Below are 72,089 nucleotides of genomic sequence, written 5' to 3' on the forward strand. Positions count from 1 at the left end.
GAATAATCCTCTTCATGTAGGAGAAGACAAATACCACCATACTCTGCTACTATGAATTTCCTTACTTTGTAAATTTTATTTTTTTATTTTCTTATTTTTTTTAAAGATTTATTTATTTATTTATTTATTTGACAGAGACAGCCAGCGAGAGAGGGAACACAGCAGAGGGAGTGGGAGAGGAAGAAGCAGGCTGCCAGCGGAGAAACCTGACGTGGGGCTCGATCCCAGAACGCCGGGATCACACCCTGAGCCAAAGGCAGATGCCCAATGACTGCGCCACCCAGGCGTAAATTTTAAATCATCTTTTTATGTAGGTTGAAGGTAAGTTATGGGTTGTGGTTGCAAGATGCAGGACTGTTTTAGTCATTTTTTAAAAATCCTGGTGGATTTGTCATTCTCTTTAGAATATGCAGATAGCTTGTACTTTCTTCCCTTAGTTTTTGTTCTTTACAGAAATACTGTGATGGCATAAAATGTTCCACTCAAATTTTATTACTTAGTTTATAGGGTAAAGTCTTCTAACAAGAGACTGAAAATGATTTCCCTACACCTTTCATTTACTTTTTTTATTCATGGAAATTTGTATTTCCTTCTATATTTAACATGTTTTTCTATGTTAAGTAATGGTTTATTATTCTTACTTATATTACCCTGTGTCAGTATATTTCTTCAATACTAGTAAAATTACATTCTTAATGTTGATGAAAGTTTAACACCATACCTCTAAAATTTTCATGAGTGAACCTCAACACAGTGGTTGGAAACAACTGAGCATGTTGTACTGACTGGGCCATAGGAACCAACAGAAAGAATAGTTGAAAAGACATAACCATAGACCTAGCTTGGTTACATTCTCATTTCGTGACCTCTAGGTCATTAAATAAGCATTCAGTTTCTTCCTCTATAAAGTGACCCTGATGTCACTACCAGTTTTTAATACCATGATTTGAAGTTTTTCAAGAATTACTCTACTTTAGTAAGAAAATAAATTTTCCCACTGTTTAAAAAAAAAAAGAAACTTTGTTCTCAGTAGTGTAAGCTCCACTGAGACTGCCTGGGCTATGAGGTTTTTTTTTAAAAACTCTGTCAAAAAAATCCCAAACTGTTTCATATGCATCTTTTATTCATAGGACCAGCTCAGTGCCTGAAAATATAGTGGGCACACAATACATGCTTATTAAATGAAAGAGTGAATAAATAAATATATTTCATTTGCAGTGAAATTCTGGGATCTTCCCAGTTTTCTATTATGTGCTATTAGTAATTTCCTCTAAATAAGTGAAGAAATTTATGAATGAATCATTGATACATTTTGGCTGTGATTCATTATTAGGTAAACAGTACCAAGTTCACTCCCCACCGAATATACGTATACATGATACTTAGAACAATGTGTTTAGTTTTTACATTAATATACACCAACTGAAAAGTGTGTGTGGGTTGTATATATGTGCATTAGTGATCATATATATGAAGCAATGTTCATTTTAATTCGGTCCCCCTAAAAGTATTTTTTAAGTATGCTTTTTTTTTTTTTAACATAAGTTAACTTTAGGAATCTTTTATCAAGTGAAAATGAATTGTGGCATTTGTGTTTTGTTCTCCTTTGGGTGCTTCTCAACCACTTCCATTTACCATCACTTTACTAGATTGTGTAGCTTCTGTCATTGCTTCCTGACACCTAACGGATTATTTCTAGAAATTAGGCTCCAGTAGAGAAATAAATATATTTCAAAAAAGAAGTCCTTTGTGACCTATGTGAGTCAGTACTATCTTAGGATTTATAACAACTTTGTGGTAAGAATTAATAACTTTAACTTGATTCAAATAATAAACACTTTGTTTTGATGAAGAAAATTCTACCTATTTTGTGTTCCAAAAGGCTAACATTAGACAAGCTATTTACTCTAAGGTATATAAAGGAGTCATTCTAAGCATTAAAGTCAGAAACAAATTCATTGATCCTGAAAGTGGGCCTAAGGCATCTCCTAAAAACTATCATAAATCCATTTGTGTTTATTTTTATAGTTCATCTCAGCAGAAATTTTCTAAAAAAAAACAAAATAAAATGTGATTGACGTTCAATCCAGTTGTCAACTCCTGAGCTTCAGGCTAGAATGCCTTTAACCTTGGGAGGTGAACTATCATCATACTTTTGTGAGTCTACAGAATTTATAACTCTTTCCTCTCCTTTCTTCAAGAAGGTTTGTCTCATCTCAGGAAGTAGAACCTTGCTTAGTGAATGACTTAAGGTTAGTTTAAGCCCTTGGTGTGTCTCAATTTTGAGGATTCCAGTCTTTCCATCCTCTAGTAAAGTCAGCTCTTCAAGAATTCCACTGAAGGCTACTGAACCTTGTTATTTACAACTCTTATTGTATCTACTGTTTCTTTATTGGTCCTTAGGATTTTGCTGTCTTAGGAACTTTATCTTTCATCTCTTATTTTATTATTATAGGAGGCACTTCAGTAGACATTAACTCCATACCTGATAAAAAAAATTTTAAATCATTCCATCTCCCTCCCTACAGCCTCAGACATTATTCATTACAGTATCTTTAAACAGCCATCCCATACCAGACACAGATGGCTTTTTGATTTAAAGACTGATCCTGGGGGAAGAATTATGTTTTCATAGCTAAAAACATAGCACCTGGGAATTTCATGGTGTTTAAGTTAATATTTCTTCCCAAGAGATAAGATGGACTTTCACCAAAATGATTATTTAAAAATAAAAGAGACATGAATACTGTGCCTATTTGAAAAGGAGGTGTAATAAAGGAATATTTATTCTCCTAGATGCATAAAAATATTAAAAAGAAAAAAATAATGAAATATTTTATTGAACTTGTATAAGGACAGATCGGCAGTAGAATGGAAGAGTCCTGAGATGGACCCTGGTGTGTATAGAAAATTAATTTGTGATAAAGCTAGGTATAGGAAACTAATATAAAATAAAGGAAGAGTTGTACATTAGTTAGAAATGGAACTGGAATCATACCTCTCTCATGCAAATGGTATCTTTCAAGTAAATTACAAATAAATAAAAACATAAATGTAAAGCAACAAACAGTAATATAGATGAATACTTATTTAATCTGTGGATAATAAGTGTCTTTAAAATATGTAATCATTTGTTTCTGTCTCAAGGGGGAAAAGATATGTAGTTGCAATTACATAAAGTTATGAAGCAGTATGCCACAAAAGTTGACTTTTTTAATTTATAAAGTTCATACAAATCAATGAGACAAAAACACTTAGGGACCAATACAGAGGCTGTAAAGACAGTGAATAAAAAAACTACAAAAATGGAAATACATACTACCAATAAATATATGAAAATTTGCCACAAATGTAGTAAAAGATTAAAATGAACAACAGAAAATAAAAGCAAGATTTTAAAATTCTATTGGTTAAAAAGTATGTTTAGAAATGTAATAACGCTAATGATGTCATGGTGAGATAGTTTTTTATATACTACTAATGGAAGTTTAAATTAGAACACTCAAAATTAATTTGAAAGAAATTTGGAAATATACATCAATGTTTTAAGTGCACCCACTCTTTTATCTACTGATTCTTTTCTAAGGCTTGAGCCTAAAGAAATATGCAGAGGAAGATATCCATTATAACATTATTTATACTGATAATATTGCAGAAATAATTTGGATATTCAATACTTGAGTAATGGCTAAAGTATAGTATTGCAATATGAAATAATATATAGCTTTTAATAAAACATATTTGTGAAGAATATCTTACTGATATGGAAAATGTTCATGCTATAATGTTATATGAGAAGAGAAGGATATAGCATGCTGTGTTGAATATCCATAAAGATATTTTTGCACACATTTCAATTAGGTAAACCCACAGAAGTATAATTATTGTGTATACATATTTTAATACTTTTCATACATATTGCCCAATCTCTGTCCAGAAAGATTGTGGTAAACTGCACTCTTATCAAACAGTATGAATAAGTATCTTTTCATAATACTCATATACATGTCTGTTTTCCCCAATCAAGGTATTGAGTCTTTTCATGTTTGCCAATGCTTTGGTGAAAAACAGTGCCTTATTATTTTTGATTAAATTTAAATCGAGGTTTAAGTATTTCATAAATCTTTCTGTGCATATATGGGTTGCGTCTTTGAGAATTACACATTTTGCATGTGTTTTATTTTTTCCTGATTGTTAAGAATAATACATGCTGTTGAGAATATGCCTGATCTCAAGTTACTCTATAATTTCATGTGAGTCAAAGTTTAATAATGGAGCTTGAATTATTTCTAATTGATCCAGCATGTTTTTGAAATTACTTCTATTTGCAAGGTGCTCTTCAGGAGGCTCTTTGGATCATGCATCTGAATATGGTATAATTCTTCACCAAAACTGGCTGTAATATAAACAGAGAAATAGATGTAAACATAAAGTACTAAGCCTATACAGAGTCACGCTATTAATACTGAGTTTGAATATGAAGTATGGTTAGTCAATTTATTTTTAAGCTGAGCCTTAAAGACGGCAGAATGAAGGTTGTTTCAGACTGAAGAGAACATGCAGTGAGAGGAAGAACATCTGTGATGAGGCCGAGGGATGTGTCTCCTGGAGAGACCTGGCTTTTCATAACTTCAGTCCATAAGGTTGTGTTCACCTTGCAGAGTCTTCACTATATTGGTTATGGGCTCTTGGGTGTCAAGATTCAGATACTCCATAACATCAGTGTGCTTAGAAGTAATTGTATTCAAGGAAGCTAACTTATTACCAAAGCTCAGAAAAACCTAATTAGAAAAACAAAATCAGGATTTCAATTTATTCATTCATAATATGAAATGTAAAAGCGAATTAGATATCAGTGTTGCTCAAATGAGTGCATTCACTGGTAGTAAGCATGCTACATCAAATGGCTTGAATACTCTTAGAATGAATTGAATCAGAGCAAGAGCGTTAGTCTTGAGATTCAGTGTTTAATAGCACTGTACTACAATAGGTATGTTCCTACAAGCTATGACCAATATTTACTTCTGCGCAAAGCTTTTGGGCAGTAGTTCATATCTGGGCCTTTATATAGAACACAGTGAAACCTGAACATTGACTAGCCCATAAGTGAACTGGATATTAGTTAATATAACAAACCACAAGTTTCAGCAAGTGAAGAGGTATTTTATCACTAAATTGGGATATATAATATTTAGGCAAATTCTGAAGGCTCAGGTGAGATTCAAAAGCTGGTAGCTGATATGCCCTATGAATCTCTTCATCTTCTCTTGCCATATTTCCCTTAATCCTTTCCTTCCTAATTAGGAAACTATATTTTCAAAGTCTAATTGACAGTATTGGAAACCAGACATGGCAGATAAGTAGTGTTGGGAAATAATTCTTCCTGACATTTCTGCATGTCTTTGATCAGCTTTTGTTCTGGACTTTCTTTACAATGATGTTTGTAGAGCAAGCAACCTTAGAAAATAGAGATACTCTCTCCCTCCAGGACAGAGGAAAGATTTGATTCCTGACTGTGATAATGAAGATAATGTCTTCCTCAAATGCAACGATGAAGGAGGTTTTCTAGCAGTTCCTTAAAACACTAGGATTTCCTAAGTTTGGAGTTCCTTAGCCATGACACAGATTTACTGTGTGTGCAGCTTTCAGTGGGGTCACTCATGTCACCCTTGTTGTATTTTGAGGGCAGAGGCAACCAATGTGACAAAAAGCTCATGCTGCTTGTTGTGATGTGAGTAATGAAGTTCTTACCTCAAACTAAGAAGTGTTGTCTTCTTTTGTCATGAAAGTTAATGTGAAATATGTCTTCTTTTAGGTTAAAAGTAGGGTAAAATCTCAGTTCCTTAAAAGTTCTCGTAAAGGTGAAGGGCCAAGTCTAAGAGAGTACTGTAGTTTTCATCACCGATGGCTGGAAGTTTTGTTACTTGGTTTTGTTCATGTCTGGGAAGCACATTTACAGTGAAATCATTAATGGGGCTAGAGAACATAGACATCAGAGCAGATTGTAGAGGGATGAAATGCTAAATTTTGGGTTTCTTGAGTTTGAAACATCAACAAAGTGTCCAGCTTTAAATGTTTGGAAAACTGTTGGCAAACTCTAGATAGAAGTGTGGAATACCTGAGTGAATTTAAGAATCATCTGTATAAAATGTAGATAAAGCCTAAAAGAGTAGATGCATTCCTAAAATTATTTTATAATCTTCTTCCTCCAGAATACACTTGGCTATAACATATATCTTCAACCAAGGTAGGCATTTTAATATATAGCTTTGCTTTTTAATATTTCCACAATTATATTTTTCTTGTAGAATTAGTATTTGCCTGATAGCCGGTGGGTAATTAGTTGCCAAAACCTCTCAATTCTATCTTCATATGCTCTCTCAAATCTATCTTTTTGCTTGATTTGTATTTCTCTACTATATAAATAATCCTTTACTGCTTCTCATTTAGTTAATTAAAAGAACCTCTAATGACTTCCTTGTTTTTGATCTCAACTCTTCTCTCCTCTATGAACTCAAGATACTCCATTCTTATGCAAGATTAATACTGTTAAATACAGCTCTGGCCATGTCATTTTTGTTTTTATAAATCTTTGAAATTTTTTCACTGCCTAATTCATAGGCCCTAGCTTAACTGGATAATCAGGGTTGCCAAAAAATGTGGTCCTCTTCTTTGATTTCCTTCAAGATTTCTTACCTCATTTTATCGCACATTGTTAGTCTTTGAGACACTTAGACTATGTGACAATTTTTCTTACGCATTCTGATTTATGATGCTAATTTTTATTTTTTGATTGTTATTGACTCTCTGCTATTTATTAAGATTTCTCTTTATTTCCTCACATTATGGACTTCTAGAAATTAAATAACTTTATTAAACTTTACATATATCAGGGGCCTATTATGGTGTCCTGTACATAGTAAAATTTACATAATGGGTGAACAAATTTGATTATACAGTAGTTGTTACGTATAAACATGAAGAGTTACCAATTGGTCTTATTCATTAATTAATTGAATATGCCAGTCTTGATGTTGACAACTTATGTCTTAATATATATGTAGCTGCATACATATAAATATTTGTTTATATACTTTTATTATAAATCTCTAGATTTACAATATACTTTAACCCTAAGAGGTCAACATAATTAGTTATCTAGGAGTCAATATTTTATTGCCTAAACTAACATATGAAAGTAATGGAGAATTGGTTTAAGCTTTATTCTGAAGTAAATTAAGGAGAAAAGATAGATGAAAATATAGCACCAACTTATGTTTTAGTTAAACAGAAATGAGACATGATTAGAAAATGCAGGAAATCATGCATTATTTAGATATGTGAAAATCTAGACAAACCTTAAAGATTTTCAGAATATTTCTACATACGGTTTCTGAGGGGATGCCACACAATTAATTTACAGAGCTAAATGGATGAGACTGTCTAGAGTGTATACAATATGTGCTGTTATTTCACCACACTTTTAACAATAAAGCAGTTCACATAGGTGGTCTCTACTTATGCTTAACTTATGCTTAAAAGTATCAAATTAATCTCATAAATATAGGAGGAAGCCTGATTACACACTGAGCACAATGGATAAATAATGAAGATGCTTCTGATGTAAAAAGTGAACATTTAGCAGTTTTGGAAAACATTAGAGATTCTCAATTATACTGTAGAAGAAGAGGTTAATTATATATAACAACTGCAGTATGTTCTATGAAGTATTATCTCATATTTAAATGGAACTACTTGATTGTTGTTCTTTCCTTTAGGTGAACAGATTCATTATTAGGAAAAGTAAATTCTGTCAAGTTATTTACAATAACAAATTATAAACGTTCTATTTTACTTGAGATGCATATGATTTGGTAAATACAAATATCTGATACAGTCTTCAATCAGTGTCAATAATTCTTTATTAAAAAATTCCTTAGCACATAAATTCTGGATATGTTATATAAAAATCTGATAACATAAAAAATTGTAAAAATTTAAAAAATCTGATGATAAATATTTCTCTCTGTGTATAAAAAAAAAACACCACCATCCTTCTGAATTAGGACTTTGTGTTTTTGGCAATGTAATGATTCTATCATTAGACTAATGAATAAAAAATATTATTTATTGGACCACTATTGGATTTCAGGTTCCTTAAATAAATAATATATAATCTTCAATAAAGCCATGCAAAGCAATGGTTAATGTCTTCTTTTCATAGATATCGAAACTGTCTCAAAGGTGATATAACTCACTTAAGATCACATAATTAAGTGTTCAAATCAGGCTTTGAACTGATATATATCAGGCTGTTTTATTTGCTTTTAAGCTTGAATACAGATAGTGTATAGTGATCAATGCTGTTTCTGAAAAGAGAGGCTCTCTTAGCAATAAGTGAATTTGAAGGCTTTAAAATTTTATGTAGGTATGGGTTTGTATACATTTCAAACCAGGTGTATTAGTCAGGGTATCCAGAGAAATAGAATCAGTAGAATATACCTGTGGCCATTCAAGTCACATAAAATTAACCATAATACCAGGACAAATACAAATTCCTTTTTTTTTTTTTTGATAAAGATTTTATTTATTTATTTGACAGAGAGAGAGAGAGACCACAAGCAGGGGGAGTAGCAGGAAGAGGGAGAGGAAGGAGTAGGTTCCCGCTTAGCAGAGAGCCTGATGTGGGGCTTGATTCCAGAAACCCTGGGATCATGACTTAAGCTGAAGGCACTTAACCAATTGAACCACCCATGCGCCCCAACAAATACAAATTCTTTAAAATTACCTGAAGTCATTGCCTTGAAAGAGTATAAATTTTGATAGAATAAATAAGAGGGAAAAAAATAAATAGAAAAATATAGAGATAATAAACAGGTAATAAAAATAGGCACCAAGTAAAGGGTAAGATTATTTGTGTTCGAACTAATTTTCCATAAGGTGTAAATGACTGTTATATTAAATTAAGATTGATTAAAATATTGCTGCAACATGGACGTCATTGGAGGAGATAATGCTAAGTGAAATAAGTCAAGCAGAGAAAGACAATTATCATATGGTTTCTCTCATCTGTGGAACATAAGAGCTAGGAAGATCGGTAGGAGAAGAAAGGGATAAAGAAAGGGGGGGTAATCAGAAGGGGGAATGAAGCATGAGAGACTATGGACTCTGAGAAACAAACTGAGGACTTCAGAGGGGAGGGGAGTGGGGAATGGAATAGGCTGGTGATGGGTAGTAAGGAGGGCACATATTGCATGGTGCACTGGGTGTTATACGCAACTAATGAATCATTGAACATTACATCAAAAAAAATTAAAAATTAAAAAAATTTAAAAAAATATTCCAAAATAAATTTGCCTTTTAAAATTATTCACTTTGCTAATCTAAATCAGTGCTCTGAAAATGTTGGGTTTATAGAAATCTTTCTTTCTCATCTCTTTCATAGGAATAATGTTCTCTAACATCATCTTTGTCTTTTTTGATAATACATATTTAATTAATATTAATTCCATTATCTGGAATATATATTTAATTATCAAAATTTAATTAACCATTTGGCTTCTGAATTTAAATACTTGTTGATGCAAACCTTCAGTCACTTTAAAAAAATTACATGGCAAACTTATTAGAAATGTTTTTGTATACTTGAAAATAGTTGTATTTCTGATATTCTACTTAAAGTTTTTAAACAAAGATGTTAAAATCCCCCTTGTATTATAAAAAATGAATTTCAGTAATATTCAGCAGATTTTTAATCATTCCATTAAAATATTTAAACAGAGAGCCTTTTGAAATAGTAGAAATGAATCCATTTTAGAAATTAGTTATTATTAAAATAATTATAAACATGTTTTGTTCCTACAGTATAACAGTTCAAAGCATAGTATCTTATGGTGGTATCTTTGCCCTCAAAAGACCTTTTAAAACCTTCTTGTAGACTGAAAATTGCTTATTGTTGATCATGACGAATACATTTTCCAAAGGGGGTTGAGAATTCCTATTCATAATATCTGGTGAGGAAAGATATACTATACTAAGTATATTGGATATGTCATTTGGCTTGTGTAATGCAAGGATTATATCTGTAAATATTGCTGAGATACATATCTGGCTTTTTCATGTCCAAGAGTACTTGTAATTAGTACATCAACTTTTTTGAAGGTGTTTTATAATCACGAAAACATATTTAAACTTATTTTTGGTGGATGTGTTCTTGTCTTTCAGACTCTCTTATTGATCAGCATGTAGTCTTGACCTTCAAAGCAGGTAGTAAGGACAACCAATATTGAAGTTTCAGTGATGATTTAGATCAGGTAAGAACTTTCCTTTTAGTGTCATTTCTGTCTCACAGTAAATTGTTATGTACCAGTTGTTTCAAAACTGGCATTTAAAATATTTTTCCAACTATTAAGTTTATTTATCTTAGTACTCTATTGGTCTGGTGACATGTTATGATCTCATTTCTCTTCACTGGAAAAACAACTTCTACTTTTTAGCATTCACATGTCCTTTAAATGCAAAACTGAATTTTCCTTTATTTTATTTTATTTTTTTCATAATAATATTTTTATTATATTATGTTATTCACCATACAGTACATCCCTCGTTTTTGACGTAAAGTTCGATGATTCATTAGTTGCGTATAACACCCAGTGCACCATGCAATACGTGCCCTCCTTACTACCCATCACCAGCCTATCCCATTCCCCCACCTCCCTCCCCTCTGAAGCCCTCAGTTTGTTTCTCAGAGTCCATAGTCTCACAGAAAGTATTAAAAATAGCAGGAAGTAGAGTGGTAAGAATCTCATGTCACTAAGATGGGAGAGAGGCCACACTGAGATATAAAAAATACTTCTGTATTAAAATTTAAATTATGTGTTTGTGAAACACATGTTTATTAAACATACATGATGGACATGAAATTGATGTAAAATAGAAAAAATAAGAAAAGGTCCGTGTTTTCATATGGTTTTTAGTAGAGTTTTGTAGAATAAAGAAAGCACGTGCAGACATAAGTAATACACAAGAAGGAATTTGAGTATTTCCAAAAATTAAATACACATAACACGTCGTAAGAGTTCAGTGGGAAAAGAAAGGTCTTTTTGCTGATTTATCTAAGTAAGAATGCAGTTTCATTAAACATGTTCCCACCTTATGATCCATCTATTCCACCACTAGATATTTATCTAAGAGAAAATAAAAACTTATGTCCCCATAGAACCATATAGACTTCTATTTACAATAGGTGTAATTATATCACCCAAAACTAAAATCAGTGCAAATTTCCACTAACAGTGAATGAGAGTGCTGAATCCTAATCACATTTCAGTTATATAAGATGAGTAAGTTCTAGAGATCTGATGTACAGCATCATGCCCATACCTAATAGTTTTCTATTGTCCACTTAAAACTTTGTTAATAGGGCAGATCTTAAGTGAAGTGTCTTTAGCACAATAAAAAGTGAAATGAAGTGAAATTTACCCCTTACAGGAAAAAGGCACTGAATAGCTTAATAAAAGAAATAAGCATAATAAATGAAACAAACTGCTGGTAAACATGAATACATAGAGGAATGTCAAATCATTATGTTGAGTGAATGGACCTGAAAACAAAGGAGATTATATTGCTTGATTACATTTGTACAAAGAAACAAAGTCATTTATGTGATAGAAAAGTCAGTGGATATTTCCTAGGGCAGACAGTAGAGGGAAGGATGGAATATACTGGGGCTGATAGAATTGTTCTCTACCTTGATTTTGCTTGGAGGTCCTCTAGTGTACACAGCTGTCAAAACTCATTGAATTGTCTACTTTAAATAGATGCGGTACATAATATATAAGTTATTCCACAAGAAACTTGACAAAGGTTTAAAAAATATTTAAAATTAAAAAGCCCTCTTTTAATACCATTTATTTTTTAATTGAAAAACTGAAAATTTTATTACTATATTACACATAATAGTAACAAACCAAAGTAATCAAACATAATTTTTTATATTAATGACATGTTTCTGTGAAAACTGTATTTTTCCTTTTAAAAAATTTTTTATTTAAATTCAGTTTAGTTAACATTATAGTGTCTTATTAGTTTCAAGGGTAGAATTTAGTGATTCATATAACACTCAGTGCTCATTACATCAAATGCCTGCCTTAATGCCCGTCATCCAAATACCCCACCCCCCACTTACCTCCCCCCCAGCAACCCTCAGTTTGTTTCCTGTAGTTAAGAGTCTCTTTTATGGTTTGCCTCCCTCTCTGTTTTTATCTCATTTTATTTTTCTTTTTCTTCCCCTATGTTCATGTGTTTTGTTTCTTAAATTCCACATATGAGTGAAATAATATGGTATTTGTCTTTTTCTGACTGACTTATTTTGCTTAGCATAATACCCTCTAGCTCCATCCCTGTGGTTGCAAATGGCAAGATTCCATTCTTTTTGATGGCTGAATAATATTCCATTGTATATATAGACTGCATCTTCTTTATCCATTCATCTTTCAGTGGACGTCTGGGCTTTTTCCATAGTTTGCCACTTGTTGACATTGCTGCTATAAAAATTGGGGTGTATGTGCCCCTTTGAATACTGTGTTTGTATCCTTTGGATAAATACCTAGTAGTGTAATTGCTGGCTTCTGGAGTAGTTCTCTTTTTAACATTTCGAGTAACCTTCATACTGTTTTCCAGAGTGGCTGCACCAGTTTGCATTCCCACCAACAGTGTAAGAGGGTTCCCCTTTCTCCACATCCTCACCAACGTTTGTTGTTTCCTGAGTTGTTAATTTTAACCATTCTGACTGATGTGAGGTGGTATCTCATTGTGGTTTTGATTTGTATTTCCCTGATGTGGAGTATAAATTCCATTTATTCTTATTCAGCCATTATTGCCATAGCTTTTCAATACAGAAACAAATAAATATCAAGTAATTAATGATAATAGTGTACTTTTAATATTTTATGGTTGTTTGGTAGATAATTATATTAAAAACAGGGATTATTTACATATCGTTTATTCTACTTTATTATAATTCTATTGGGTATTGCATATTTGTAGTTTTCCTTGGTGTCAACTATGAAATCTTAATAAGGGGTTAATAAGTTATTATTAACATGGTTTTCTTCATAAGTTTTATACACTCTTTTGTAGCATTCCTTATATAATATCAAACAACAGTGTCATAAGAGTAATATGAATAGTACACCTACCATCAAAAAAACTGACAGTGAAACCTAAATAGTAATTTGTGAAAGAAAATTTTGTTGTGTATGTAGTTTGATATATTTTTCAATCAAAAAGTTCAACATAGAATAGCAAAAATTACAGAAGACATTAAAGATAAATAAAAAATAAAATGCATTTCTGAATAATGACTCCATTGATAAAAAATAAGAAGAACTGGGTTAAACACTGAGCGTTCAGGGCTCAAGACTGATAAATGACTTTTCTGATAGGATACAAAAATGTTTCCAAACTACCTATTAAAGGCTTTTTATTTATAAAAATTTTTTTAACAAGAGAAAGCTCAGGTTTGGGAATGATCTGGAGATACAGAGAAGTATTCTCAGTAAACCCACAGACTCTCAGTACAAGACTAATTACTTTGATGGCCAATCTTATTATGGAATATTTGTTAATTGCTATAGGATTAAAAAAGGGGGGATAGGATTCTACAAAGTGAGAGTCCTAACTGACTTTAGACAGGAAGAGAATCTCATAACCTGAGATGATTAACCTTATATGCTTGTAAGCTCAGCACATGTTCTTAATATAACATTAAAGGAATTAATGATATATGTTGATGTAAATTTCTAAAGGACAAAGACATAATGTTGTAAGGGTGAAATATTTAATCTCATATTTACTTACCTTAAAATAATTATTAGAAGAGAAATATGTAGGCTTATCCCTTCTCTTCCTTATTGTTTTGATTAATATGAAATACTTATCAAATAAAGAACTCATATTAAATTATACCTCCTGTTCCGGACCTTCCAGGAGATGGCACTACTGCACTTTGTTTTATAGTCCATATAACAAATCTATAAGCCAAAGGTTATTTTAGCAGTACATTATTTAATACTGAGTGAATTAAACATTCTGTTTGGTCCACTATATTATCTTCAATTATTGGTATTGCACATTGAGTTTATTAGTTATTTCTCTAGGTCTGTATTAAAAGGATGAATTGTTCCTCCTCAAGGTTGTAATACATAATTTTAATGAATGATGTGTTTCATTTTGCAATTAAATTAAAGAAATAACCTAACTTTATAAAGAAGAACATAAAAGTATTTATTAATCAAAATGTTATAGGTTACATGTTTAATAAATAATAATAAGCTACCACAGTGCTAGTGAAGATCAAATTCAGCATGATTTAGATTTATGATAATGTTAAAGGTACCTGGAACTTCATCCACTATTATGTAATTCTTGTAGTCTTAGTAGACATATATTTCCATATAAAGAATATGGCTCACATTAATAATGTATAAAGTGAACCCTTTTCATGATTTAGTACTTAAAACCTCTTTTGATAACTTAGCCTTTGTTTTCTTTTTTTTATTGCGTTCTACTGTATTCTGATATGACCATGTATAGGGTATTTGGCTATTAAACATCATGAAAGAAATTGGGTACTTATTTAATAGTATAGTGCAGAGAAATACTCATTTAGCATGAAGTCTAGGTGGTAGTCATATGATTATAAAATAAAATTTTTGAACTTGAGGAGCTCAAATTCTTATATGAGGCATTGTATAAACATATTAATTTGCTAATTTTTTTGTGATGCTGATGCTTGCTCAGATAAAGAACTTGTTGCCTTTTTTTTTTTAAAGATTTTATTTATTTATTTGACAGAGATAGAGACAGCCAGCGAGAGAGGGAACACAAGCAGGGGGAGTAGGAGAGGAAGAAGCAGGCTCATAGCGGAGGAGCCTGATGTGGGGCTCGATCCCATAACACCGGGATCACGCCCTGAGCCGAAGGCAGACGCTTAACCGCTGTGCCACCCAGGTGCCCCAGAACTTGTTGCTTAAAAGAATTTGAAAGAAATCTTTAGGGGTTTCCAAAATAGTAGTTATGGTAGTCAGGAAGATTAACCGTTAAAACACATCAAGAACCTTCTCCATTAAAAAAAAAAAAAAAAAAAAAAAAAGAAAGAAAGAAAAGAAAAAAGAAAAAAGAAAAAAAAGGGAAGAAAGTCCCTACTCTCCCGAAAATAAGACTCTGCCAGACCTCAATTCTGACCATTAATCACAAGGAAATTCCTTCCCAATTCAGCTCCCTCCAGTCTTCTTGTCTCATCTAAGGGAGATAAAAAGAAAAATATAGTTACTAAGAGGGGTCAGGTTTTCAAGAATATAAATCAGGAATGCAGGGGCTGTAGAAAGGAACAGAAGGCTGGGAAAAAATAAAAGCAGTACGTTTGGACACTTGTGAATGTCAGATCTGAAGATGAGGCCCAATGAAAGACTGTGATTTAATTAGGTGAGCATTGAATGCTTTTCTTCCCCCACAACTTACTACCACACCAACAGGCTTCTAACATCATAATGGGAGATTGTAGGTGGAAGAGCTGCAAGATGCATACTCTCTCTGAGGAGAGCACAAACAGAAGCCAGATGTCAACAGTGGAGACCAGAACGAGGACACAACAGGAATTCAAAGCCTCTGGAACATAATGCTAAAGTAAACATTAAACATAGACCATCTTCTATCTGAATTAATGTAAATTCTCACATTAAAAGAATTATAACTATGTGAAATGATAAATGTGTTATTAACTTGATTGTGATGATCATTTCAGTGTATGTGTATATTAAATCATTACACTGTACACCTTAAACAGTTTTAGAAAATTGTTTTTTTACCTATGTCCGTTACAAAAGAATAACATTGAATTCTTTTTCTTACATCACACATAGAAACACAACTCAACATGAATTAAAGAATTAAATGTAGGACCTGAAATCATAAAATTCCTGGAAGGAAACATGGAAAAAAGCTCCTTGACATTGGTCTTGGTGGTGATTTTTTGGATATAAGACCAAAAGCTTTTGCAACGAAAACAAATATAAACAAGTAAGACTACATCAAACTAAAAAGCAATCCCACTTCTGGGTATACATCCAAAGGAAATAAATTCAGTATCTTGAAGAAAGATTTGTAATTTATGTTTATTGCAACATTATTCACAATAACTAAGATGTGGAAACAATCTAGGTACTTGTCAGTGGACAGTGGATAAAGAAGATGACCAGCCACTTAAGTGCCTGTCATTGGACAATGGATACAGTTCAGTAATAATGGAATATTATTCACAAATCCTGCCATTTGTGACAACATGGATAGTCTGGAGTATATTATCTTAAGTGAAATAAGCCAAGTACAAAGACAAACAATTCGTGATTTCACTTACATGTGAAATATAAAAAGTCAAATTCACAGTAACAGAGAGTATAATGGTGGTTATCAGGGGCTGGGCACTGGAAAAAGGGAGGAGATGTTGATTAAAGGGTATAAACTTTAAGTTCTAAGGTAAATAAGTTCTGAAGACATAATGTACATCATGGTAAATATAATTAATAATGTATTTTATACTTGAAATTTGCTAAGAGATAAGATCTCAAGTGTCCCTCTCACACAGAAAACTGTTAATATGTGACATGATGGATATGTTAATTACTTTGTGGTAATCACTTCACAATGTATATATATATATATATATATATTGAAACATTATGTCTTGCACCTTGAATATGTGCAATATATACTTGTGAATCACACATCAATAAAGTGGGGGAAGGAGAATCAAATGCAAGAAATAAATAACTATTACAAATATGCTATATATCTAAATATAGCAATAATTATTTTAAATATGGATTGTATAGGTACATCAATTTAGTTAGAATTGATTAACTGTCTATAAATATATATATATATATATTATCTACAAGAAATCCACTTTATGAAGATTCAAAGAAATTAAAAGTAAAGAGATGGAGAAATGTATAGCATGGTAATGCTAATTAAAAAGTTGGAGTAGCTGTATTAATTTCAAAGCAGATTTCAGAACAAATAAGGTTATCAGGATAAGGAGGAGCGTTATGTAATAAGGAATCAATTGTCTAAGAGGACATACTTTTTAGTGTATATGCAACTAATAAGACAGAATCAGCATACATGAGGTAAAAATTTGTAGAACTGAGAAGAAAAAATGGTTGAATAAGTATTATAGTAGACTTCAGCATTCCTCCATTGGTTAGTTGGCAGATCCAACAGGTAGAAAATTAGTAAGGCTGTAGTGGAACTGAACATCCCTATCAATCAATTTGAGTTTGCTTGTATTTTTAGAACACTTCAGCAGTGGAGGAATATGTAATATCTTCAGGCTCATCTGAGTATTTACCAAGATTACCATTCTGAGCCAGAAAACACACCATAACAAGTCACAATAATAGAAATTATACAAAGTATGATAAAGTACAGAGATTTAAAGTGTAGAGATCAAAAAGAAATTAAACTGTCTTTATTTACAGATAACATGATTGTCTATGTAGAGAACTCCATATACTTTACAGGGAACTGTCCTAAGTATTAAGCAAGCATAGCAAAGTTGCAGGATACAAGGTTAATATACAAACATTAATTATTTTCTTATAGGCCAGCAATTAACCATTGGAATTGGAATTAGAAAAAAAATCAAAAAAGATGTTTGGGGCGCCCGGGTGGTTGATTTGGTTAAGCACCCAACTCTTGGTTTCTGCTAAGATCAGGATCTCAGCTCCCGTGTCAGCAGGGAGTCTGCTTGGGAGTTTCTCTCTCCTCCTCCATCTGCCTCTCCTCCCCCCCTCTAAAATAAATAAATCTTTTAAAAAATCCCAACATGTAAATTAGCCTATTCAACATAGGAGCAATTGTGGTGCACATTTTTATGTATTCTGATAATACCTAAAAGCATCTGTTGAAGTTCTAGAACTACACTGAAAGAACATCCTATAATTTCTTCTGTTCTTTACAAAGTCTTCTACAAATTTTCCTGCCAGTGTCCTCCTTGTCATCATAAATTATTTCCAAAGGTTATTTTTGATTATAAAAAAAGGCATTCTCATTAGGTTTGTCCTGATTATTTCATAGATACACTATTCTTAATTATCCATATAGCTTTTCTTGAATTTGTTTGATGAAACCATAAACAATTGATCAACTTCTAAGGCCACAGAGTGAATTTCTCTTTAGAAGTTTTCTTCAGAAATCTTGTATGGGATTTTTTTTTAAAGCATTTATTGTTTCGCTAGTCAGTCAGATTACTAGCAAACTCACTAAAGGGAACAATTTTCTTTCTTTCTTTTTTTTAAGATTTATTTATTTGAGAGAGAGAGAGTGGTCATGTGTAAGTGTGCATGAGTGGGGGAAGGGACAGAGGGAGAAGGAGGGAGAGAGAGAGAGAACCTCAGGTGGACTCCTCTCTGAGCATGGAACTCAGCACAGGGCACGGAACTCAGCACAGGGCACAATCCCAGGATCCTGAGATGATGACCTGAGCCAAAATCAAGACTCAGATGCTTAACCAACTTAGCCACCCAGGCACCCCTCAAAGGAACTGTTTTCATTAGATTTTAGGAGTGGTACTTATAAATTTGAATGAATTATATTCTTTATGAGGCCTCCAAAATTTGCTAAATTCCTGTCTTGTGTGCAAATGACTTTCTCATCACTTTTAAGGCTAGGATATTATAAGCCAATTACCAGGCCAGCTTTCCAGGAAGATTTGTAAGCCTTAGCTCCATCTGATTTTTGTATGCAGATTTTTGTATTCTGAAACTTTATTGTATTTGTTGATGAGTTCTGAGTATTTTGGTGGAGTCTTAATGATTTCTTTGTTCTAAGATCAGGTCACTTGCAAATTAAGATAATGTTATTTCTTCCTTTCTAATTTGGCTACCTTTTATTTCTTTTTCTTGCCTTTTTGCTGAGACTATGACTTCCAGTATTACGATGAATAGGAGCAGTGATAGTGGCATGCTTGCCTTGTTCTTGATCTTACAGGTGAAGATTTGGTATTTCACCATTGATTATGATGTTAGCTGTGGGCTTGTCATATATGGTCTTTATTATATTGAGGTATGTTTTTTCTGTCCCTACTGTGTTGATTGTTTTTATCATAAATGGTTATTGAATTTGGCCATATGTTTTTTTTTAATCTATTGAGAATATCATACGACTTTTGTCTTACATTCTATTCATGTGGTATGTCACATTTATTATTTTGAGTATGTTGAACCATCCTTGACTTTCAGGCATAAAACCCACTTCATTGTAGTGTATGATCCTTTTAATGTGGTAATGAGTTTGTTTATTAGTATTTTGTTGAGAATTTCTGCGTTCATCTGGAATATTGACCTGTAGTTTTCTTGTAGCATTCTTATCTGACTTTGGTATCTTTGTTTTCTGTTTGTATCATTATAAGAGCTTTTTCCAAACATCTAACAGAACAAAACATAATGGGTAAATGGTATTTGTTATTTACTTTATGAAGTTGGAACCTAATTACCATTAGATTTAGCTGGATTGATGCATAATGAATTATTGGAAAATGAATTAAGGAAAATACCTTAGTTAAGCTTTAGTAATACTATTAGTATTTATTGAATTATGTTTTATATTTTATAGAGGTAAATTTACTTTTGTGACAGAATGAATGAGTTTTACCACACAGAAGTCCCCACAGACTGAAAATTTATAATCACTTTAAGCAGAACTAAAATGGAAGATCTAAAAATAGCTTTCATCTTTACTTTGAATTACAACATTATTACAGCATTAATATTCAGTCACTATACTCTCTTTGGCCTCTTATTTGAAAAGAAAAAAAACCTTCAAAACTCAAAATGGCAATATTTTAAGCAATATTAAATGAAGAATGGCTCTATGATGTAGAGGAAGTATTTTACCTTTTAATTAAGAACTAAACTTGATGTACAACTTAATCAAAATAAGTGACCCCCAAACCCTTTACATAATATTTTCTCTTGAATATAGGTTCTGAATACCTTTTTTGAAATGTGGACTATTTTTTTCTTTTCAAAATAACAAATGTGACATTGAATTTTTTCAAGATTTATAGCACCTAGTATCTTTAGGAGTACACTTATAATTTAAATGGCCACCACAAGAAATGTGTTTTCAGAAGGATGGTTTAACTAATTGACAGGTAATTAATCTTGAAAAAGGAAACTAATTAAACAGTTTTTTGTGTCATAAATATGCTCCCATTGTTTTGAAGAGCAGCATGTTACTGCTACTTCTATAATTCATCACAAAACAAGTCAGGAAAATTAAATTATTATGGTTAGTGTGGGGTAGTGCTGAAATACTTGCTACATAGAACATAAAAATTAAAGTGTTTTCATTATGCAGAACTTCAGACGTTTTGGAGAGAACAACACCATAGTGAGCAAAATAATTTAAAATCTCTTTGTGCCTCTGAACTTACACATTCAAACATTTGTGATATTATAAATGTTTTAAAAATTGGTTGTTTTAAAAAATCTATATTGTAACAATGCAGTATATAATACAAAGAACATATAAAATATTTGTTAATTGACTTTCTGTTACTGGTAAGGCTTCTGGTCAACAGTAGGCTATTGGCAGTTACGTTTTCGGAGAGTCGAAATTTTATCTGAATTTTTGACTACATGGGCGTTTGGCTCCCCTAATCCTTGCATTGTTCAAGGGCTAACTGTAGTTATACTTTGAGTCACTTTGTGCTTTGGGCAACAAAACCTCAAAACAACATTTAATTTTGAAGACCTTCTGAATTTGAGGGTTACCAATAGTATCTGTATATTTAGAGAGTTTTAATTTTATTCCTTTCAACTGTATTTGAAGATAAGAAATAATGATGTTAAAGGGAAGTGATCTTTGGAGACTTACTTTAATAATCAGTTATAAAAAAAATCCATAACAAGCATTCCAAATGTAAATTGCTATTTCCATAGTATTTAAGGGTGAAATACAAGTAGTTTATATTCTGAAATAATTTACATGGCAGTTTATACTTTTCATAGCTTTACATATAATTATAGCTTAAAGAAAGTTTGTTGTTCTATCCACGTTGCCTCATGTTATCCTTATTAGGTAGGCTTTTTTTCTTTTTTAAAATTTTCATTGTATAAGGAAGGAAACCCTTTGTGAAGTGGTAAAATATTTCACCAAAATTCACATACGACAGAATATTGAAACTGGGTGTATCTAGTTTAGTACTTTGCTATAGAAACTGTGGTCCATACACTAGAATCTTTGGCATCGTTTTGTTGGAAATGCAAGGCCATACTTGAGATCTATCGATACATAATTTGCATTTTAACAAGATGTCCATGTAATTCTTTTGCATATTAAAGTTTGAGAAGTACTGATTAAATATCTTGTCACATTTGTTTTAATATGTAGATTTTATTATTATTCAGTTATGGTGAGGCCAACAGATCATGAGACCATTGCCTTTTGAAAAGATTGTTTGTTGCTCATAGAGGAGGGGACATACCTGCCATATAGAAGATCATGCAGGGAAGCACCAAGGTTAGTCAGAAGGCACAGGGAATGAGGGGAAAATGTGGGCAAGAACCCTTATTGTGGTTTCCTTGGGAAAAGCAAGGAGAGGCAGGATAAGCAGGGTTAGGATTGGCTAATTTAAGTAATGTCAGTGGGCCTCCAGTATAGAGGCTGTCTCTAGTTGTCTGGTACCTGGCCCTGGGGAGAATAGAGCAGAATAGTGGTTTAGAGTATAAGAACCCTATGAAGGAGTTGTGGGTATGAGCTCAGAATTGGTTATTTTGCATGTAAAAGCCATGTTCCAAGGCAAGTCTTTTACTATTTCTAGAACTTAATTTAGCTCTGGGAGGGACAATCTCTCTAGGGTCAGCAGGGCCCCAAGATATGAAAGCAATAGAAAAACAGAAAATAAAAAGGGTTGATTAATACATTATCACATAGAATAAGACCCTATCATAATGTCATAAGCAGAGTCCACAAAGCTTCATTATGAAACATACGGAGATACAGTTATTGAAAGGTTTATAAAAAGACTGAGTGAGCCTGTCCAGCTATCCCTTGGAATTTCCAAGGGTCTGTCTGGGCAGATTAAATCCACTCAGATTATAGCTACCACTGTGGACAAGAGTGGACATCCACTCTTGTTTATTTCTTTATGCATGGAAACTATTCTAATTCCAGTGACTGCCAGCAACTTCCAGGGGCCCAGCTGCAATTCCAGCAATAACACCATGAACTGGCATTCATTTAATTGGCTCAATACTGGAATTTGGGAATAGAAAATACTGAAGGCAGAGAACTTGCCCTCAACTACCTGCTTTCTCCTCTTCTTGCTTTAGGCTACCAGTCCTCACCAAAAGATTTTGAGGATGTGGGAGAAGAATAGAATGCAATTGCCAATCATGTTATATCAGAATTAATGAGGATGGGGGAAACTATAGAGTCACATGGCATCAGCTAAAGAAGAATAGCAATGTTATCCGGTTTTTTGATCACCTGATATTATGCTAGGTACTACACTGATGTTAATGCATTTAGTCTTAACATACAATTATGAAAATTGAGGCTGGAAGAGAATTAGTAATTTGACCAAAATTATTACATGTTGAAGAGTGTGTTAAATATCATGTCCATCTGACTTAAAAACCCATGCTTTTCCTATAGGCACATCCTTAGGGTCACAGAATGGATGACAATGCTTTAACGGTATATAAGAACTTTTCTGTCCTTATTAAGGAAAGTGCTGATCTCTCTGTTCATGGATTCATTATATTAGCATCAATAAGAGAGAGAATAATTTCCTGATTCCTCTGAAATGGCTAGGGTTTAACTTTTTTTAGGGCGGTTTACTTTTGTCATATTCAAAGCTAAATTATCAAATTTGGAATGTTTCCAGGACTGCCTTTGCTTTGCTCATCTAGGTTGATAAATCTAGGATATAATTTAGAAATAACCTTTAACTCAGGACAGAAGGAATTTCTGTGGAGTTGTGTAAATATGGGAGAGAAGAGTTTATGTGTACTGGTAAAGTAGTACTTTAAATTTTTATCCTTTTATTGAGATATAAATTACTATAATAGAATTAATTGTATATATATGATTTAATAATTTTGACAAATATAGACTGTCATGTATGTTTCTCATATATATATGTTTGCCAGGCATATTGGCTTAAGCTAACATTTATATTCTACTATAAAATAGAATCATATTTTCTATGTAGGTAATATGTTAATCAAGATTTTTGTATTAAAACTGACACATTTCCTGTTCTAGCAATTTGTTACTCATAAACTTTTAGAACAACTCAGTACCATGCCAATTTAAATTTCTCATGAAAGGGTTATTTTTGTGGCAGATAAAATGCATTATTATGGAAAAAAGGAGTAATAGATTGCAACCACATTATAATAAGTTTTCAAAACAGGATAAGATGTTATTAATGAAAAGTATGAATATCTTACTAAAACAACATTTAGATATAATGCATTAATGTAAATTGTTCTCAAATTTTAGCTTCCATCAGAATTACCTTAGAGGCTTATCAGATTGGTGGGTCCAATCCCTTAGTTTTTCATTCAGCAGTTTCCAGATGAGGTTGATATTGCTGGTCATGGGACCATACCTTGAAAGCCAGTTCATTAGATATTTTTCTTCTTTTTTTTTTTTTTTTTTTTTTTTAAGATTTTATTTATTTATTTAAGAGAGAGAGAGAGAGCATGAGCCAGGAGAGGGGCAGAGAAGCAGACTCCCCACTGAGCAGGGAGCCCAATGTGGGACTCAATCCCAGGACTCTGGGATCATGACCTGAGCCGAAGGCAGATGCTTAATTGACTGAGCCACCTAGGTGACCTAGATATTTTTCTATTTGAGCTATTTAGCAATGTGTCAAAAATGCATTTCTGATGTCTATATAAAAAACTTTGTTAGTATGCTTTCTGTATTTAAAAAAACTGGAATAAGTAATAAATTTTTTTGTTTAAAATAATGACAGAAAATAGGTGAACATGATTTTGTAAAAAAAAAAAAACCAAAACCCACAAAGCTTAAAATAGGTGAAAATAGTTTGTAAAGGAAAACAAACAAAAAACCCCACAAAGTTCCAAAACAATCTGTATAGTACTTCAGGATAATCATTCCATTAAAATAATTTCTCAATAAAAATGTTTTAGTTCCATGGGGCTCCTGGGTGGTTCAGTTGGTTAAGTGTCTGCCTTCTGCTCAGGTGATGAACCCAGGACCCTGAATCAAGCCCTGCATTGCATTGCATTGGGCTCCCTGCTCAGCGGGGGAGCCTGCCTCTCCCTCTGCCACTTCCCTGCTTGTGCTCTGTCTCTCTCTGACAAATAAATAAATAGAATCTTTAAAAAAAAAAATTTATTTCCAGAAATGCAAGTAGTAACATCTAAAGACAATTCAGAATATTATTTGAGTATTCATTGTTTATATAACTCTTCAGAAGGAAACTGTTCTCTTCCTTTAAGAAGTCCTAAGGATATATTTTATTTACTATGTTTCTGCTCTCTGTGTCTCAGAACATTCACATTTATACATATTAATTTTTTTCTGTCAGTTTTATGAAAAATATTACCTTGTATCTCATTATATAATTTTTTAACTTTAAGCTTTCTTTAGAAGATTATATACTAGATTAATTGGCATAGAACCTCATGTCTTTCATTTTATTTCAAGTTTGCTTGAAATAGATGTCTCTAAATAGATAATTAAGAAGAAATTAATTTTCATTTTGGGGGTATTTTTCATAACCAGAAATTAATAAAAGCTCGGGTCCAATTTTAATTACATGAAAATTATTTGGAATGAAATCTATAAAGTGATGCCAAAAGCATTGCTATAAAAGAGTGACTTTCTCATTTAAGAACCTGCTATTATCCTTCATTTCCTATGAGATCCAACTCTGCATTCCAGTCATACTAAACTCCTCTTCTCTGAAGCTATCCTACTGTACTTTCCACTATTCAGCAACATTCTAGACATGATGGTTTATAAATTCAAATGAATCACCCTTTATCTCTGCAGAACTTGAAGTGTATCTCTGCTTTCCTCTCACATATCAAAGGTTTTCTTTTCCCCCTCTTCACTTAAAAGTAATTTATTGGTTACTGAAGGATTATTTTCAGTTCCAAATGCTCCAGGAAGCCTGCCTTTATAATTCCCAACAACATGTTTCTTATCTTGCTAACTTTTCATAGAGATTATTTTATTTAAAATGTATTTGGAATCTGGTTATATTGAGTATTATACGTCTTTTATTTGCTTTAAAAATCTTTATTACTACATATGCATACATATTGCCCTCAACAAGAGCTTTAATTTCTCAAAGTCAGGTATTATGTGATATGCAATGTTTGTGTCTTCTGTAGTTCTTAGCAGTTGCCAAAGTTTGGAGTCATCTAAAAAACTCAAACTGATTTAGGAATTAGCCTGTTCATGTAAAATGACAGATGAACTAGAATCTGGCTGAGAAAAAAATACAATTCTTTAAAATTAAAGTACTCCTTTGTGTATCGAAAGGAAATAAAAGAAAATAGACTTAATCAGTGATATGAAACATGAGTGATAGGACAAAGAGGATTGAATCTTTGAAAGTCAGAGTTTTTAAACAGCTTGTAGAAGCTCCTTTGTCAGTTTCTAAAAGTAGGGGATATTTCACCTCCTGAAATTAATCCCATGTAGTTCTCTCTGAGGGGAGGAATATTTATTAGTGCTCTCTCAAGTTCTGTCTATTCCTACAGTTATATGCTTTAAACCAATTGCAGAATTGCTATTATCTTTGTAAAAAAAAATTGAAGGGAGCTGAATTCAAAATATTCAGGATAACTTTCTGTGTATTCAGTTTTATCTCTAAAATTACCATACAGTGTGTGTTTAGTATCAAGTGCATGATTTGCATAACACAAAGAAGGCTGGCAGCACAGCTTGTCAGTTACTGTGACATCAGTCTGCTTTTTATTCTATAATAATTAACTTAAAATTATTAATTAAAAAGTAATTATTGCTAGTGATAGATGAGTGTTTAATAATGAAGACTATTTTCTGTTTGGTTACAACAAAGGGAACACAAGATTGGAATTATCTTGCAGAGTTTTCAGAGATTAATGACTTTACTTTTTGCCCTTGAAATTGTACAGTGCTTTCCCAGTTGAATATTATGTCACATATTTGGTCAAAATTACTCAGCATTCTTTTCTGCAAAAATTGTTGATGCTGTATTTTGGGGGCAAGGAAAAATGACAGTAAATAAATAAATACACACACAATATGATCCCATTCACATGAACACATTTGGGGGACTTGTTGCCAATTTATTATTTGTGGTTAATTGAACCTTATAACTGGTTATAATGGCAAAAAATGCTGTTACTTAGTTTATAGTTAGGGACACATTTGTATGTCACACTGGTATTCTGTCCTGGGTGAAGTTTGGATGTTGTTTGGCATCATGTAGGTAGCATGATACACTGTATGAATTAGACAAAAAGTACTTTATACTTGCTTTCAGATCTGATAGCTCCTGCAGTGTTAACTGTTTGAAATCAAATTTATTAGAGTTTTGCTAGTAAAAATCCATCTGCTTTCAATAATCTGAATACTTATAAACTATGCTTTAGGAGTTGGAATAAATATATATTGTTCATTTGACAGATAAGACTGCTAATGGTAGGTGGCAAGGTACATGGGATAAAATCAGAAAGAAAGCATTGATCAGTACTTGATGGCAATGCCTAAAAGTAGCTGGAAAATTGAAGAGAAATTAAAGAAAAAACTTTGAGTTGCTGAGTATAGGGGTGGTATTGGAAGGTTGTGGTTGATATGCAGTTGTATGTAAGGAAAAGGGAGAGGTGAGACCATAAATCGTACTCTCCCCCACACTATTTTGGAGCCAAAATGTTCTACTGAATAGTTTATTCAGTTGAATGGTGAGGGAAAATAGTCTGGAGTTCCTGCCTAGTCTAGACCATTTTTTTCTGGGAAAATGCCCCATCCATAATGATTACTGAAGGGCCAGTCTGGCTTTATACCACATTACTTTTTTTTGGCCACATGCAGTTGGATCAGTGTGGACACCTGAATCAAGGTCAGTTCATTTTTTTCTTTCTTTCTTTCTTTTTTTTTTTTAAGACTTACTTATTTATGGGTTGCCTGAGTGGCCCAGTCAGTTAAGCATCTGTCTTCAGCTCAGATCGTGATCTCAGGGTCCCGGGATTGAGCCCCGTGTCAGGCTCTCTGCTAAGTGGGAGCCTTGCTTCTGCCTGCCCCTCCTCCTGCTGCTTTACCTATTTGTGCGCTGCCCTCCAATCAAATAAATAAATATTTTTTTGAAAAGACGTATTTATTTGAGAGAGAGAGAGTGATTGGAGGGGCAGAAGGAGAGGACAGAGAATCCTCAAGCTGACTCCCTACTGGGCACAGAGCCTGCTAGGGGGGCTGGACCCAGGACCCTAGATCATGACCTGAGCTGAAATCAAGAGCCCACCACTCAACTGAGCCTCCCAGGCACCTCAAGGACAGTTCAGTTTTATGCAGGTAAGCAGGAACAATCTGATTCTATCTCAGAAAATTATATTAAGACACAGTGTAAGTGGGATCCCATGAATGGAACTTGAAATGAGGAAGGTATCAACCCACTTACCCATTCTGGATATTGAAATTGCAGTTTTGAGAACCCAGATCTTCACTCTACACATAAAAAAAGCAATACTATTTCTATTTGATACACACAATATGAGCAACCATATGTCAGCTTGATATGAAAAGCAAAGTTTTCTGAGGAAAAATAACATTTCAATGCATTTTTTATATTTAGTTATATAAGTATGTATATATATGCATATATATGCCTATAGATATACATTTTTATAAACTTCTGTAAAATATTGATAGTAAATTCTGTTTTAAAAATCTTTAGATATATATTACTCAGATTATGTTGGGCTGATGTAACAAATTAAGCCTCAAATATCATCAAATCATCATATCAAATATGACTTTAATTCATTAAAAATTTTTCTTTTTCTCAAGAAAGTTTGATGCATTTTAGTGGGGAATTAGGTCCACAGTCCCTCACTGACCCTGCTGAAGTTCACTCTGGTGCCTCTTATCTGAACCATTTGAAACATCAATGCAGTAGGCGGGTCTTTCACTGGGTTGGCCTGGAAGAGATTCAGGACATTCATTGGTCAGAATTAGTTACATGGGCCCAACTAACTGTCAGATGCCTGAAAACCTGGAAGTTTTGTTGTTGTTGTTGTTGTTGTTGTTGTTGTTGTTTATAAGAAAGAACATGGAGGGGCGCCCGGGTGGCTAAATCAGGTAAGCATCTGCCATCGGCTCAGGTTATAATCCCGGGGTGCTGGGATTGAGCCCCACGTCAGGCTTCCTGCTCAGTGGGGAGTCTGCTTCTCCCTCTGTCCCTGCCCCTGCTTGTGTTCTCTCTATCTGTCTCTCTCAAATAAATACAATCTTTAAAAAAAAAAAAAGAAAAGTGAAGAAAGAACATGGAATGTTTTCTGAGCTGTCTCACACTATATCCCAGCTCTGGCTTCTGTGGGGTTGGAAGTTTTTGTCCTAACAAGGGAGTTAAAATTTAAGCAAACAACTATGCAGAGGTTCCATGGGATGCTGCCAGGGCTCTTTGGAGTTCTTGAGTCTATAAAGACTTGCAGGTGAGAAGAGGGTCACAATACAGCAAAGGCAATTGACACTGGTTATTAAGAGAGGTGTGGCTCTTTTTACAAAATGGAGATGATGGGTACATGTGAAACTTCAGTTATTTTGTAGGTACCTCCTGGTACTCCCTTGCCCCAGTGTAACTATGAAATGGGCACATGCAATGGCAACCTGAGAAGTTTACAATAATGAAACGTCCCTAGAGATGGAAGTTTTGTTTACCATCAGGTAAGCCACCAAGACCTATCCAGGTAATAGCTGAGGGGCAGAGGGGAAAAATTATTCTGACACTTGTTAAAATGGTGAGGAAGACTTTCTTCAAGTCTGTTGCAATAGGGGAGAGAGATTAACTGCAACTCCAAATATAGCAAAGACCCCTGGGGATTTATAGCCAAGGAAGAGAGTAAGGAAAGTCAATAGATAGAAAATTACTAACAGGAGATATTAAGAGTAGGAAGATTCTTGCTAAAGCAACAACAGGGTTCTTGTTGAAAGCAAGTCAGGGACTTATACACCAAAGGTAACAGATGAGGAACTTGATCATATATCAAGGGTGATAGATAACAAGATGCCTTCACAGAGTTCTTGGCTAAAGCTAGACTTGGCAAGGATGGAAACAGAAGCCCATGTTTGATGCTTAGTTAGGAAAAGTTTTCACAGCTTAACTAGGTCTGCTTGAGGAGAGTTTCAATGGATAGGGGAGCAGAGAGAGGACAAACATCAGTTGTAGTCCTGAAATACACTGTAGTGATAGGGGAGTTATAGTTAATCTCACTAATCTCCCTCTTCTGATATTCCTTTTAGGAAGCAAGGTTAACGAGATCATTCCCATAGATGTGTGAATAAACTGTGTAGTACCCTGGATGGGCTCTGGCAGTCAGGAAAATGTGCCCTTCAGATCTTTTAATACATGGAGTACAGATGTCTGATGACCTGAGCTGCTCTCCTCTAAAATCCTTCTCTGCATTTCTGCTTCTTTAATGTTTCCCATGGGCTGCTAAGAGTGAGTGACTGAGTGTAACAGGAAAACTAAGGCAGCCCTATTCCTGGGAGAGGCAGGAATGCTCCGATGGGCAATTTTGGTTTGATAACTTCTGGTCAGTCTTGTCTGACTTTGTTAGACTGCAGTGTGATCTAAGATTCTTCCACCTAATCTTTCTCCTTTCCCTCTTCTTCACAATAGTCAAAACTACATTGTGGTGTGATGTCCTTACAAACTTCTGATGGCTTCTGTCTCATTATTCTCCCAAGCATTTCCCCCTAACAAAATGCTTGTATAATAGATCTCATCCTGGTATCATTAGAATGTGAAATAGAAACCAGTGAAATTGTAGGAGGCTGTTTTGTGACCTAATATCTTTCTCAAATTCTTTGAGTCCTTAGGATTTTCAAACTGATTTTTAGGCTAGTTCTTTTATTGTAAACCAGCAAAGGAGCCAATATGTTTGCAGACTTTCATGAAGCAAAATCAAGACATCACTATGAGCAAACACTGGAGCACAGACAGAAAAAAAAGTTTCTGGAAACGATTCTGTATTTGCGCATGATAAAATTGATGCTTAAAGTTAGTTTTCTATAAATTATCAAGTGGTAGGTGAGCCCAAATTGATACTTGGGTTGAACATGGCATATATTAAATATTATATCAAGTTATGTAGACACAGGTAAATACCAGTGTAAATAACTATATAATGTGTTCCCAGGAATTTGGATATTCCTGTGGATTCCAGAAGTAGACAAGGTAGTCTAAATAGTTGTAGGTAAGAAAGCAGGAGTGAAACTGGAGCTGAAGAAGCACTGAGAAGTTAAAACACACAAAATTAATAAGGGAGATTCTATCCTTTTTCCCTGCTGTGACCTATTTCAAATTATAACATTTCTTTTTATAACATTTATTTATTTATTTATTTTTAAGATTTTATTTCTTTAACAGAGAGAGAGACAGCCAGCGAGAGAGGGAACACAAGCAGGGGAAGTGGGAGAGGAAGAAGCAGGCTTCCAGCAGAGGAGCCCGATGTGGGGCTCGATCCCAGACTGCTGGGATCACACCCTGAGCCAAAGGCAGACGCTTAACGACTGAGCCACCCAGGCGCCCCAATATTTATTTTTCTTTTAAATGGTGCCTTTGATATTCACTTTCACCACACATTAAAAATACTGTCTACTTCCAAGTCTCGCATCTATTGGAAATTTAATTCTTTTTTTTTTTTTAAGATTTTTTATTCATTTATTTGACAGAGAGAGAGACAGCCAGTGAGAGAGACAGCCGTGAGAGAGGGAACACAAGCAGGGTGAGTGGGAGAGGAAGAAGCAGGCTCCCAGTGGAGGAGCCCGATATGGGGCTCGATCCCAGAACGCCAGGATCACGCCCTAAGCCGAAGGCAGAGGCTTAACGACTGAGCCACCCAGGCACCCCTGGAAATTTAATTCTGATCTACATGATGAAAGTGCTCCGTACTTCACATGTGACATAATATACAAATTAAAAGTCTAATGCCATTTACATGGCATCCAATCTAGTTTCAGTTTTGTTGATCAGGAAAAATATTGAATACTTGAGAAATCTAAGAAATGATAAAGTACATCTAATGTTTAATAGACTATGATACTTCTTTTTGAAATGAATAGTGATGATTCTTAAACTCTGTCTTAAAATTAATTTTTTTTGATGTATGAAGACTACTTGCAGCTTTTATTTATTATTTTATTTTATTTTATTTACTTTATTTTATTTTAATTCCAGTGTAGTTAACATATCATGTTATTTACTTGCAGCTTTTCTTTTTTTTTTTTTTTTTAACAGCTTTTAAAGGTTACACTATGAATGCAAGGTCAGTGTTCATGAAGCTGTATGCCCAGTAATTACTGGTAGTGTTTTGGAGGAAAAATTATATAAGTTTCACAGGTTTTTTTTATTTTTAAAACTATTTATTGAAATATAGTATACATGCAGAGAATCATAAGTAAGTATAATGTTTAATGGATGTCATTACAAATTGAACACACCTGACTGTCAGCAACCAGATGAAGAAACAGAACATTACTGGCAATCTTTCATGAATAATAGGAAACTGGAATTAAAACTCATACTTTGTAAAGACTAAATTTTATTGTATGTGACTATATCTCAATGAACTTGAAATAGAAATAAAAACTATAAATTCTCAGTTAATTGGCTTTGAAGTCAAACAGATCCTACCTTTGTTATTTACTGGAAATTTTAATATGATGTTTTATAAATTTAATTTCCTTAACTGAAGAAAGGGTTTAACAAAATACTACTTGTGACCGTCTCATAAATATGCTGAGATAAATATACAATGGCTGTTTGTGGGCACATCACATACATGAAATAAATTATTAACTGTCATTTATATTTTACATAGATGTTTTACATAGATATTTTACTTGGCTCTCTATAGTGGCTTTAAAGTTTCTTAATCAGAAATGTATCTCTTTCAGTTTCCTTGGCTATAACATAAAGTGGTGAATCCTATTATAATGGAGTGAGAGGAAGACCCAACTACACTAACCTCAACTTTACCATTCTTGAGAATCAATCTTGCAAAAATCACATAGACCTTACAGTTACAGTTTATCCCCAGTCGAGCACTTACCTAGAATAGAAAAGTCACACAGGGCTTCACCTTTCATTTGGACTTCATTAGATCTCTTTTTCCTGTTCTAAGGAGTAGAGATATCTGTATGTCATTGCTGTCTTCAGCTGCTTGATTCTTCTTTTATTAAATTTAAATTTAATGCAACTAAATACTTCACTTGCTAAATCTATCTCAGTGTATTGAAAGGAGCTTTAAGCCATGTATTTTTTAACCTTTTCCCAAAAGATAGTTTGAATTATATCAACATAGTACAGTGTTCATTAAACATGGTTTGTAAAGTTTTCTTGCAATATATGTACTAATCATAGCTGATAGTAGTAGAAAAAAATTGGATAACTCATGAAATTTGCTTTCTTGACCTTTTATTGCTAAAGTTTATATTTTAGAAACAGATTCTGCCTTATTATTGGCCAAGAGTCAGTGGATACTATTTGTAAATTTTTTGTATATTTGAATTCTCCCCAAATTATACCTTACTCCTAGACATTTGGTTCATCACCTGAAAAAATGCATTCATCAACAGTCTCTGTAAAAGTCTTATTTGCGTAAACTTTAATTACAGAACACATATAATGATTTTTTTAAAAATTCCTGCTATTAACATTAGCAATTTGTCAGTATTATTTTCATGAATATTTGTTATCACAAAGATTAAAAGAGATTCCCATAATAAGGGGTTTCAGACATAACAGTACACACGTTAGAGAATGTAGGATGTTTAGAAATTTTTGTTCTGTGGGTGCCTGGGTAGCGCAGTCGTTAAGCGTCTGTCTTCAGCTCAGGGCATGATCCCAGTGTTCTGGGATCGAGCCCCACATCAGGCTCCTCCACTGGGAGCCTGCTTCTTCCTCTCCCACTCCCCCTGCTTGTGTTTCCTCTCTCACTGGCTGTCTCTCTGTCAAATAAATAAATTCTTAAAAAAATTTTTTTTATTCTAAATAATATTAAAAAGTTTTCCTAACTGGAGGAATGCTTCATATCTTTAGCAAAAATAATCTAATCCTTTCTTTCTAACTTAGTAATACATTTGATAGTTAATACTGTATAATATTATAATTAATTTATAACTTTAAAAATACTAGACTCTTCTGGGAAATTTTGAGATACTTTACAGTTATTAATCAAGATTTGGTTCTGCTTGAATTAAATTCCACTGGTGTGTTGAAAATAAAATTTAAAAAGAGAATAAGCTTTTACTTAAAAAAAATTTGATTATGCTAATATGGGTAAGTAGTAGTAATGAAGGTTTTGGTATATTTGTAATTAGATTTTAATCATATGGATTCATTTTACTTGTTCTCCAAATAAATCCTCTAATGGAATGTTTTCTCCTTAGAGTGTAGTCTTTATATTAAACTTTCTTCACAATGAATAAATCTCATAATTAAGTGAATTTAATAATCAGCTCTGATTGAATACATTAAAATGAAATGTACTTTTAATACTTAGGTAATTAAGATATATACATTTCCTGCACTGGTACGAAGAACAGATCTAGTTTTACATACTACAGAACAAACAGTCTAGTGGCACATTAATTTCTTGGATCTCAGGGAAATTAGGGTAAGGCCTACATTTTACCATTTTTATATTCTTCACCAAGATGTCCATAGTATGTACTACCTATTATTCTATTAATTTGAATCACGAAGAAAAAAAAATTCTTATTCTAAAAGGGTCAATAATGGGAATTTTTTCTAATAAATAAGGGTAAATATCCTGGATATTTTTCAAGTCTTGAATTTTTTTATGCAGACATGTAAAATTTTCTAACTAAATCTTTTCTATATCTAGTTTACAGTGCTGAATTGTATGGCTTATTTATATAGGTGCTTAGGGAATTAAGTGGGAAACCAAAATGAATTTCATTGTATTTGATTCAATTTGTTAATAAATATTACATTTCATTTGCAAAATACAAAGTGACAAAATATATATTTAAATATCACCTATCTGTATCTATATTTCTATCTGTCATCATCATCTGTCCATTCTTTTATCCATCCATTCATTCATCTTCTATTTTGTGTAAATTCTGAGGGAGAAAGTATTACAGTGCGCATCAGTATTGGTCTAGCCAGGAAAGAGAAAGCATACACTACTTTAAACAGAGAAACACTAAAGGATTATTAAGCCTTGACAGGAGAGTAACAATTAAAATGGAAAGAGAACTCTGAAAAACACCCTGAGTTTTAAAAGTATACATATCTTGGTGAGCACTGAGAAATGTATAGAATTGTTGAATCATTATATTGTGCATCTGAAGCTAATATAACACTGTGTATTAATTATACTTCAATTAAAAAATAAAAATAGCAGATATCCTAAGGCTGAAGGAGGAGACCTGGTAATGGACAATAGGGGGGTTCAAACCTTCTTAAAGAAGCTGTGGTTGCAGCCCACTGGGTTACAGAGAAGATTACTGGGTAGTGAAGTAGTGCTACTCCGTAGTCATCAGGCAAGCCTGGAACAATCCTCTATGGCACATATCAAACAAGGCTAGCAGCAGCCATTTGAAGGGAGTCAGGTCAATGTTGCAAGTACTGCCAGAACTAAGAGGTGGAAAAGGGTCCCTAAGCAGGAAGCTAATGTCCTGTGTGTGGTTTGGGCAGGCTGATGGTCAGGACAAATGTTGAGTGGCTGGCTCTCCTTGGAATGTTTTTGTGATAAAAATAAATGATTACATGGTTTTCTATTATCTTCTCAGAAGTTATATTCTTCAAAGGAACATATATTTCTAAACAGTATAAACCTAATGACAGTTCTTATTTGTGTCTAAAAATAGACTGATAGTGGCTATAGTTATCTGGATTGAAAACATGAAATTGTCTTTGAAGTCACCTCATAAATAACAAATGTGGCTCGTATATTGTCTTAACTAAGTTAGTACGAATATGTAAATTGTTGTTACAGTTGAGAAACACTCTTTCATTGAATAAACTTATGACAGGTTTTTCTGAACCCTCTTTTAACCTGCCTTGTCCTTGGAACTTTGGCCTTCCTAGTTCATTTGTAGCAACAATTCTGCTAAGTTAGTTTAAAGAGAATCCTTTACCCCCCCCAAAAAAATCAAGTAAATAATAGTATATAGTGGTGACAAAAGTTATACAGGTCATATATGGTATATGAATGTCTGAATTATGAACACACTAGATAAAATTGTAATTATGAGCCTACTAGTAAAATCCAAAATCCTTTGTAGGCCACAAAGGTTGCTTTCATAATCCGATGCACCCTCCCTATTGTGAGTTCTCCCACGATTCCCCAATATCCACTCAATATCCAAGCCACACAAGACCTTCTTTCTTACTGAACATGGTATGTAGCTTCATGCATTCCTGTCTTTGTTTTTGTTGTTTCCTCTGTCTGGCCTGGCCCTGTGGCAGATCCAGTGGATTGCTTCTTTCCATATCTATTTCAACATCTTGTTGGAGGTAATTGAGAGGATGTAACTTATAATTGACATGCAAACTAGATCCAAGCAATCAGAGGCTCCTCCTCTGTCTTTGGACGTATGCTCTGCCTGCTGTTCCCAGAGTGGAAACCGTTTGCAAGAACAATGTGTTGTTGAGACGATCTGGACAGTGTATGTGACTGAACCTTTAGAAGGCCTCTATATAAACTTTAAAGATTCTGTTGAATGAGTGTAGAAATCTAGTTGTCTTAAGGCTACCGGAGACAAGCCTTGGATGTAAGTTCCTTTGCTTTCTAAATTGCCACCTACCACAAAAAAAGGAAAGAAAATGCAGAATCCTTTACCCTGACTATCTGATCAAATTCCTAAACATTACCCTTGATATCTCATCATCCTGGCCTGCCTTCAGCAAGAGTTTTATTAAGTTGGTTTAGTAAGAATCTCCCTCTCCTTGCTGTTCCCTCTTAGTAATTTTGTACCTATTGACCTCACACTCTGCTTCTTGCCTATAAATCACTACTTTTCCTTGTTGTCTTAGTCATTGAGCCTGTTCTTTCTGACGCAGTGTAATAGTCTTGACACCTATCATGATAGGCCTGAATAAGTCTTCTTTACCAATACTAACAAGTGCCAGAATAATTTTTTCTTTAACACAATTCAGATGTGTTTATTAAATTTAAAAATATAGTCATTTCAATTAATCTTCAATATTCACCTTATGGTAAGATATTGATTTAAAATATGCTATCCATATTCAGTTGAGGTTAATAAACTTCAAGATCATTTGGTAAACTGAGGACATAATTAGATATATTTCATCTTCATCAGCAATTTGGTATTTATTCAAAAGCTCATAATTTTCTGTAATTAATAATACGCAGATGAGTAGTTGGCGGTAATTTAGCTAAGCTGTACAAAAAAATCTATGTTTAATGGGTTGTTTTATTTATTGTTTATAATAAGATCACCTTACAAGTCTGGAATTTTAATTACTATTAGATTAATGTCATTACATGATATAATAGCAATGTTGTAAGTTACTTTAGAATGTTGAATGACATAGGCATGACTATGTGTGAGGCATATTATCATTATGTGGGTATTTAGGTGTGCCCTTTTAAATTAATTTTAATAATGTTTTTGTTCTTGTTTTAGACTTAACAAAAGTAGTAAAGATAGTACACAGAGATCCCATATGCCCCTCACCGAGTTTCCCTTAATTTTTATTGTATTAGTATAGTAAATTTGTCACAATTCATGAATCATGTATCAATATATATTATTATTAACTAACTGAAGTCTGTATTTTTTTCAGATTAACTTTTATTTTACCTGATTGTTTTTGCTGTTTCACAACCTCTTCCAGAATACTGTATTATGTTAATTCATCATGCTTGCTTTAGTTTCTCTTGGTTGAAATAGTTTCTCAGGCTTTCCTTGTTTTGGTAACTTTGAGAGTTTTGAGGAGTACTGATCAGGTATTTTGGAGAATATTCATTAGTTGAGATTGGTCATTTCCTCAGAATGATATTTTAGGGTTTGAAGACAACAGAATTAAGGTGACATTCTTACCATATCATTTCAGATTTACCTGTTATCTATATAACATCACTTTTAGTGTTCATCCTCAGTACTTGAGTGAGGTAGTGTTTGTCAGATTTCTTTACTGTAAAGTCCCCTCCCCCACCAATATTCCATGCCCTACTCTTTGGAAGGAAGTTGTTGTACACAACCTACATTTAAGGATGAAGACTCATGCTCCACCCCCTCAGGGTAGAGTATCTGCATACAGTAGTTAGAATTCATTCACATGATAAATTTGGCTCATCTTCCTCCCTCTTTGTCTGTCTCTATGCCTGTTGCTTTCTTCCTTTCTTCGTTCGTCAATATGGACTTTACTTATGTTTTCTTCATATTGTTTCACCTTTAGCTATTGGGAAATCTTTCAGTTGACTCCTCTGTGTCTTCAACATAACCACATCATTATGCTTTTTTTCTTTTTTCTTTTTTCTTTTTTTTTTTTAGTTACACATTTACTTTCTGGCATTATAAGGTGTTCTAGGCTTATCTTTATCTTGTGTACTTCCTACCCTGGTTCTAGAATCAGTCATTTCACCAAGGACTCTTGTTTCATTTACTGGAGAATGGTATTAGAAACCAAGATCTGAGTGCTAAATGTGTTCTTTGCTGCTGGGGTAACTTTGCTTCTAGGCATTCCCAACTGACTGAGCAAGAATACATGTGTATATCATAACTTCAGTATACAGACAGTCCCTGACTTACAATGGTTTGACTTGCAGTTTTTCAACTTTATGATGATACAAAAGCCATATGCTTTCAGTGGAGACATATTTTGAATTTTGATCTGTCTTCCCAGGCTAGTGATATGGTGTACTGTACTATCTCATGATTCTGGGCAGTGACAGCAAGCCACAGATCTCAGTCAGCCATGCCATCATGGGGGTAAACAAACGATATACTGACAACCTTTCCATATCCATAAAGCATTTTGGTTTTTTTCGCTCTTAGTACAGTATTTAATAAGATATTTAACACTTTATTATAAAATAGATTTCATGTTAGGTGGCTTTGCCCAACTGTAAGCTAATATAGTATTCCGAGCAGGTATAAGTGTTCTGAGCATGTTTAAGTTAAGCTAGGCTAAGCTATGGTGTTCATTAGTTTAGGTGTATTAAACGTATTTTTAACTTACAATATTTTCAACTTATGATAAATTTATCAGGAGTAATCCTATAGTAAGTCAAGAAAGATCTCTATACACGTATCTAAAACTATTTCTCTTTGTATTCATCTTGTATTAAACTAAATGTGGTTTTTGCTGATGTATCCAACTCTAATCTCTTATCATATAGATGATCAGCCCTCTCCCCTTGTTATCTGTAATATCCAACTCAAATAATGAGAAACTAAGATCCTACCATCTGCTCCCTATTTACTTAATTGTTCAATTCTAATATATATGTATGGCAGTATCAGAATTGTTAACCCCTACTATATTGGGAAACAACTTTATCAAGTAGAGTATAGGGTTTCTGCATAGTTCCCATTGTGGGTAGTCTTACAGACTAACTCATTTCAAAGTTACTAGTTTAGGTGTTTTTTCTTCAGTCTTCTTCAGTGAGATTGTTTCATACGTTTGTAATATGGTGGATTTGTTTTGTCACAGTCTGCATTCTGTTCTAGAATTATCTGCTTTCCAAATATTTTTAAAATTTGCATATGTTAAGGTTGAATTTTTCAGAGTGTCATGTATCCACCATTGAAGTATCATTTAGGATAGTTTTACTGCCCTAAAAAATCTCCTGGGCTTCACCTATTCAACTCTCATCCCTCTTCTGAACTGTTGGCAACCACTGGAATAGTTTTTATGTTTTTAGTTTTGCCTTTTGTAGAATATCCTATAGTTGGCCTTTGCAGTATGTGGACTTTCAGAAAGACTTCTTCCTTTCATATAGAAATATTCATCTGAAATTCATCCGTGTTTTTCTATTCCTTGATAAACCCAGTTCTTTTTGCTTCTCAGTAATTTCCCATGATATGGGGATCACAACTGTTTTATCTGTTCACCTATTGAATAGGATCTTGGTTCATTTGAGTTTTTGACAGTTATGAATAAAGCTCTATAAACATTCATGGGCAGTTTTATGTGGATATAAGTTTTCAAATCAGTTGAGTAAATGTCTTGGTTCATATAAGTACCTGTTCCGAATATATTTTAAAAATATGACCAAAAGGAATGGGAGGTTCTCATTGATGTATCAAGCACTATACTGCTAGGTCATAAAGAAGATATTTTTAGGTGGGGGAAGAAACTGAAATAATGGTTGCTGGGTCATACAGAAATCTTAGTGGGGAAAAATAAATTGGGATTGTTTTATGTTCTTGTCATGCTTCTGAAATTTCAAAATATCACTGCACTTTTCATTCTCTGTAGAAAAAATTTAATCCAGAGTGGTTTGTAGAAAATATAGTAAATATTAAATCCTTGGTTAGTGTGAAAGAGCATTATTTATAAATTAGTTTTTATTTGAATGACATTAATAAATATATAATGTAATGCTAAAGCAAAATATAAATGTGTTTAAGAAACTAATTCGGGAATGAAAGATTGATGTAGGGGTCAGTATTTTTTACAGGTGTTATCTGATTGAGTGATTCTGTTCTCTACTAAAACATTTATTAAATAAAATGCTTTATTCTTAATTTTTTTGGTAATAAGCTTCATTTTCAGAGAAGACTTTCGTTTAGAGAAAAAATAAAGTGAGAAACTACACTTACATGACCAGAAGTGCAAATAATTCCTACTATTAAATTATTAAAGTATACTAAAGTAAGTTTTCTTGAAAATGCAATGCATCCTATGTCCAGGAAAGTTATCATGGGCATGTTATATTGAGTTTTATGGAACTGGTATTGACTCTTGTAGCTTATCTAATGGAAACATTTTTCTAATAGTTTTAGATCAGTGAGAGGATAGAGATGGAGAAAGACTTGATATGACAGAACATCTTCAGTTAACTTGATTGTAAAATTTTTGAAATGGTCTTCATGTTTAAATCATAAATTGGTAAAGTGTAGCTTGCATAAGTACAAATTACCTAAACAAAATTAAAAGGAAGATAAAATTCTACAGGTATTTTTCTGAAATTATAATGATACGTGGAAGTGATTTTTCTGCATAAATATAATTTCTCCTTCATATTCAAAATATTTTGGGGTATTTTACTATTACAGTTGAAATTTTCTAAAATGAATTATGTATCTCCATGACCCCATAGACATAAGTATTTTAGAAAACTTTGTTGATGACTTTGTCTCTCCATCATAAACATTAGTTACCTAACAGGTCTCTGAAACAAGGATGCTCATGGCAATCCCAAGGACTCTGTAGTCATCAGTAATGGGCTCTACTTTTATAGACTTTGTGTAGTCTGTTTCTTTTCTTCACTTTCTTTCTCTTCTGGTAAATTTTGCTGGTTTCAGAATTTTGGCTACTTATAATCTGCTTCATTTTACACGTAATTATCAAGTGCATGCGCTTCAGTTTTTTACACATCAGTTTGGAGGCTGTGCTCCAGGCAGTTAATCTGAAAAAGGCATAAATCTGAAAAACAGAGTAAGTAAGGCATTGTAAGCACCCATTATGAAACTCATAAATGACTTCTTAAAAATCAGGTTTCAGTCTTTCAGTGATAAATGTTGGTAGCAGTTTTAATCAGTATATTGAGTCTGGAAAACCAGAAGCCTTGAGTTTAGTTCCTTTTTTTTTTTTTTTTCTTTTTCAAGAAATGCATACTTTCAGATATTTTGGAAAATTAATATTTTTATAGGAATTTTTGCAACTCATGCAGTATTTCCCTGACTTCATGTTTAGAAGAAATTTCGTTTGGAAAGTTTATCACTCATTTTATTATTCTGCTAGTATTTAATGTTGACCGATCCTTGAACTCTGGGTAACTATGGCCAATGCAGCTAGTCCATGTATTAAAAGTTTTAAAAAATGACATTTTTATTCTCTAAATGGTGCTATTGATTAAACTGGATCATTTATTTTTATTTTATTTATTTATCACATAGCCAGGATTAGCATGCTGTACTTGGTTTCTGAGTTTAGATTACTACTAACAGATTATTCTTTCATAAAGCTAGCTGGTATTTGCCAAAGAAAGTCATGCTCCCAAGTATGTATATTAAAAATAATTCCTAAATCAAAATCTAAAAGATGAAAGCAAAATATCAACCATCACTATCTTATCATTTAAGTGAGGTCCCTGGCAAGATTCAGTTCAAGCACCATCTCTCCTAAAAACTTTTTCCTCATTTCATTGAATGGGTCCTTTACCCGTAGTCCCATAGCTCCTTCTTTCAGCTTTTTTCCCTACTTTATTTTAAACGTCTTGTTTTCTCCTTACTGTATTTTACTTTTACTTGTCAGTCTTCCCCTTACTACCTTTTAACATTTTTATAGCCAGCATCTTTATCATCTTCATATTTTTAGCAAATGGTCTAATGCCTCCCTCATAGTGAGCTCTTACAGTAAACATTTTTTGTCTGGACCTCAGATGATCAGATTTATTATTTTAACTAGTCTTTATGTTGTTTCTCATTGAGTTCCTATTAGAGAAAGCTGAAAAATACACATAGAAGAAAATACAATATAAATAGGCTATATACAGATGCAGATTTCATAGATAACAAGTAATTAATGTAAATAATATGTAGTATCTATGCAAAACTCACAGAATATGATGTCCATTTACTTGCTTTCTTCATGACCCATCAAAAAAATTCTAAGTACAAAATGAGATAGAATATGGTCAAGAGCTCAATTACTATTGAAATTACTGATAAGCTAACATTTCAATAAATTTTTCTTATTTTTGCAAAATGAATATAAAGCCAAAGCCGTTTTATTGTTTTAGAAGCTATAGAATATAAAGATGATGAATTTTGGGGGGATTAACAGAGAATAGAACTAAATTCTGTCATCTTGATTTGGGGAATACATAGTGTAAGTCTAAAGCAAAATATAAATAACATTTAAGACACTTTGTATTTTAGAAATTCTTTTTTTTTTCTTGTCTAATAGTTAAGTCCTCAGGACTCATTTTGCACACAATTTTTGTGGGCACATGGGCTAAAAAAAGGATAGTACACTGACTCTTTATCCCTGGCATCGAAAATAGTTTGATAGATTGTGGTGAATGAAACATTTTCATGTTTGTTTATTAATTATATTTCCTTTTGCATTAATTATCTGTACACATCACTTGCCTGTTTTCTGTATTGTTTTAGTGTTTTCTTATCAGCTTAAATAACAAACCTTAAACATTTCATATTAATATATATTTTTGGTTTTTATTTTTAATTTAATAGGCTGTTTTCTTCATGTTTCTGAATAAGCTTATTAATATTTTTCATTACAGTTTGTGGAACTGCAAGACTGTTGGACAGTAATTTTGTTGTATTGTTTAATATTTTGTGAATCACTTGAGCTGATATGTCCCTGGATTAAATACTAGGAAATTAGTTGTCTTAATTATTATGGCATTAATATATTTTTGCTTTTTAATTACACTTTAAAAAGAGAAAAAGAAATGCTGAAGGGCTTATTTAAAGGTGAAAAAGACCTTAAAAATCCGTGAAATGTTATGTTGGCAAGTATAGTAGCCACTTTTTAATGTGTGTCTAGCCCATGATGACCTCCTCTTCACTCAAAGCAGTACTGCCTCCTCCCACTTCCCATTCTAATGGCCCTTGTCAGTCAGGTTTGTATCACATGATATTACATACTGACAAGTTGGACTGGGCCATTTTCCTGACCTTAAATTATGCAGCTAGTTTGGCTGCAAACTGACCCTCTTTCAAGTGCATTGGTAAGTGAAAAGGATGGGTCGGGGATGCCAAGAGAAGCAAGGAAGAAAGAAAGGGACAAAGGGGACGATAGAACTCGGTTCTTAACAATTTTGGGTTTTCCAGTTTCACATTCCTATCTCTCTTAGGACAGGTCTTGGCTTGGGTTCTGTCAATAACCTCTTGTCGTTGTAAAAATTCCACTTTACAATAATTGTTACAGAAAAAGGTTTTGACAAAGACATTAAGGATGGCCAAGATTCTGGTTACAGCTTCCTAACCAAATCCATAGATTTTTGTATGTTGCTTTCTACTTCACTCTGAGAATTTTTTGTGTTCTTTCCTCTGGAATTTCTTGTTGAACTGTGTGCGCGGGAGTGGTTTCCATGAATTAGCATTTCTGGAGATCATAATTTAAGTCAGACTATAAGAAAACATGATAGAGATATATATTCTGGGGACAGGTGGGCAGTTCTTTGGATCAGAAATCATATCAGCTTGAAAAGACTAGCAGTACTCTTCCCATGTGAAAATATAGTCACTAGCCTTAACAATAGAGAGTTCAACTATTCTATTGTGGATGCAGAAAAGACTGTGCGATTCACAAGTTTGAATTTTTTTTTTTTTTTTTGCATAGAGTGTTCAATAAATATTTGCTGAATGAATTGCTAAACGTATGAATTCAAGTAATAGATAATGGTAGAATCTAGTAAAGAGAGAGAGGTTGGTTTTACTTTTGAATAAAGAAAATCTATGGTATTTGCATACAGCTCCATACAAGAAATTCTGTTTAATATGCCGCTTGAACTGTCTAGTATATTTGCTCCAGTTATGTTTGTTTTAGGTCCAGTTGTTTTTTTATACATCTGTAATACTTTATTATAGGTGCTGTGTTTTATTTGACCAAAAATTCATTGAGGTAAGAAGTAACTTATTTACTTTTTATTTTGGCAAATATTAGTGAATTGGCTAATTTTAAGTATTATACATAATTATATAATTTATGAATTTATGTATTCACTTCTTCATTTTATAATTTATAACTTTACTCTTCAGCCTTCATAATGACTCATTTAATCTGCTGACCTAGAAACTTGAGAACAAAATGAAAAATCTCATATTGGTGATCATGATGCCTAAATTTGTATTTATCAGTTTTATCTTAAACCAAGCACAGGAGGGACTCTTGATGAGATACTTATTGGGTTCTTTATTTTTTTTAAGGAAAGCTAAACATACCCAGCAAGACTATCTTTTACTAGGCTTCATCACGAAAAAAGGATTAACTTTGTGAGACTATAGTATAGACTAGTCATTATTCAGAAGTTTGTATTTCAGATATCAAAGCAATGGCCACTGCTTATATTGTAAGAGAATGTCAGCATTGCATTTATGATAATTTCCTAAGTGAAAGTTTTCTGGATATCCTTATAGGTAGATTTTTTTCAATAAAGTTCTCAAAAATGTAACTCTTGAGTTACCCAAATCTGATGTATATTATGGTTTAAGAAAAGTCCCAGCCAATGAAACTGAATTATAATTTATCATAGATATTAAATTAGCAGCTCTTATTTCAAGTCTTGGTCATAAAACTGGGATAAGATTCCACAAGATCAGGAAAACATATAGAGTATGTTTTTCAAAGAATTTTCATATGTCCACACCTATCAACTGGTTTAGGAAGGAGTGTGCTATCCCACATCACCTCTTAGGATCTGAAAGATGTGGGGTAAAGAGTCTGTACTTGGAGAGAATACATGAACACCACACCTTTGAAGGAGTGTTTATTATTAAGGAACAGTCAGAGAGAGCCAGATCATTGGCTATCAGGTAACCATGAGGCATCATATTAAAGTAAATCTTGGGAGGTATATTATAACCAGAGTTTAGGGCAGGTTGCCTGAGAAGACTAGAATTTCTGGTGGTATTTAATGTGTATTGTGCAGATTTCGGGCAATTAACCCAGAGTAACTTTGCACCAGCAAAGTAGTTTTGGCACTTTAATCCACTTAAATTTACTCTACAAGTGTTACAGTATACACGTTAAGTAAATGAATTGTAAATAAAGTTTCTGAAGGCCTGCATAACCCCTTCCTGTTTCTTTTCAGTCTCTAGAAGTGTTTAATGTAAACACAAAATAGTGAATCCTATCTGACTTATTTTGACTCTTTAATGAAACTTTTATATATTTTTTATTGTAAACTCTTTAATACTTTCTCTTTGTTAAAAACTTCATCCATATTAAAATAAAGCACTTTAACTTTTAGTAAAATCATGATTAAAATGTTCTAAAACTGTTTTTAAAGACTGAAATTTAAGACATCTGTCAAAAATACTATACAAATCAAACATTAAGTTGGATAGTTTGAACACTGAAATTTAACCACATAGACGTACTGATGCTATAAAACAAGACAAAAAGGAAAAATTAGTATTTTTGATATTTTCATGTTTCAAAATTTATACTTCTGAAGGTTAATTTGATTTTTTGAGTGTGTGCATAGAGCATTTGGTGATCATAAGTCAAGGAGAATAGTTGGATGAAGATAAAACATAATATTTTGTTTTCAATTAGTATCTGAGCTTTTGTGTTTATTTGTAAATGACAATAAATGTTCCAAAATATAGGTGATGGATTTTTTTTCTATATCATATAAAGACTGAAATCTCTTCTTTTTCCAATTTAGATACAAACCTAAAATTTTCTAAAGAAAGACATGTATTCTGAAAAATAAAAAAGGGGCCCATTCTTTGTATAAACTTTAAAGACTTTTTCTTGTACCTTATAGAGTTGAAATTGTAATTTTTTAAGGTGAAAATAGTTGACTGTTGGCAGTTTCATCATGGTTCAATGTAGTATCTTTAAGGGCATTTAAAAATCTTTTATATCTGTTTATTTTCTGAGCATGTCATATTTACATTAGAGTTCTGAAGCAAAATGTAATTTTGTTGTTTTCTATCTATGTTTCTATCATTTATTTATAATTAATATGAAGTATAGTTTGGTAGCTAATTAAAATTCTGTGTAGCTCTGCCATTTTATTTGATGTCATGATTTTATTACTGTTAACTCTGCATGGATAACTCTTGGTATTGGTAATAGATTTTATTTTTTCTTTTGGTTAGATCACTCAGAATTTATTAATTTGTTCTGAGAGCATAGTTAATAAAAGGTTGGCAAGAAAAGAGTTATAACAGTGAACCTTAACAGAATTATATTAATACTGATGACTGTGTTTTACATGTCATAACACATCTTCACTAACTTAGAAATTTTAGTTCGTCAATACACAGGGTTCCCTGGTGAGACAGATTGTAGTGTTTCATAGGATGCGGAGTTAAAATGATTTACTTAAGCATACCCTAATTCAGGGCACAAGTGGAAATATAATTAAGAAGTACTTTTGGTTAACTTTTGGTTAACCTAAACCTAAAAATAAATAAAATATATGTTAATTTCATTTTATGCACTGTACCTTACACTAGTCTTTAAAAAAGGAACTGGCAGGTATGTGATCAGTAGAGAGATGAATTGTTTTTTATTTTAAAAAAACTACTTGTGTATGGACTAGCATTTGAATGTGAAATAGATTTACCCAAAATGCCTAGGTATAGCTAAAGCAGACTTTTATCAAAATGTCCTGCTTAAAAAAAAGGGACCCAAAAAGTTATCAGAAGGTATTTTAAAAGTTATTTACTCCATATTCTTCTAAATGCAAGGATCTCATCCAGTGCATTTCTGATATCCTATGCACAAACACTAAAGGCATCAGTTTACAGCCTATAAGGTAGTCTGCAGCTCGCTTAGCATTTTTTGGAAGTCATTTCTGTGTCTCTGTAATTCCAACCATTGGTGAAGAGCACATGAGAACAACAGAGTGAAAGTCTGCTCTGCCTTCTGCGTGTTATTCATTCACTCATTCATCCATTCATTCATTGATACTTAGCCAAATGGCCAAAATGCCTATCAGACCCTGGATGTAGAAGTGGTTATTAAAAATCTCTGTCCCTGAAAAGTGAGTGAGTCAGTCAGCCAATATGATGAATGCTAGGAAGTACATCCAGAGTTGTTACCGAAGCTAAAAGGACTCCTGATTCTCACCAGTGAGGTTGAATGTCAAGATAGTGTTCCAAGAAGAAAAGGCCTCTCCCTAGAGCAGCTATTTCTGATGTAGAAAAAAGGAGAGCAGGAGTTTCAAAGAGGATTTTAATTTGCATGCAAATTGAAGTGAATGGAAGTGACATTCACATGTTTTAAGAAGAAGATTATTGCACTCATCCATTTTCTCTTTCCAGATCTGTGCTTAGTTCATTTATTTATTAGGTGGTTTGTTTTCAAGATACCTTTATTAACTTCCCTCTATGGCAGTTTAATTTTTCAAGAAATGTGGTATTTAAACAGGACAAAATTATCTGCATATCCAGAGTGCCTTCTGATTTATCTTTGCAAAGAGCACTGTTAAAGCTTTTTAAAACAAACAAAAAACAAACAAACAAATAGAAAACAACAAAAAAATTGAACTGGGTGATTCTATTGAGCTAACATGCTAAGACTTTACATAAAGTGTAAATATCCCACCACATGTTTATTTCCTTATTTTGTAGCTGTGACTCTCATAATTTAGTGATGTTTCTAATGGGCATCTGGCTATGGATGTTGAAAGATTCTTAAATTCTGATTTAGCAACATGTAAATTATGTCCAACTTTTTACATGTACCTCCTAATGACATTGTGTAGGGGGCAAAGTAAACGAGATATTTTTTGTAGCATGCATTCATTGATTTACTGAATTTCTCATCGGTCCACATCAACCTTGTGGAGACCTGGTTTGATGTGTTTCTCTCATGCTGAAGCACAAAGACTTAAGAAATAGAAGGTAGTTGAGAAAAGAGAGGGAAGAAGCGTGAGAAAATCCATGCTGTAGTGATAAGCGACTTTCAGATAGTTGAGTGGCTGCTGCACATTTATACCATCATTAGTCGTAGGTCATTTGACTTTATACCTGCTTACATTGAGAACTAAAAGAAGGCAGAGTCATTGAATCCAGGGGTTCACAGTAAATATAAAATTGACCATCAGCTTCCAGCTGTTGAAGATGTTATCTTGTGTGACTCTTCAATAGCAATGCCAGGATAAACATTTAATCTTTGTACATATATAAGACATGTTTTTTCTACTTACTAAACAGAAAATGCTCATATTTCCCTATATAAGAAAAAATATTTACATAGCATAATTCTGAAAGCATTTGTTTTTTGTGTGCCTTGACATTTAATTTTGTATCAGTAGTCAGTGTATCCTGGTGGTTAAGAGCAAGAATCCTCCTTCTTCTTAAGATTCATACATCAAGTTTACTACTTAGTACCTGTGAAGACATGCCTTGAGCATATTGTTTAATCTTTCTGGATCCTAGTTACAGATAAAATAAGGATAATGGCCAGTTTACTGAGTTGTGACCGTTTGACTAGGTATGTAAAACAGCTAAAACCCTCTGTGGCACATAATAGATGTTTAATTTAAATTCAAGCTATTATTGTATATTGACTCATTTAATTGTTGCATTTCTGTGTGTGTTACTGTTCTTCCCTAACCAGGTCTGTGGCTGCTATGAGAAAAGATGGTGGTGGTCATATGACTTCACCCCAAGTGTAGATGGAGTTCTTACTATATGTGGGCTGGCTTGGAACCTTGTTTTGCTAATCAACAGAGACAAAACAACAACAAACAAACAAACAAAAACCCCAAACCGCAGACCGATTAATTGAATGATTGGTTGATTACCAGCCTGACAGAGTCCCACTTGTCTATTTTTACTTTTGCCACCTATCGTATCCAAGAAATCATTTCCAAGAGCAATGTCAAGAAGCCTTTCCCCTGTGTTTTCCTTCAGGAATTTTACAGTTTCAGGTTTTACTTTGAATTGATTTTTGTGTATGATGTTAGATAAGGGTACAGTTTCATTATTTTGCATAGGAATAACCAGTTTTCCCAGTACTATTTGAGAAGAGACTATCCTTTCCCCATTGTGTATGCTTGGCACTCTTATTGAAGATCAATAACAGTGTATTTGTGGCTTTATCTCTGGGATCTGTATTCTGTTCCATTGGTCTATATATTACTGGCTAAATATATCAACACCATACTCTTTCAATTGCCATAGCTTTGTAACATATTTTAAAATCAGGAATGGTGATGCCTCCATTTTGTTTTTCTTTTTCAAGATTGTTTTGGGTGTTTGGAGTCTTACGTGCTATATATCCTTGAGGGAACAATATCTACATAAATTATTTAGAATAATTCTGTACTGAAGATTTGTCTGTCATCCCCATTTATTTTTTTTTTGTCATTTATTTTAGTATGAACTCACGATTTTTATCTTATAATTTCCAGTATTGTTATAATTATTCCAGTATTGGCTATTGACAGAGGGAAACAGCTCCCATGTGCTTTAAATATATCCTCATATTGTGAGGTTGTGTGTGTGTGTGTGTGTGTGTGTGTGTGTGTATGTTTGGAGCACTTCTTTACTTTCTGGCCCTACAAGAGGCTCCAGAAGGTCCAGGCTTATTTTTTATGTTACCTGCCCCAGTTATGGAATCAGCCATTTATCCAAGGATTCCTTGTTCCCTTTATTGAAGAATAGTATTAGATGGGTGCCTGGGTGGCTCAGCCATTAAGCGCCTGCCTTCAGCTCAGGTCATGATCCCAGGGTCCTGGGATCGAGCCCTGCGTCGGGCTCCCTGCTTGGCGGGAAGCCTGGTTCTCCCTCTCACACTCCCCTTGCTTGTGTTCCCTTTCCCGCTGTCTTTTTTTGTCAAATAAATAAATAAAATCTTAAAAAAAATAAAAGAAGAGTAGTATTAAAAACCAAGAACTGGACACTAGGTATATTGTTGTCCCTTGTCAGCTTTTACAACATACTATAATGTATGTTAATTTCTCAACTTAGTAGCTGTTACCTCTTTAAAAATTAAGAATACATAAAAACTGAATTTATATCCTTCCATTTAAATTTGTGTACAATCATGTGAACCGAAAGTTTTCAAAAATATTGAACATTTAGTAACTTGCTCACAAATATTACTCTGTAAGATATTTAAATATCAAATAGATATAATAATGTTATTAATAACATTACTGCTAATAAATTTAGTGAGAAAATCTTTTTATACCATTAAAATAGAAAATGAAATATTTAAAAATATATGCAAATTTTAAATTTCTATTTCATGTATATTTTTAATATAAAATTATTGAATAATAAAACATGTATTATTATCTAATAATATATGTTCCTGTTATTTCTTACCCCTTTGTTTGGAGCTATTTCTGAGAGTGTTACTTCAACATAGATCAAATTAAAATGTTTCAAATTTTAATAGGCATAAGAATCAAGAGATTCTTGTTAAAAATGCAGATTTTGATTTAGTATGTAAATGTTTTCTTTTGCTGTGTGACTAATTACCACAAACTCATGGCTCAGAGCAACACATATTTATTATCTTACAGTCTCTGTGGGTCAGGATTATGAGTATGAGTTATCTGAATCTTCTGCTCAGTGTCTCAGCAGGCTGAAATCAAGGTGTTGCCAGGGGCTGCAATATCATATAAAGCTTTGGATCTTCATTCAAGCTCATTGGTTGTTGGCAGAATTCATTTCCATGTAGTTTTAGAACCAAGAACCTCAGCTCCTAAAGGCCTCCCACTATTTCCTGACAGGTGGTTTTTCTCACAGGACAGTTTTTTTTTGTTTGCTTGTTTTTTGTTTTTGCTTTTGTTTTTAAGGCAAACAGGAATACATCTCTGCTTTTCAAAATCTCTGGTTTTTCTGGTTCTGTGGGTGTACTACTTTGGTGAAAATTGTTTGAGCCACACATTTAATGACTTTTTGCTTTCATATTTAGGTTATACTTCAAGATGGTTTTTAGAAAATTGTTTTAAGGGGGTGCCTGGGTAGCTCAGTTAGTTAAGTGGCTGACTCTTGGTTTCAACTCAGGATGGTGAGATCCAGCCCCCCCCCCCACCCCGGTGTTCTGTGCTCAGTGGGGAGCCTGCTTGGAAATTCTTCCTTTCCCTCTTCATCTTCCCCTCCTTCCGGGTGTGTGTGCACACACGCAGTCTTTCTCTCTCTCTCTCAAATCAATAAATCTGTAAAAAAATTACTTTAAGACTTAAAGTATTATGATTTTGAATTCTTTTTTTTTTTAAAGATTTTATTTATTTATTTGACAGAGACAGCCAGCGAGAGAGGGAACACAAGCAGGGGGTGTGGGAGAGGAAGAAGCAGGCTCCCAGCAGAGGAGCCTGATGTGGGGCTCGATCCCAGAACGCTGGGATCACGCCCTGAGCCGAAGGCAGACACTTAATGACTGCGCCACCCAGGCGCCCTATGATTTTGAATTCTAAAAGAGAATATAACTGAAAAAATGAGAGCTTCTAAAATACAATTTCAGCTCTGAACTTGAAAACAATTCCAATGAAAAAGAAAAAAGAATCATCTAAAGAAATTATTGGTGCTATATTATAAGCTCAGATTGTGAAAAAAAATGCTCAAACTTCACAAACAGTGATATATAAATGTTGAAAAAAATTCTGTGTTGTGCATTGGAATTCTTGAGTCTCTTCTTAAAGATTCACAACAAATTAGGGGTTTTGAAAAATGCCAAAACAACAAAGTATGTTTGAATCCTTAGGAATAGTAGTAAAATGAACCAAAATGGCAATGACAATATAATCTGATTTATTAGATTAAGGACAGAAATGTATGATTTCTGTAACTTCTTTTTTATGCTAAACACATCACTGTTTAAATATGAAAGTAAAGCGTATACATGGTAAAACAGAACAGAAAATATGAGTTCAAGTTACAGAATGCTCTACGTGGGAGACTGGTGCTGGCTGTTCAGTGAGAATGTTGAATGTTGATTAGCAGTGCTTCAGTGCATAAACAGCATGTAAATAAGCTATTTATGTATTGTTCTTTGAGGCTCTCCTGAACGATCCTTTTAAGTCAGAACTAAAGAATAAGGAAAAAGCAAACTACTTGAAAGAAGTTGAGAATAGTGAATGTGTGAATATGTGTGTTTGGAAGAGGGCTTCCAGGAAGAGAACACAGTACGTACAAAGACCTTGAGCAAAGATGGTATGCCTGTGCATATGTGAAGTTCATTATGCCTTGACTTTGAAGGTCATAAATAACTGTAATGATTAACAGAAACCAAAAAGCATAAATAGGAGAATTATATCTAAAAATTTCTATTTTCATTTTCAAAATAAATGACATACTTGCACAAGAATGAATGGAAATCTAGATGCAAATTAGAGATTTTTGTTTGACTGCAAGTTGTATAGACGTGATTTGTTCCTGGTGAAGGCAAGCAAGAGGACAAATGTACACATACTGCTGTAAAAAATACAGTTACAGTAGAATAGTGTCCAAATATGGAGAACATATTCTCTGCCCATGACCTTTTGTTTGTCATTCCACTGATGGCACATTTTATCCTGTTGTAGGTGCCACACAGAAAGAGAAAATTGATAGATATTCCCTAAGCAAATTTTCCCAGGTTTTGGAGGGTTCATATGAAGGACAAGTTAAGGCAGCTTGAAAGTTTGGCCTGAAGTAGAAATGGTAAACCAGAGACATTACTGTATCTCACAATATCTGGAAAACTTTACATTTGGAAGAAAGTTAATATATGGAGTGTATTTTCATAATGTAGTACTAGGAACAATGGGCAAGCATATTTTCACTCTGAATAATAAAGGACTTTTCTGAGAATAATAAGCATTCCAAATAAAGGAATCCTCTTCTCCATACTCTTTCGGCTATGGATTTATTTTAGGAGAGACTGATGCCCATTTCTTAAGCACACTGTACAAGGTATTTCTTCACTGAGATGGAGATTGGACTATATGACCCTTCTATCTCTAAGAGGCTATGATTGTGTTTCTTGTACTTTGTTATGCTACTGCTAGGAGAGTAAATTACTTGTCCAGATGCTAGTTTCTGATAGTCAGAACACTAGCTGACTGTGGTTGTTGACTTAGTTTTCTGTTCAGATGAAAGACTTGAATTTGATTATGTTAGGGTTATCTCTGCTCAGGACCCCCAAACACACAACAACATTTTAATAACATGAAACACAGAGATGATAGTAATTATCCTTTTGTGAACTAAAGAACACCCACCATCCTGTGTGGCAGGGTAATCATCATTAGAAAACCATCTCTAACAATACATGACATACATTTATTGTCCTAGCTTTATATGCATTTCAAATAGCTTGGCGTAGCACTCTATTTGATATTTTAACATTTTTGATACATTGATTGTATGAAAAGTTGCCCTTCCTTGTAATAATTTTATTACCTAGGAGTCTGTTCTCTTTCTCAAACATGACATTAGATATTTAGTGTTTATAGTATAACATGGTGCCCAGAGCATTTTTTTTTCTGTTACGGAAATAAACACACACATATACACACACATTTATACACACACATTCAGTCTCAATGTCTCACATACATACACACACACTTCTTTTCTTAGTTAGGGTTTGGTTTCTGTCTTTATCTTTCCATTGAAATACTTTAAATTAATTGTACAAACCAGTATACTAAAGTAACAAACATTGGAGTTATATGTCAGGCATATTTTGGAATCTGTATCTCAGTGTTTAGTCATGGACCTAATGAGTAACTTAGATAAAGACATTTAATAGGCTGCCTTGTTTCTGAATATGGTATCATGTTTTAGGTAACATACTGAAAACATTGTATATTGGTGATATACCCTGGTGATGACTGACTACAGTTACCAAAGTTACTTAGAATAATAACATTTGACACTTTATTTCACATTCTTTTAGTTTTTTGTGTGTGTTCTTGAGTTTAGTTTTACTTCTGTGTTCTTATGTCACTATTTAATTGTCTTTAATTTGAGATATTGCAGCCTGGATAGGAAATATTTGTAGTATTAATTAGATTTAACCAACCCCCTCCCCACACATAAGCAGCTAATTTCTGACCTATCCTCTTTAGAAAGGCACTCCCCACTGGATGCATTCAAATGATTTTATTTAGAAGTCTGCAATGCAGAATAAGCCACTTTAAGTTTTTCTGCTAATATGATACTCAGTCAACCCTGGAGGATGTGTCAGTGTAATAGATCATAGAAATGATTTCTTTAATTGGTGAAATGAGTGTTCATGGTGTGTGAATTGCCAGATATAGTGTAAAGGAATTTCTTCCCTTGCAAGAATAGGGTTGTAGGATGTATCCAGCTCTATAATCTACACCATTTGGAATGATGCCCTGGGCTTATTATTTCAAACTGGTTTTGTGTCCAGAAACCGACTCAGAGGATCCTTTCTCACAAGACTCTGTGTAAATGCTCAGCTGAATTTTACCTCTAGAATATGGCTGCACCTGCTTTGAATGAACTTTTTATACAAGGTGCTGTCATAGCTTCCAAAGAACAAAGAACGGTGACTGCAGTGAGATTAGAGAACACCTGCTATCCATGTATTTTGGATCAGTTTGTTCCTAAAAATATGTGTGGTGGTATTCCATGTGAGAATTGGAATAGTAACATTATACACAGTAGATTGTCAGTGGGGAAGCCAATATTCATTACCTACCTCTATAGAAAGGACTGACATTTACCAAAAGGAACATAAGTGTGAGTCATCAAACTGACTTAGGTTTATATGCAGTAGGCATCAATATCACAGAGAGTATTTCCAGTGTAGATTGTTCTGGACATCATTAAAAAGATGATAAGACAGCATATTTGTGATATTTCCGTAGTCAATAGCTGTCCTCGAGTCACTGAAAGTGAGTTGTTTTAATAACACTATAATAAATTTGACAATATAACTTAAATGTGCTTGATATAAAAATTTCAAAGTTCCTGAATAAACTTTTCTCATTTAGTATTCTTCTGTTGTTACATGCAAGGTATGTAATAAAGGAGTTTGCTTTTGGGGAAAAACAAAGTAAAACAACAACAACAAAATGATCCACCCACTCCAGGACCAAACAAAAGAGAACAAAACTAAAAAAAAACCAAATCCATGAATTAGCACAACTTGTTGTAACACAATAATAATATTATTTAAATTAACTTTTAGTGGTAAAATAAATTATTCTTTCCTGTCATGTCACTCAAATATATAAATAGTGTTTTGTTCAGACAGTTGTTTTTGATATCTCCTATTTTATAACTCACAAGTGTTTGTGGTTAACATGGTGAAGCTCAGCAAAGATTCACCATCCAGGGAGGATTCGTTGCCCCAGCTGTTGGGAGTATGGTCAATAGATACCCCTCATCCCTCAGCCCCCTTGAGCAGTTGCATCAGGTTCAGAGAACTACTTTACTGAAAGTCATGCCTCGCATGTGCAGCCCATCCACTATTACTAATTTATAGAAGAGATAATAAAGGTTCAGTTGTTTGAAACCAAGCCAGGACAACTCTAATTAGCCATGCTTGCTCCAGAGGTTCCCATGGAGCCAGAGGAAGCAGATACCAGCTGGCATTGCACTTCCATTTGTTCACCTGCTCAAATCTGCTCTTATCCTCTCTTCTATAGCTGTTGATCCCAAGGGCATTGCCTTATAGACTTTCTGCACATTGAATTCCATCTCAGATTTTACTTCCTGGAGAATCCAATCAGGACACTATTCTTTTGTTTTTTCATGCAGTGTCTTAGTTTATTTATTTTTTATTTCTTAAAAATATTTTATTTATTTCAGACAGAGAGAGAGAGAGCACAGACAGGGTGGAAGGTGAGGGAGAAGCAGACTCCCTGCTGAGCAGGGAGCCCGACATGGGGCTTGATCCCAGGACCCCTGGATCATGACCTGAGCTGAAGGTAGAGGCTTAACCTGAGCTGAAGACTGAGCCACCCAGGGGCCCTGCAGTGTCTTAGTTTAAAAAGTGTTTTTCTGTATTATGCTTCAGCAGTCAGAGGTACACATATGTGTAGTTTTCTTGAATTATGTATCTTCTCTATTCTTGATAGGGTTTAATTAGAGCATGCTTAATAGTTATTTTATAGATAATTATAGTGACATAAATTTGGGCATTTTATCTTCTTAAATAAATATATGAAAATGTTTATTCTTCCCCAGTTATGCTGTTTAATTATTTTCTCAAAATGTAAAAATTTAAAAAATTCAGATCATTTACAGTGGATTCAAAATCACTGGAAATGCTTGTTAAAGTATAGATGTTAGAAACCCACAGAGATAAATGAGCCCAGCAATTTATGCTTTAGGAGACATATAGAAGGGCATTCTGAGGTATTAAAGTACTGAACAGCATATGGAAACTTCTGAGAGATGTTTCCTTTTTTTTGTGGTGAGAAATAATGGAAAGGAGACTGATTATACTGGAACGCCAAATACTTGTAGTCAGCTCTGCAGTATGCATTTTTCCTTCAGTAAAGATACATTCTATAAGAAGAACATTTTGTCTGTTTAATTTTATCTATTTCATCTTCTCTTTTAAAATAGGTAGGATTTTAGTGTTTGGAATACAGAATGAAAGAGACTTCAAAATTTTATTAAAAACATACTATTTCTTTAGTGTATTTATTGATGCTCTGCTGAGTCTAATTGCAATATATGCTGGCTCCTGAAGAATCAATTAACAGACAATTCTAAACTTAAAATGTGCTTCCAGTTTGTGGGGACACCTGGGTGGCTCAGTCAGTTAAGCATCTGCCTTCGGCTCAGGTCATGATCCCAGGGTCCTTGGTTGGAGTCCTGCTTCTCCCTCTGCCTGCTGCTCCCCCTGCTTGTGCTCTTTCTCTTTCTCTCTCTCACACATACACAAATAAATAAAATCTTGAAACAGCAACAACAACAAAAAATAAAATATGCTTCCATTTTTTATATATTTATTTTAGAACTGGAACTGGGTTGGGGTGGGCAGAAAAGGGAGAGGGAGAAACTTTAGCAGACTCCGCACAGAACATGGAGCCTGACTGGGGCTCTGTCTCCCAATCTTGAGATCATGGCCTGAGACAAAACTAAGAATCAGATGCTTAACCAGCTGCACCACCCAGGAGCACCCTATGCTTCCAGTTTTTTATAAAAGATGTAATCAGCGATCTATGTAAAAACTTGTTCTGTTGGTAAAAATGGTTATATGACCCAGTTTACTTTCTCCAATGGAGAAATAATTATAGATTAATACGAAGATAAAATAATAAAGTTGCCCCTTTTATAGAATATTCTGAAGATCAAAAACAGTGCAAATGCAATATAATACATACACGTGTAAAGATTTATATTAACATAAAGTATTGGGTAGTTTATTATTATGAATAATGATTTGATTAGCTTCCTAATACATGTCTTTCATTTGTTAATTGCCTTTTAATGAAGAAATCCTACTTAAAGTCTAACCAAACATTTTGTGGTTTCAGTTTTATTTTCTCTTGTTTTTTCTTCTATGAAATATAATGAATACGTGTCAGTGAAACTCTGATCATTCTTTAAATATTTGTAGAAACTCATTGTTTTCTTTCAGTCTGTTTATCTCAAAGCTTACCAGCTGTAAATCTTTTTCATTTTTCTCATTGGTACAGTTTTCTTTCTGAAATAATTCCTTTGATATTTTTATGGATCTCTTTAGTTTACTTTAATGTGCACTTCAAAATGAGAAACAGTGCTTATATTCCTGGAGTGGAGAGCTGTCAGCATCTTTTTGTGCGGTCTTGGTTGATAAACCTCTTCTTTTCTAGAAGAGCAACAACTCCATCCAGATTTTAAACAGATAGGAATCTTGGGCTTTTGGTTGATAAGCTTAGATTAGGTCTTATCTTCCCTAACATTTAGCTTTTTGTAGCTTAATATTGATTATAAGATGTAACTTTATTGTGTGCCCATTTATTTATTTTCTTATATCAGTTTTTATATTCTAAAATAATACTTTGGTAAGTGGAAAATTTAATAGCGTATATTGTTTCTTATAAAGCCAATTTTACTGCTGTACCTAATTAATGCCAATGGCCTGTTGAGTAACCATCTTCAATTTTTCTTACATTCTTATACACGTATTTAGATATGTACAAAATGACAGTAATTTTTACTAAAAAACAAACAAAAAAACCCAAAAACCGATGCTAAGCATACTTTACATTTTAATTTTCACCTTTGCTTCTTGCCAAAAAAATTACTAAAATGTAGATATAGTTCGTTTTATATTTATAAAAAAAATTCCATGGTATGGTTTAATTGATACTTATTCAGTATTTCCCTTATCGATGGACATTTAGGTAGTTTTCACTCTTTTTTGTTTGTTTTTCATTTTAAAAATGATTTAATTAATAACCCTTGAATTTATCTTTAAATATTGTTGCTTTAATAGCTGAAGGATATATTCTCTAAATGAGATTAATGTGTCAAAGATTATGTGTGTTTTAGTTTCTTGTAGTCTTATACCATTTTGTATGTTTGTAGTCAAACAAAGCCTGTAACTGTTCTTCTAAGTGGAGTGTTTTTTTTTTTTTTTCTTTTTTTTCTTTTTAAAGCCATGTCTCTCCCATTCAATATACATACAGTTGGGTATGAAGTCAGAATATAAAAGTATGCAGTTGTGTACATTAAATTCCTTCGATTGAATGTTTAATCATGGTAGAACACCCAGACATTTGAGACCATTTCTTCCATCACTAAACAAATATGTTGCTCTCTGTCTTTTAGATTGTTTCTATAGTCACTTAATTTAAAAGTGTAATAAAAATTTCTAGAGTAGCTGGAGGTATTCATTCCACACAAAATTGAAGGTTCCAACACATCCTCAAAAACTATAAGAAAAAGAAGAATAAACAAAAGCGTACAAATTGAATATATTCAATATAACTAGAAGAAATAGAGTTCTACAAATTTCACATTATCTCTGATAGAAATAGTCTGAAAAGTATGAAAACTGTGAGGAGAGAAAATAAGGAAAGGAGGAGTCTAAGTTTGAAATAAATACGCCCCAGAGAGAAGCTCTCATTTAGTGAAAAAATACAGAAAACACTGAAAAAACAAAGAAAACAACAGGTAATACTTAAATGTGAGTAAAGGATTTGTTTCTTAACATGAGATCTATCCTGTTATCTGAAACAAACAAAAAATATATGTGAAAATGGTTTGCATGCAGTTCGGACCACTGATCCCTGAGTGAGGGGAAACAAAATGAATCCTACAATTTGCACAGTTTACTAACTGAAGAGAGTTTTGAGGCTGTAGAAGAAAGAAGGGAAATAGAGATATTGTCCTGAGTTGAGTAGACAGCCTTCAGACACAGGTCACAGCAACTTGAGTTCACATGGCGGAGTACTGAACCAGAGGCAGAAAGAGAGAGAGAAAGACATAGAGATAGCTGTGGAGAGCCCCTTATGAGTCTTCACCTAAGTACTCATTAGTGAATGCATGTGAGGTCTAAAGAAGGTCAAGGAAAATTACTCAAATAGTTCATATTTCTGACAAAAAAATCAAAGTCATCATTCATGGGACATTAGGTAATATACACAAGTTTTTTTTTGCATCAGTATTCCGGCAAAATTGGCCCTAAAAGCCCCCTGTCCCTTTATAAAAAAACTTAAGATCAAACTGTTTCCCAGTAACTCAATTCTATTTTAGAACAAAGCATGAGAATATTTTACGGGGAAACAAAAGTATCATATACACGATGATGTGAAATTCACATTGTCTGCTATCCAAGCAAAAATTATAAACCATGAATGAAGGTGGAAAATATGACCCATAATGAAGAGGATACGTATTCAATAGAAGTAGACACATGAGTGACACAGATAATTATTACTGTCAAATATGTTCAAGTGGGTGGAGGAAAGATTGATCATGTTAAGCAGAGATACAGAAGATATCACAAGAACCCAAAGTCCTACAGATAAAAAGTACAATATCTTAAAAATACAATAGTTGAGATTAATATCAGATTAGCCCTTCTAGAAGAAAAAGATTAGTGGAGACATAGCAAGACAAACTATCAAAATTGAAACTCAGAAAAAAGATTAAGGAAAAGTGGACTCTATTAGGGAGCTGTGGGACAACTCCAAGTAGCCAGAAATGCTTGTAATTTTAGACCACATGGGAGAAGAGAAAGGGTAGAGAAAAACATTTGAAAAAACAATGGCTGAAATTATCTGAATATAATAAATGCTATAGACTGACAGCTCTAAATGGTTCAACAAACGCTAAGAACGGCAAAAAAATAATGAAGAAATGAAAGTATATCTTAGTGAAATGGCTTAAAACCACTGATGAGAGGATATTAAAAATATCAAAAAAACAGAGAAACAAAAGTAAGAAAGATAGGTAACTTCTCATTTGAAAGGACACAGCCAGAGAAATAGTAGAGAATCCTCTTCAGAGTGTTGATATGAATACATAATCAACTCAGCAAAAGTATATGTCAAAAATGAGGGTGAAGTGAAGATCTTTTCAGATGCATAAAAGCAGAAAGAAATTGTCAATACAAAAATGTTAAAGAAGTACTTCAGATGGGAAAATGATACCAGGTGGAACTGAATTTACATGAAGGAATGAAGAGAAACAAAAACATTAAATAGGTAAAAATAGGTTCTTTTTTTTTTACTGTTTAAAAATCTTTTAATAAGGTAATTCACTCTTTAAAGCATAGACAACAATATATTTTGGGGTTTATAACTTAAGCAGAGTTAAAATGTATGGCAAAGATTACACAGACTGGAAGGGGAAAAGGGAAGTGCACTATAGTTAAGATTATTTTACAGTATGTGAGTAGGTACACTATCTCTTGGTGGTAGACTCCGATAAGTTAAACATATACACTGTAAAACCTAAGTAAATTACTAACATAGGGGAAAAATGAACCAATAATGGTATCATAAAAATTACTTGGTTAATTCAAGAGTGTAAGGAAAAGGTAAAAGGATCAAAGAGCAGATGGGGCGTATAGAACATAAATGGCAAGATGACAGACTTAAACCCAAACACATAAGTAATCTTACTAAATTTAAATAATCTATAACAACTGAAAGTCAGGGATTGCCAATTTAATTTTTAAAAATACAGGATACAAAGATATGATCCTTACAAGAAACTTGTTAAGATCAAGAAACAAAAGTATGATAAAGATATATCATATTAACACCAATCAGAATAAATCTGGAATATTTTTACTCATATCCAACAAAGTAAATTTCAGAGCAAAAAAAATGTTGCCAGGGATTAAGTATATTATGTATATTGGAGCCTACACATACACAAAGCAAAAACTCACAGATCTGCAAAGAGAAATAAATCCTCATTAATTGTTGGAAATTGTATTACGCTTCTCTCAATGATTGATAGAACAAGTAGAAAATTAATAACATCTCTAAAAGACTTGAGTGGCCATGCAAATTTCAGTATATTTTAAAGGATTAATTTCATACAAAGCATATTCTTTGACTACAATGGAATTCCCCAGAAAACAATAAAAAAGGAAAAATCTGGAAAATTCTCAAATATTAGGAAACTAAACAGTATACTTCTAAATAACCCAAAAGTTGAAAAAAGAAAAAAAAGTGGTAGAATTAGGGAAAATATGAAATAAATGAATATAAAAATATACATTACAATATGTGGGATATATCAAAAACAGTACTTAGAGGGAAATTTTAACACTGAACACCTCAGGTTCCGTATTGTGGAATTTGAAAACAAAGACCAAATTAAATCCAAAGGATGAGAGAGAAGAAAATGAAGATGAGAAGAGAAATCAATGAGATAGAAAAAAGGAAATCAGTAGGGACTCCAATATATCCAAATGGAATGAAGCAAAAGGCCTTTGTATTGAACGTGAAGAAGTAAAATTCTCATTTCTTATACACAGCATGTTCATCTATGTAGGAAAACTTATGGACTCTGTTAAAAATCTAGTAAGCTTAGCAAAGTTGCAAAATGCATCATAATTAAATAAAAATTATCTGTATGTCTCTGTACAACCAATGAAAAATTAAGTATTGAAATTAAAACATTCACAATAGCATCAAAAATATTCAGTGCTTTATGATGTTTCTTAGAAATGGTGTGTAATACCTTCGTGGTGAAGTTTAGTAGGCATTATTAAGAAAATATTAAAGAATATCTAAATAAAGAGATACACTGTGTTCACTAATTGGAATATTCATTATTGTTAAGATGTTAATTTTCCTCAAATTTATAGATTCAAATGAATCCCAATTAAAATTCCAAAAATGTACTATTTTGTAGAAATTGGCAAGCTGATTCTAAATTCACATGGAAATGCAAATGTTCTGGAATAGCCAAATCAACTTTGAAAAAGAATACAGTTATACTGTCTGATAGCAAAGCTTATTAAAAGCTGTAGTAACCAAGAAAGTGTGGTTTCCATAAAATGGAAATATGGATTAATGGAACAATAGAAAGTCGGAAAATAGAATTGTACCTACATGGAGATCCAGACCTTCATGAACTAATTTTTGGCAAAGATAAACAGGCATTTCTGTGGAGAAAAGGTAATTTTTTAAACAGATGGACCTGGCCCTCTGTGTCACTGGCTGTCCTTTACAAATCATGTTTACTGATTTCACTGTATCTACCTGATTTCTTACCTTGGAGTGCCATTGTACTTGACCCTCAGACCAGTGTTTCTATCCATATTGATTCCTTTATTTCATCCAGCATAATGGCTTCAAATGTCATCCATCCATGATGGTGACTCTGAAATGTTGTATACATCTTGTTTGGAATGTAATCTGACCTTCAGACACAAATAGTCACTTCGCATCTCCAATTTGTTGATTAACACGCATAATCAGTGTAACAAATTGAAAACCAGGGGCACCTAGGTGGCTCAGTCGTTAAGCGTCTGCCTTCAGCCCAGGTCATGATCCCACGGTTCTGAAATCGAGCCCTGCATCAGGCTTCCTGCTCAGCGGGAAGCCTGTTTCTCCCTCTCCCACTCCCCTGCTGGTGTTCCCTCTCTCTCTCGCTGTGTCTCTCTCTGTCCAATAAATAAATAAAATCTTTTAAAAAAATTGAAAACCAAATTCCTGATCATGCCCCTAAAACTGCACTACCTGGTCTGTTGTAACCCTAGTTAATATTTCGATTTTATGTCCATTAGAATATACAATCTATGAGGGCATATGTTATTATGTTGTTGCTTTAGGTAGGCATCTAGAAAGAACAATATTTGTGAATAAATAAGTTGACTCAATAAAAGCATCCTTCCATCTAATGTTTATCCTGTTCTTACTGATCTAAAGAAAATTTTCTTTCAGAGAATTTAAAATTAATACAAGCAACAGAGTAGGTCTGGTTTGTCTCTGTAATTGATTTGCATAACAAATATTATTTCATAGTTTTTCCATATAATAAATGTCTTCTTGATAGCTGTTTATGATATAATGATTACTAGACTTGCAGTATAATTAAGGTTAACTGTATTAAAGTTTTTATGTTGTTTATTGCTATTCACTTGTGTATAATAAATGGTAATAAAATACTCAACACTGGAGAAATAATTGTTATTGGAACACTTGTGGCCTAAATAAGAATTTTAAAAGGGATGCCTCTTTATTTTTTAAAAATGGACTTTTGTTTTGCTGGTAAAACCTAAGTTTATTTTTTGTTTATTAACATCTATTTTTTAATGAGAAAATTATCTTTTCTTGATTTTTTTCAATTTCTTCTCATCATATGGCATGCAGACTTTATAAGGCTGTCTTCAAAATAAAGTTCTTCTGTAAAAATTGTTTTTTTTAAAAGATAATGTGATTCTTTACAGGTGTAGCATATTTAGTGTGTCATGGATAGAAAAGACCAAAAGATATTCTATATCTGAAAACAATTTTTAAAAAATCTCTTCATGAAATTAGAATTTGACTTTTTTTAATGGGGTACAGTGAAATGTTTAATTAAATACAGGTAAGTTGAAGAAACGGAAGATCAAATTTTAGTTTTGTCACCTTTATTTCATATCCTTAGGATATGGCATCTGCCAAAAACCTAAAATTAAATCTCTGGCGATGTAGATAACACTAACTTCTAGCTGAGGGGCAAATGACTTGAGAAATTGACTGTATGATCTCTTAGGTAGAAAGTACAATTATTTTGAGAGTTTGAGTAAGGCAGTGAAGATGCTCTATTCCAAATTTAATGAATTCACTCAACAGTTAGAATACTTTTTCTTCTAAAAGTTGGCTCTGGAAATAGAGAAACTTACCAAAGTGACTAAACTTAAGAGTGTACATTATTTGTAGTTTTTTGAGTGAAGTAAAAATAGAAGGATTAAACCTCACCCTATTTTTTCACTTTATTGTATGTATAGGGTGAAGAACTGAGATTTTTTAGTCATTGTTAAAAAACCTAAATAGTAATCTGTTAGTTATTATAAGCCATGGCAAATTTCTTAATTACTCAGAAAGATAGGTCTCCAGGTAATGGATTGTGTAGTTTTTCCCTCCTTTTCCTTATATTACTTTATTACTATCATTGCCATTTTTATGAGGGATAAGAGGAAGGAGTTGGCTGGTTAAATGTTTGATAGTGAATTGTCTTTACATTATACTCCTTTTTTAATCAGGCTATTTTTCATACATTTATAATGGGCTATATTTTCTTGATTCAAATGATATAACATTGTTTTTTTAAACCAAAATTTCTTTACATTTCTACATACTCTTCCATATTCTTCCATAGATTATCTTTTGGGGAGTGAGGGGGACCTATGTATAATTGGCATAACTTTTGTATGTTCATGCTTTTCAGAGTTTCCTCTAATTTATATTTCATTCTAATATAAAGAACATTCTCACATACCAAAGTTTTCTCATATTTATTGTTTCCTGTAGCTTATATTTTTTCTGAATTCTGTGTTGCTTATTAAATACAGTTGATTTGAACTGATTGGAAGAATTGATACGAGCAATCTTAGAGAGCGAAGATTAAACACAGTAATCATTTAATGTTTGATTATTTCTTTTATAGTTTAACAACAACCCCCAAAAGCTATTTATTCAAGTAGCCCATATATTTATATTTTTCTATCAAAGTAGTCCCTATACTGTGACATTTTTCCTGAAAAACTTCTCATTTCTATGCTGGGTTTTTTTTTTTTTTTTTTTTTTTTCATCTTTGGGCACTTTCCAAATGGGTCTAACTCTGCTTTAAAACAGCTAAGGACTTCCGTGGGTATTTATCTCCATGCAAGTGGCTAACATAAAATAGCTAATAATAATATTACCATACCTGACTCTCATCATTGTCCTTGTGGCATTCCTCATTGATCTAGCCTCATTTTCTTACACTGTGATTGCAAAACATTGCTTCACTGTACCTGAAAAGGTAAGACTTAAAGTCTTTTTTTTTTCATGTATAATGATAATATTTGTGCTCACAGCAATTATGAAAATAACCTGTATTACTCAAATTGGATTGATTCTTAGGATTACTGTTCACAATATTTTGGAATTACATATGTTGGATGTGTAAGGATCATCTTCAAGTGTGGAAATTGTAGCTTCCAGACATTAAATATTGTTTTCAGGTCGGACTGTGGACAAAAAGGTGATTGCTTTATTCTCTCTAATCCGAGATGTACTATTTTACCTGAGAGTTGCATGACAGCATCGTCAAAATGCCATCATTACCTCCATGATCAATCATCTTCTCCAGACTTGTTTTTATAGTTGAGAAAATAATACATAGTCCAAATAGTTGCCTATATTCTCAAAGAAGTCTGTTTAATCCAAATTAGTTATTTCCTGATACCAGTTTTATCTCAGCAAAAAGTCTTCATAAAATTAAAAAAGTTTTTAAAATTTTAGATGCAGTCTCATCTTCATACTTTTTAAAGATGCTGGTATAATGAAATATGGGTTCAAGTCAAAACTTTAGTTATTTGATTAAAAGTAATTAATACTATACCAACATACCTTGTAACTTCTGCAAGAAAAAATGTTTTCTTTAATTACCTCTGTCTCTTTTATTACCAGAGTCTAAACATCCATGGCTTATAGTGTATGAATTGAAAAGCTTGTCAAGCCTTCACTAAGATATTAGCTTACTTAAAATATATTTTGGAAGTAATATTGATTGAACACAGTGATGAGTTGAATATGATTTGAAAGTTAAATAGTATTTCTTATTTTCTTTTGCCTATACTTTTTCTTTACTAATTTCTTCTTTTATGCTTTTTGGAATATTGATAAAATTTTTCTGTGTATTCTCTTCAACACTCTTATTATTTGGAAGCTGTCGATGGTATTGCATTATTTGTTTTCTATGTGTTCTATCAGTTCTCTGTTCTCTTCTCTGCTTTTTTTGCCTGTTTTAGATTATTATGATTACATTTGATCTCCACCGTGGCTTATTTTTTATTTTTTATTTTTTTTATTTATTCGACAGAGAGACAGCCAGCGAGCGAGGGAACACAAGCAGGGGGAGTGGGAGAGGAAGAAGCAGGCTCATAGCGGAAGAGCCTGATGTGGGGCTCGATCCCATAACGCCGGGATCACGCCCTGAGCCGAAGGCAGACGCTTAACCGCTGTGCCACCCAGGCGCCCCCCGTGGCTTATTTTTTATACTTCATTTCTTGTTTTAGTGAGTATCAGTGTTTACAATATTAATTAGTTACGGTCTCTTGAATATTATACTACTTCACATACAAGAACTCTATGCCAGTAGGCAATGCAGTTCCTTCCTCTCATCCATTGTGCCCTTGCTGTAAAATATTTTAATTTTGAGTATATAAACCCACATTACATTCCTCCTAACTTTTTGACAGGAAGTAATCATTTAATGAATTAAAATAAGGAAAAATGTCTAGTATGTTTTAATTTTTAAAAGTATTTCTGGAGATCTACATTTCCTTGTGCAGATATGTCTGAATCTTATATTTCTCATGCTCAAAGAATTTAAACATTTCTTCAGGTATATGATTGCTGTTAATGAATTGTATTAGTTTTCATTTGTCCCAAACTGCCATGATGACTTCTTCATTTTTGAATGATACTTTTACTTAGTTTAGAATTCAAAATTTATAGATTTTTTTAAAAGCACTTTAATTATGCCAGTTCATTGTACTCTGACAAGAAGTCTGGTATAATTTTTGTCAAAGATCTGCTGTATGTAATTTGTCTTTTCCTCTGATTGCCTTCAAGATTTTTTCTTTGTCTTTGGTGTTTAAAGTTTAGATATTGTATATCTAGGGCTTTTAATTTGGGGGAGGGGTTGTTTATTTATCCTTACTGGGGTTTCTGATATTCTTGACTCTGTAGTTTAATTTAATATTGGGAAAATTCTCAGTAGTTATCTTGTTTAATACTTCTTCTGCCTTGTTTTTTCTCTCTTTTGTTACTGAGAACAATCACACATATGTTGAACTCTTTGATATCTCTCACAACTCTCAGATGTAATTCTTTTGTTTTTGTGTTTCACTTATTTTTAGTTTTTTGTGGTTTGTGTTTTGGTTTGGGTAGCTTCTATTCACCTGTCCTCAAGTGCACAGGTTGATTCTTTGTGCCAAGTATCACAGTGAATCCTTCAAAGACGTTCTTCATATCTGTTACTATGGGATTACTTTTTTAGGATTTTAATTTTATTCTTAGAGTTTCAGTTTCCCATTTGTGCTTTCCATCTGTTCATACACATTTTTTCTATCAGTGTCTTTATGATAATTATAATTATTTTAAGTACCCGGTAATTCTGGTAGTTCTATCCACTGGGCCATATCTAAGTCTGGGTCTGTTAAGTGCTTTGTCTCTTGATACTTGGTGATTTTTCTTGTTAATGTGTGCATGCGTGTGTGTGTGTCTTCTAGTATTTGGTTGAAACTTAAAAATATCATATGTTAGAATGTAGAGGCTGAGGTAACTTTGTATCTAAGCTTGAGTATGTTGTCTCATATTGCTTTTTGTGGGGGAATTGAATTAATGAAGTTAGAAGTTGACCTCAATTCGAGCATTGCTGTTATTATGGTTACTTTGGTGCACCACTGGCTTTATCGTTTTAGTGTTAACTAGTGCATAAGATGAAGACTGGATCGCTGAAGGGTTTTTGTTTTATTCCATCCTCTGCTTCCGGCTTTTCCTCACAGTTCTCTCAGAGAGAGCCTGTCTCCACGCTTTTGTCCTTACCCCCAGCAGAAAGTTATTATCTCAATACTTGCTAGCTTGTATAGGGACAGAGATATTCTCTCTTGCTCTGCTCTAGACTTAGTCCTTGAGTCCCTATGTCTCCCTATGTCTGTTTCCCTTAATGGTAGGAGTTATCTTGTGGTCTGGATAACAGTAATTTCATGGCCCTTTCTCATTAGTAGAGGGTATGTTACTTTCCCTTCTCCCAGAAGGAGTAAGTCTTGACATTTGTCTTAGCGTATAACGGATTTTTTTTTTCCTTTTTATGGCAGTTTAAAGCTTTTATCTCCTAGGGGTAATAATTTAGAAGGGTTTTTTGCAAGGCTTTATGCTTTTTTTGCAGTAGTGTTCACTCATCTCCCTCAACCTGGCACCACTGATGAAGGCCTTATTTGGTACCCACCCAGCCCACATTCTTTCTACTGAACATTCAGTGATGTTCTGTGAAGAGCCTGTAGTTGGGTTAAAAATGACTGTATTAAATGGCTATATTATATCTATACATATATTTGAATTCTTAACTGCTAGCATGGAGACCTGGTCTTCCTCCTGTTCTTTGCTCAGCATGAATCTCTTGTCACTATACCATTTTTCCTTACAGGTGCCTGTATTTCCTTAACATTTAAGCAAATTGATTACCTCCAGTCTTAGCTCTCAGAGATTTTCAGGGGAAGTTATGATTTTGTAGATTATCTGGCTTTTTTTGTGTTGTTACACTGGGAGCAATGATATTTTCTACACTCTTCATTTTAAGTGGAAGCAAGAAGTCTGTGCCTGGCTTTTGATATTATTTTGCCTCTGTCTTTCATACTCCACTGCAGCTCTGTATCAGTTCAATATCACCCCAGTATCTGCCCCCAAAATTCAGGAATCTAGTGTAAACTTAGCGTGTGAGGAGCCCACTTAATCCAAATGAGAACAAAGTGCATCTATCATCTGACAATTTTTTAAAAGATTTATTTATTTGAGAAAGAGAGAGAGAAAAAAAAAAAGGGGAGGCAGAGGGGGAGAATCCCAAGCACACTGCATGCTGAGCCCTGAGCCTTACATGGGGCTCTATTTCACACTCTGAGATCCCAGCCTGAGCCAAAACCAAGAATTGGGTACTTGACTAACTGAGCCACCCAGGCACCCCTATCATCTGGCAGTTTTAATTTCAGCAAGATTCAAAACTGATTCCTAACTTCATGTCATATTCTTTTCTTTGGTATCTGATTTTAATTGTTGCATTGTCACAATCTAAATCTAATTAACAGCAGCTTGTAGAAATTTTATATTTAAAAGCCCACCTTTATTTTATTATTATATTTTTCTACTATACACATAAATTGACACATTGTGTTCAAGGTTTTAAAAATAATTTAAGGGTACCTGGGTAGCTCAGTCTGTTAAGCGTCTGCCTTTGGCTTGGGTTCTGATCCTGCAGTCCTGGGATTGAGCCCCACATTGGGCTCCCTGCTCACTGGGGAGCCTGTGTCTCCTTCTCCCTCTTCCTACCACTTCCCCTGCTTGTGATCTCTCTTTCCCTCAAATAAATAAATAAAATCTTTATTTAAAAAAACATTCAAAGGGGAAACGCATCCTAGTGACCCTCAGTTCATCAGGGCAACCAAATGTTTTTCTGTTCTCTAGCTCAAGAAAACAAATTAATCATTTCTCATAGCATTAGGTAGTTTGCTCAGTTCTGTTTTTTCCAGAAATTGTCTCGTTCTATGTAAGGTGTATGTCATTAAAAGTGAGCCCGCAGATAGTGTTAACATTCAGGTCTTTTGAATAATGTCTGGAGGATAGAACAATGGATGCAAAAGTCATTTAAAATTCACCACCACCTTTAATTAGACTAGTTTAACCTTGCAGGCTCAACAAATGAGCCTAGCTGAATCAAGTGAGTTTTTGTTAGTGTTTCTAGTATGATCCTAGATATTAACTGAAGGGCTGTACACAGACTGAGAATTGATGAGGCATGTGATATGGGTGTACTTGTGGCTCCAGAGAAACTGTGACTCCTTTAATGATAAGGAAATGTATAAGGGTTATAGGGGAATTTTTTTCTAGCTTCCTGAAGGAATTTAGTATGGATTTGCTTAGACTTTGCCTTGGCTTAATAGTCAGTTATAGCTTTAAGAGCTAAATTATCTGACATAAGCAGAAGTTAAGTTCTCATTAGAACAAACATTCACTATGAGCCTATGCTGCTTTGCATTTGATTATCATGCTTATTTTCTCTGATTAAAACTGATTCCTGTGTTGAAATTGAATGGAAGGGAAATCTTGTAGCAAGGGCATAATATTAGGCAAATGTTAAACTTCTGTTCTGTAGATGGAGATTACTCCTTCTCAGCAGCATCTAGAAACATGCTGATTTATTGCTAGTTCCAAAAAGAAATCAGAAATGTTTAAAACATGCTAACTTAATCACATAATGTTAAGTGTCTCTGCATTGGTGCTTACAAAAGTACTGCAAAGTCACATTAGGAAGAGATATTAAGGCACATTTAATATTCTTCTCTAGTTGGAATTACATTATAATGACACAGTACTTATTTCAGGCATTTCATCAAGGATTGAAAAGTACATTACTGATAATGAAACTTTCTGTGTCCTTGCAAAAATTAGAATTTAGAGTAAAATCTCATTAATTCAAACATCAGTGTTCCAGAATTTGGAGAAATTTAGACAAGTAGTAGGATGATGCTTAAACTCATACTATCTATAAAGTGTTTGCTACACAAATGCATGTTCTAGTAATTACTAAACTACTTAAGAAGACACACTTAAAACAATCTCCATTCCTTCAGAAAATCAGATTTAGTTAAAAGTAATCTGTAGATTTACAGATTATTTTTTGTCCATTTATTAAAGCAGATTCATAAAGACATGTAGCTCATGCTTTTCTTCACCCAGTTTTGGAGACAATTGAATATTTAGCATGATCAAGTCATATCTTTTTTTCTTTTGAGTATACTATATTTTAGCTTTCTGATATTGCATAGGGTTGTCTTCCAAATAGTTGACAATAATTGAAGTTTCATTTAATTTTTATGTAAATATGGAATACTTTGTAGGGATACCTAATTTCCCCCTCCCCTCTGTCTAAGCTCAATGGCTAACTAAATGCAAAGTTATTAGAATTATTTAGTTCTTGTATAGTCCTTTAGATTATTTTGTGTTGCTCCTTGCAATTGCTTTGCAATCTTACTATATATACTTCTGTGAGATTTTTATTGCCTTCATTATAGTGGATTCAGGGGATAAGAAAGCAAAGGTTATGGAAGACAGTGATTTACTATGCCTATGTTCCAGGGTACATTCAGCTACATTGATGTTTCTGGCCTCTCTTCTTACTCATTTAATTATGAAATTGGTGAGTATGGCTTAGATTCTCCATACATTCCCCCATTTCATTTTTAGTAATAGAATATAAAATACGTCTCAAGCATCAATGTGTCCAAATAAAGACTAAATTTACCACTTTTCATTGCAGTAGTTGTGATCATCTAAGTTTTTACTGATGAGATGGGAAGAGTTGAGTAGTGTTTTTGGAGGTCATCTTAAAATGGAAGACGGGGGGCGCCTGGGTGGCACAGCGGTTAAACGTCTGCCTTCGGCTCAGGGCATGATCCCGGCGTTATGGGATCAGGCCCCACATCGGGCTCCTATGCTATGGACCTGCTTCTTCCTCTCCCACTCCCCCTGCTTGTGTTCCCTCTCTCGCTGGCTATCTCTATCTCTGTCAAATAAATAAATAAAATCTTTAAAAAAAAAAAAAAAGGAAGA

The sequence above is a fragment of the Ursus arctos genome, unplaced genomic scaffold, assembly GCF_023065955.2.
Source record: "Ursus arctos isolate Adak ecotype North America unplaced genomic scaffold, UrsArc2.0 scaffold_3, whole genome shotgun sequence".
In the NCBI taxonomy this organism is placed as follows: domain Eukaryota; kingdom Metazoa; phylum Chordata; class Mammalia; order Carnivora; family Ursidae; genus Ursus; species Ursus arctos.